At 32.6% G+C, this 67,890-nt stretch overlaps 4 protein-coding genes and 3 pseudogenes across 9 annotated transcripts; 3 read left to right on the top strand and 4 right to left on the bottom strand.

Moving 5' to 3' along the window:
* Nucleotides 1–13,690: 13,690 nt before the first annotated feature.
* Nucleotides 13,691–24,137, top strand: LOC131182978 (extracellular ribonuclease LE-like; annotated as a pseudogene).
* Nucleotides 24,138–34,754: 10,617 nt separating this feature from the next.
* LOC110650148 (beta-1,3-galactosyltransferase GALT1) lies at nucleotides 34,755–40,455 on the top strand. 5 transcript variants are annotated; one of them, XM_058154045.1, is made up of 9 exons: nucleotides 34,755–34,986; nucleotides 35,469–35,547; nucleotides 36,208–37,349; nucleotides 37,723–37,952; nucleotides 38,051–38,332; nucleotides 38,690–38,818; nucleotides 38,891–39,070; nucleotides 39,599–39,706; nucleotides 39,871–40,455. In XM_058154045.1, exons 3-9 carry the CDS (start codon nucleotides 36,590–36,592, stop codon nucleotides 40,081–40,083), a joined length of 1,902 nt encoding a protein of 633 aa, XP_058010028.1. In that variant the 5' UTR covers nucleotides 34,755–34,986; nucleotides 35,469–35,547; nucleotides 36,208–36,589; the 3' UTR covers nucleotides 40,084–40,455. The 5 variants fall into 5 exon arrangements, with proteins under 5 accessions (XP_058010028.1, XP_058010027.1, XP_058010030.1 ...); XM_058154044.1 differs by having other exon boundaries at nucleotides 36,178–37,349; XM_058154047.1 differs by lacking the exon at nucleotides 35,469–35,547 and having other exon boundaries at nucleotides 36,211–37,349.
* A 125-nt stretch (nucleotides 40,456–40,580) lies between these two features.
* LOC110650150 (protein DMP8-like) lies at nucleotides 40,581–41,301 on the bottom strand. The gene has a single exon (XM_021804979.2). It carries the CDS (start codon nucleotides 41,299–41,301, stop codon nucleotides 40,642–40,644), a length of 660 nt encoding a protein of 219 aa, XP_021660671.2. The 3' UTR covers nucleotides 40,581–40,641.
* Nucleotides 41,302–43,449: 2,148 nt separating this feature from the next.
* On the bottom strand, nucleotides 43,450–50,590 carry LOC110650152 (putative receptor protein kinase ZmPK1; annotated as a pseudogene).
* Nucleotides 50,591–55,706: 5,116 nt separating this feature from the next.
* Nucleotides 55,707–56,696, top strand: LOC110656265 (E3 ubiquitin-protein ligase MPSR1). Its single transcript, XM_021812922.2, has one exon. It carries the CDS (start codon nucleotides 55,874–55,876, stop codon nucleotides 56,570–56,572), a length of 699 nt encoding a protein of 232 aa, XP_021668614.1. The 5' UTR covers nucleotides 55,707–55,873; the 3' UTR covers nucleotides 56,573–56,696.
* Nucleotides 56,697–56,754: 58 nt separating this feature from the next.
* Nucleotides 56,755–58,752, bottom strand: LOC110656264 (protein HOTHEAD-like; annotated as a pseudogene).
* A 690-nt stretch (nucleotides 58,753–59,442) lies between these two features.
* LOC110656263 (myb family transcription factor PHL8) lies at nucleotides 59,443–62,336 on the bottom strand. Of its 2 annotated transcripts, none has more exons than XM_021812921.2 (6): nucleotides 61,102–62,336; nucleotides 60,943–61,019; nucleotides 60,745–60,847; nucleotides 60,575–60,650; nucleotides 60,395–60,464; nucleotides 59,443–60,293 (listed from the first exon to the last, which is right to left on the bottom strand). In XM_021812921.2, the coding sequence occupies exons 1-6, from the start codon at nucleotides 61,232–61,234 to the stop codon at nucleotides 59,682–59,684; spliced, it is 1,071 nt and encodes a 356-aa protein (XP_021668613.1). In that variant the 5' UTR covers nucleotides 61,235–62,336; the 3' UTR covers nucleotides 59,443–59,681. The 2 variants fall into 2 exon arrangements, with proteins under 2 accessions (XP_021668613.1, XP_021668612.1); XM_021812920.2 differs by having other exon boundaries at nucleotides 60,575–60,665; nucleotides 61,102–62,334.
* Between the last annotated feature and the right edge of the window lie 5,554 nt (nucleotides 62,337–67,890).

Genomic DNA, 67,890 nt, shown 5'->3' with positions numbered 1-67,890 from the left:
TGTATGGCTCCAGTGATTAAGAACGTAGAGATGTAATTGTTGTACATATATGACAGGTCGTATAATGTTTGTTTTCTTATTCATGTACGTCTACTTGAAAAGTTTAAATGAGAAATGGTTAATCTTTCTTGATGCTCATAAATTGTTATTCTTTATATCTCAAAATAGTTTCCTATAGCTAATTTAGCCAGCTCAAATTTTCTATAGTCCATTTGATAGACACTTGCTAGCTTATATGGGCGTGCAGCTCACTTTCGGGACTACATGCAATTTTGTATTTAAGTGATGCATATTTATTGAGTTGAGGTGTGAAATAGGCAAAACAAAAAAAAAAAAAGTTTAGGTGTCTATTAGGACAAAATGCAATAATTCATGTGTCTGGAGTTGTATTTAGCCTTTTTTTTTTATATATATACTTGTCACAGAAAGAATCCATTTTTTTTTTATATATAATGCTTCATGGAGTCAACCATGGTTTTAGGATATAAGTGAGTTTTCTCACTTAGACTGTGTCTATTATAAAAAAAAATAAAATAAAATAAAATAAAATAAAATAAAATAAAATAAAATTCTATCAATGCATTAAGGCATATGATTTCAACCTGTCAAATATTCAACACTGCTGCCAAATATGAAGAGGGCTTGGCCTTTCTTATGAGGATTGTGGTATGCCCTCCTATTATCTTCACTTACATCCATGCAAATAATGAATTCTTGCCTCGGTAGTTATTACCAATTTGAATTTTATTTCTATCACCAATAAGATTTATGATGTGTGACTATCCATGTGATGTAAAAAAATAATTCTTAATAAACCATAATAATCCTAAACATAAGATTCAACTATCACCCTAATAATGATCTTGAACAAATAAATTCTCACGGATCTAAAAAGCATATCTGATGCGAAGTTTAATTGAGCCATGATAATGATTCAGAGAGACATTTTGATTTAATGAACTGATTTCTCTCTTGATCTTTATTGATTTACACACAAAACTTTAGTGAAGGAAGACTTTCTTGAGATGACTATAACATCTCTGACTTTATGAAAAAGAATTTGTGTATCTTTATGGATAGAGAGAGGACCAGCTTATACACACACACATACACACATATATATATATATCCAAGATTTAATCTGGTACGTCTATCAAGTAATTCATAAACGATTAGGAGTTACTTTAATTAAAGTAATCCTTGTATAATTAGGATTTGTATTAATTAAAGTAAATATCAATTAATATTGTGTCACATTAAAGGAATTGATTAAAGGAATTGATTTTGGCCCATATGGTAATATTAATTACCAAGCAAAAATCTTATAGTCTCCCACTTTACATGATAATTAAGTGATATAAACTTTAATAGTATAAACATTAGGCACACATGGAATAAACAAATCCTTTCCATAACATACTTCATAATTACCTTCCTATAATAAATTACTAAGTGTGCGTTATGGCAGTTATACAATGTTCAATCATATACTTCCTTCCATATATCACAACACTAGTAATTTACTATAGTAGGTTTATAATAGATATATGTATATCACATCATGGTCCACAATAATGTCTCAAAAGACTTTTTCTGTCATCATTCACTCAAAATATCATGTGTACATAATCATGAGAAATAGGAAATACTTTAATATATGTCAGAAACACATCAATGAGCTCAGAGTATCAAAGTCAATGCATTATATGTTAATACAACCGAGACCCATTCTAAGAAAATGTTCTTTAAATGTCTTAGGTTGTGAACACTTAATTAATGGATTTACTATCATGAGATCAATACTATTATTGTAACGCCCTCACCGTAGGTAGTCCGTACATTTTACTGCTCCAACAACTAATATCTGTTCGGACAGTCAGAATGTCTGGAACTACACTTAAACTATAGTGAAGAGGCATAAATTGATGGAATAAATGTTAAGAAAATTTAATAAATATAGGAAATAATTTTGGGACCAAATTTAAGGTTTATTTAGGTAAAAATGACATTAAAGATATTAAAAAAAATTTAGAGAAAATAAAATAAAATTTAGAGAATTTATTAATTGGTATAAAATAATAAAAATAACCCGATGAGCACTATGAAGGGCATTTTGGTCATTTCACCCTAGAGGTGAATTTTGACCTAAATGTCAAATTAAAATTAGGAAATAAAATAATTAACATAAATTAAATTTATGAATTTGAATTTGGAAAATGAGAAGAGAAAAGAAAAGAGAAGAAAAGAAAAGAAAAGAAAGGAAAAGAAAAGAATAAAAAAAGCTTATGGAAATTTTAAAATTTAAAGTACACAATAGAATACAAAAGCCACCAACTCCATCTTCTTCTCCACTCTTTCTCTCTCTCTCTTCCTCTACATGGCTAGCACCGTTGTCTCCCCATTTCCTCCATTGTTATCAAGCTTCCAAGCTTCCACACACCAAAACCCATAGCCCACTTCACAAAAAATACTCCCTACACCCTAAGGAAGCTATAGACACCCATTGAAAGCAAGAAAATTGAAGTTAGGGAAGCTCAAGTAAGGTTAGTGCACTAATCCCTCTTCTTCTCTTTATTAAACATGAAAAGCATGTTTAGCCAAGCATAAATATCATTAAAACAAAAAGAAAATCTTAAGGAAAGAACCCTTGAATTTTTGGCAGCCTTGGAACTTGAAGTTTGTTGCTTTTAAGTGATGAAAAATGGTTCCATGAGAATGTGTGATGAGTTGAAATGTTTGGGTGTTTGATTGTGTAATTTTTGTGAAAATTTAAAACTTTGAAAACTAGGGTTTGTGTAAATGCTTGAGGACTTGGTGTAAATGTTGAAATTGACCTATTGAGTTGAGATTGTTGCTTATAGAAGTGTATTGCATGCAAATTGAAGTAAGGAAGTTGAAGGAATTGAGATATTGGGTGTGTTCAATTTTCTGCAGGTTTGGACTCAATGAGTCCAGTGAGTTTATTGACCCATAACTGAAAATGTGTGACTCCAATTGGTATGAGGCCAATTGGAGGTGAAAATAAACTCAAAATAGCCCATTTTTCATGCAGACACCATGCCCAAATTTTGCTAAAATCATAACCAATTCTCTACCCAAACCTGGATGACCAAACACTGCTAACCCAGAAAATGACCAAATGAACAGTACATGTTCATTTCGTCATAACTCTCTCTATACTAGTCCAAATGACCTAAAATTTATATCAATTGAAAGCTTAGACATAGGGCTACACTTTTCATGAAGACCACTTGACCCAGTTTTTCCTTTAACTAATTCAAATTGTTAGCACAAGTTGGGTCACTAAAACTGCCAACCTAGAAATTGTCCAAAATACTGTTCCTTTGGTATGCTTGACCAGTTTTGGCAAAAATGCCATAACTTGGTCTCCAAAGCTTCAAATTGAGTGAAACTAGTGACAAAAGTTTTATAAGACATAGCACAACAGTTTTTATGTTTTGACCAAGCTCTAGAAACCATTACATCCTAGGGAAAATATTAGGCAAAGTTAGCAATTGAAATCTGGAAAATGTTAAGTTGAACCCAGAATGCTATTTGATACCCGTGTGTTCATTTGGCCATAACTCCCACTAGGAAATTCCATTTGAGATGTGTCAATATGATCTAGAAACATGATACTTAGGGCTACAACATTGATTTAGACACCTTTGCCAAATTCTAAGTGTAAAGACCCTAAAAAGATGGTCAAACATACTACCCTGAAGTTGGTTATTGCCCTTATAGGACTGAGAGTTCAGGTTAATACATTGACTATAACTCACTATACCAAGCTTGGAAAATTATGAAATTATACGTGGAAGTCCCTAAAACATAGAGGAACGTATCTGGTGAATGAACCTAAGTCTAAAAATGACCATAAAATGATCAAATGACTGGTCAAAGTTTATTGACAAGAAATTGTAAATTTTGGACAGCTTAGAGGCAAAAGGACCAATTATGGTATTTTGACCATAACTTGAGTTCTATAACCCCAAATTCAGTGATTCAAAAACTGAAATTCAAGTTTAAACATAGAGGAGCATTTATTATGAAGGAAGTGTGACCAAATAGACATTCTAACCTTATCAAATTCCTAGATAAAAATAACACATCAAAATGAACCTAAAGAAAGGTTCATGGGAAAAATGCTATATATGATAATTAAAATACTCATAAGGATAATTAAATATTAAAAATGATATAAATAAGTAAATTGGGACTAATGTCCTATTAATATGAAATTAATGGTACCAATGAACAGTACCAGAAAATAGTAACAGTGAATAGTGCTAAAATAATTAAAAATGTTTAATTGCCCATAGTATACCTAGACTTATTTATTTAGTTTGGATAAATTGGTATACCAATCAGGGACTACAGATAGCAGTACTGCCTACCGAGAAAATCATAAACTAACAATAAATGCCTGGTATGATTGTTCTACAGGCTATATGTCTACTTACTGGCCATTGTGCCTACTTTATTTCTGGCTTTACAAGCCTGATAGCGGGTCTCGTGCCAGACAGCTGGCCTCGTGCCTGACAGATGTATACTAGACAGACATATGGCTGTCTAACCAGTATACACCCATGCATCCAGCTTTTATAATTTGTTATAGGTTTCTTGGGCATTGAAAATGATTAATTAAGATTGAATATACAATAAGTAAACAAAAAAGATCCTAATAAATTAAATTGTTCCCAAAGTGCAATAAAAATGTAAAAGACACAGAAATTATGAATTTACCATTATTATTTAAATTGTTAAATTATTGTTATTATAAATTATGCACCACTAAGCATTATGCTTAGCGCGTTGGTTTTCCATCACGTAGGTACTAGAGATCAACCGCAACAGCAGCACCAGTAGTGCACTGACAGAGCTCTGACCAGATCTGCCATTGTCCAAAGTCACCTCACCGGTCTTTTGCATTTTGGTAGGCCCATGTATAGACTAGTATTTTGGTTTATTATGTCTAGTCATGATGTATTTCATTTTGGACTTGTAATTAAACTTTGAGATTGAAATGAAAACTTGTAATTTATTATCTATGAATTTCTATATGAATGCAATAGATGATACTTCATTTTGAGATCTCATAAATAGTTGTGAATGATATGATAAAAGAGAATATGATATGGAAATGTGTAAAATGAATATGGACATGTTAGCAGGTGAATAGTGGAAACTCGCCAGATGCTAATAAAACAGGAGAGGCTTTGTCCGGGTCTCCACGAATATATGATATAAAAAAAAATATATATTCTACACATAGAATACATGTTTTAAATGACATCAAAAGTTTACAATAGATATGATAAAAACAAGATAAGGTGCTCCGGCACTGAATGTGGCACTTCTTGCTCGGCTATACAATAGACGGGTAAGGGGCGTCACAATTATGCTCAATAGACACTCTTCGTTTATGAATGTCCTCCTTTAACGACAAAATACTTTAATTCCATATGCTTGGTACCTTTAGCATATTTGTTGTTCATGGAGAAAATACTGCTACGGAATTATTTCATTAAATTATCAGTGGCTTACTAATGGTGTTGACTACCTCAAGTCCTAAGATAAAATTTCACATCCATAATGCCTGAATTATAACTTAAAACATGCTGCAAATTCTCCTTTCATAATGAATGAAGCAATGACAGACTATATTTGGCATTTTTTGATAATACTGTTCCTTCAGCTAATAGGGATAGGTAGCTAAAATAGATTTTTACTGTCAATATATCCAGCAAAATCTGAATATGGGCATCCAACCACTTCTAAATGATTAGATCTCCTATAAGTGAGCATGAAATCTTTAATTCATTGTAAGTACTATAAAACTTTCTTTGCAGCTTTTTAGTGATCAATTTTGGGATAAGGAATCGTACAGGTTTGAGCATAAATTAAATTGCCCACAACTAAAGCATAAGGAATTGATTCTATTTCTTTACATTTCACATCTCTTTGCACATTGATTGACACTAAATTTGTCCCTTTTCTATATAGGAACAATTTCTGCTAAATATTTATGCATATTAAATCTCTCTAGAATTCTATTAATACTTTGTAAAACAATCCTAACAGTTTTTGTGATCTATCATGGAAAATTTCTATTTCAATCACAAAGGATGCCTCTTTTATATCTTTTATTTTGAAATTCTTTGAGAAAAAATCTTTAGTCTCACATAATATACCCAAATAATTTGCACTAAGTAAGATATCATCAACATATATAATTAAGAAAATAAACATACTCCCGCTGATCTGAAGATATATACATCAATCAATGACTTTTTCTTTAAATCAAAAGACTTTATAGTATCATTGAACTTAATATACCACTGGTGGAAAGATTACTTTGGTCTATATATTGATTTCTTAAGTTTACACACCATATGACCTTTTTAAACCTTTAGGTTGGTCCACATAAACTTCTTTTTCAAGTTTTCCATTTTGAAAGGTTGTTTTTACATCTATTTGGTGCAACTCTAAATCATAATGAGCCACCACAAAATAATTCTTAATGAGTCTAATTCTTTAAAACTGGTGAGAAAGTCTCCTTATAGTCAACACCATACTTCTGAGTTAACCCTTGGTAACAAGTCTTACTTTATATCATTTGACTTTACCATTCGAGTTGCACTTGGTATTAAAGACCCATTTACACCCAACTCATTTAAATCCATTAAGCAATTCGACGAAATCCCATACTTTATTCTGTTCCATGGATTTTAACTCATCTTTCATGGCGTCTAACCACTTGTCAGACTCAGTGCTTTCCTATGGCTTATGAAAATGAAATTGAATCTTTATTGATTCCTTATGTTAAAATCTAACTCTTCTAAGTAACCCACATAATTATCAATAATTGCCAATCTCTTTTCTCTTTGAGGTCTTCTTAATGGGATTTTTTTTTTTTTTTTTTTATGGTTCACTTTCATTAGTTCTTCATAGGTTAATTTCTTAAGGTTGTGTTTCATCATCATGTTATGTAGCATTGTTAGAACATTTAACAACTACTAGAACAACACATGGAGTAGGGGTGGATATAGAAATATTAATAGGCATAAAAAAATCAACTTTAATTTCCTGTATATCTGTATCCCATCTTTTAACACTCCCACTAACTTCATCATTCTTCAAGAAATCTAGCATTACTAGTTTCCACAATTTTCGGACTATGGTTTGGAATATAAAACCTATACCCTTTTGATTTCTCTGGATGACTAGTAAAGTATCCACTTATCATTTAAGAATCTAATATCTTTTCATGTAAATTATAAATTCTTGTTTTCTCTCAACAATCTAAACATACAAGTGCTTTAAACTAGGTTTCCTTCTAGTCCCAATTCATAAGGTGTTTTGAGACTGTCTTACTAGGAACCCTATTTAACAAGTATACAGTGGTTTTAAGTTCATACATCCACAAAGATATAAGTAAAGAAAAGTTATTTATTGTACTCCTAACTATATTCATTAAAGTCTTATTTCACCTTTTAGCCACCCCATGCACATACTCCATGACTTTCTAAGAACTTTACAAATGGACTAGGACATATTGTCCCAATTCATTATGTTTCCCATAGTATTCACCACCTCTATCTAACCTTATTATTTTCACCTTTCTATCTAATTACCTTTCAACCTTAACTTCTAGTACATCTATTAATTAAGATTTTTCATTAAATGTATCTACAACGTAAAAAATCATCAATAAAGAAGAGTTATTCATCATACTCCTAACCGTATCCATTAAAGTCTGATTTCACCTTTTAGCCACCCCATACACATACGCCATGACTTTCTCAGAACTTTACAAATGGACCAAGACATAGTGTCTCAATTCTTTATGTTTCCCATAGTATCCACCACCTCTATCTAACCTTATTATTTTAACCTTTCTATCTAATTACCTTTCAACCTCAACTTCTAGTATATCTATTGATTGAGATTTTTATTAAATATATCTATAACTTAAAAAATATCAATAAAAATGATAAAGTATTTTTTTCCACCAAAAGATAGAGTATTAAAAGCTTTACATATGTCGGTGTGTATTATTTCAAGAAGCTTACTGCTTCTTGTGGCTTCTTTCTTATTGTGTTTTGTTTGTTTTCTCTTAATGCAATCCACACACATCAAGATCAGTAATATCTAAACTTAGTAGAATTCCATTCTTTATTAACTTTTCTAATCTTTTGTTAGATATGTGACCTAAACGCTTATGCCACAAGAAAGCAGAATTCTCATTCAGTCTACTATGCTTAATTCCAATATTGCTATAAGTGACAGGCAAGGATTCAACAAAATTATCACTAGGTTTCAGTCTATATAGAGCATCAGTAAGAATTCCAGAAATTATAATGGAATTATCTTTATTATTAAATAAACTGAAACATCTATACTCAAACTTAACATTGAACCAAATTCATCAAGTTTTAAAACAAAAATGACATTCCTAGAAATTGAAGGCACATAGAGGGTTTGTAATAAGTCTAATTAATAGCCATTATCTAAGACCAAATGGTAAGTCTCTATGCATTCAATTGGAGCCTTCATATGGTTCTCCATAAATAGGAAGTTTTAGTTGGGTTTTCGGTTTGCATTGTAAGGAACCCTTTTATCACATTGGATACATAAGTAGTAGTACCAAAATCAAACCACCAAGTATTATTATGAACTTCAAATAAGTTTAATTTGAAATATACATAAGCATAAATACTACCTTTCTTTTCAAATCAACCTTTATCTTTCTAACAATCTTTCTAATAGTGTCCTAGTACCATTTATTCCTTTTCCTTAGCTTAAGTAACATTTGAAGATCCTTTCTTTTTCTACTTAAACTTCTAGGCTTTAACTTTAAGTCCTTCATCAGCTTCTTGACCTATAATGATGACACAATGAGTTCCTTAATTCTTTAGTCTTGTTTCCTACTAAACTAGTTTACTAGTCAATTCATTACCATTCCACTTATCCTTAATAATGTTGTAATTAATTTGAAATGGCCCTTATTCAGGAAATAATGAGTTTAGAATGAACTACACCAAGAAGGAATTATCAACCGCCATCCTTAAGGTTTCTAGTTTTGCCGCAGTATCACTCATTCCAATAATGTGCTCTTGCATACTTTTTGATCCATCATACTTGATGATCATGAGTTATGCCATTAGAGTACTAATAAGTGACTTAACTTCAAAATGGAACATGTATTTCATAAGTTTAAGGTTCACAAGTTTAAGGTATTCTTTTGCATTTTTAGTTTGTAGAATTATAGTCCTTATGTTGTTGGCAATAGTCAATCACAAAAAACAAAAGGCTTAATTTGTTTAGCCATTCCCATTACTTATGGTATAACTTCTCTTCCTAACTACTTGTATCCATATAGTAGTGAGTTAGCTTTCCAATAATGCCAAGTCAAGGTCGAAGATACCTAAATGGAACCTGACTTGCTCACACCATTCAAAGAAGTTCAATCTATTAGAACAATAATAGATTAAGCTTGCGAATGAAGAGAAACAACTACAATATGATATTTATATGCTCAAAATAGATTTAGATAACTTTAATAGTTAAAGTATACTATAGTTCTCCTTTGGGTAGATACTATAACATACTATCCTAAATTAAATACCTTTAAACTTGATTGGAAAATAATTAACTTACATAAAATATACATATTATCTTTGGACATCTAATATCTATCTGATAAAATTTTATTGTCCTTATAATTTTTACTATTCATAGTGTAATGGCCCGGCCCACTAGTGATATTGTCCGCTCTGGGCCGAAGCCCTCACGGTTTTAAAACGCGTCAATAGGGGTTACGAACCACCAACTAATAAACCCAGCATCTCTCCCGTGTTTTGCCGATGTGGGATTTGCCTAGGGTGTTACAATCCACCCCCCTTATGGGACTCAGCGTCCTCGCTGAGGTTTGCCCCACCATTGTTCAAGGTTGCACGCGGAGCAGCTCTGATACCACAAATGTAATGGCCCGGCCCACTAGTGATATTGTCCGCTCTGGGCCGAAGCCCTCACGGTTTTAAAACGCGTCAATAGGGGTTACGAACCACCAACTTATAAACCCAGCATCTCTCCCGTGTTTTGCCGATGTGGGATTTGCCTAGGGTGTTACACATAGAATAATTTATTTACTTTGGGTAAAATCCTTATGTTCTAATGACTAGTGAATATCAATTAATCCATTTTTTATCATAGGCATCTATTAGTATGGATAATTGATTATTTTTATATGCATGTAAACATCATTCATAGTTCGGCCACTTTGGTGACTAACAAACTAAAACAAATATCATAAGGCATACATATAAATTATATATCCTAATAAACCTAATATTTGTTCATTTATTAGGTTTAATTACAAATCTTAATTAGATTGTGCAGCAAAAATAATTTTTTTCTTCCTTTCCTTGCTTTCAGGAGAACATGTTCCTAAAAGAATTATTCTTTCCAACATGTTTTCTTTATCGTGTTGAACTTTGATGGCCTAATTAAATCTGGGCCAAACTTTAATTAATTAATTAATTTTAAGTATCTTTTATTACAAACACATTTTCATGCAGTTTGAAATTCATGGACAAAATAATTAAGCCACTTTGATGTATAATTTTTTTCTTTTAATTTCTTTCTTTTGAGAGAACTTGATCTCAAACTTAAATCTCTTTATGACATGATTTTTCATCGTGTTAATAATCCTCATGCCCAAAATTTAATTGGGTCAAATTTTAATGCTATTATTATTACTATTTTAATCATTAACTTTAATCATAAAACATTCACGATCTATACTTTAATTCTACCTAGATCTTACATCAAGTAAGAACATTAACATCATGTTTATCATCATAAATTTGATAGAGAAATTTAATTATTTAAAATCTAGGGCTCTGATACCACATGTAAAAAAATAGTTCTTAATATATCATAACAATCATAAACATAATATAAATCATAAACATAAGATTCAACTATTACCCTAATAATAGATCTTAAACAAATAAATTCTCACAGATCTAGAAAGTATACCTGACTCGGAGTTTAATTGAACCATGGTAATAATTGAGAGAAACCCTTTGATTTAATAAACTAATTTCTCCCTCTTGACCATTGTTGATTCACACATAAAACTTTAGTGATGGAAGACTTTCTTAAGATACCCTAATATCTCTGACTTTATGAAAAAGAATGTATGTATCCTTATGGGTAGAGAGAGAACCAACTTATATATATATATATATATATATATATATATATAATTTAATCTGGTGTATCCATCAAGTAATTCATATACGATTAGAATTTACTTTAATTAAAGTAATCCTTGTATAATTAGGATTTCTATTAATTAAAGTAAATATCAATTAATATCAGGCCACATTAAAGGGATTGATTTTGGCCCGTATGGTAATATTAATTACTAGGCAAAAATCTTACATGTGAAAGTGTGAATGTATTTATCATGTGAATTTATGTAGTTTGAATAGAAAGCCAAAAATTTGATGTGGTTCAAAAAGGAAAACAATTGAATTTTAAAAAGAAAAATTTAGTATTTAGTCCTTAAGTTTTGACCGATGTTATAACTTGATCCCTATGTTTCACATTCTAAGCTCTGCTCTCCTCCATGCACATGGCGTGCAGGAGCTGACTATCACAGAGGCTGAGGTTTCCAATGTGAAAAAGAAAATGATACAACACAATAGAGCAAATGGTGCCAATACAATGCCAATCTGCTGCCAAATCACTTTGACTTGCATGTTGCACCTCCATCAACCTACGTATGAAATCATTATTATTATTAATTATCATCTTACCATAATTTGGATTATATCTTTTTTAATAAACCCTTAATTATAATTATATACTTCCAATTCAACCCAAGAAATAAACAACAAAAAACCACTTATTTATTATTGGTGCTTCTTGTGTCCATGACAAATCGGATAGTACACTTTTAAGATCATTGTAGAAGAAAATTTAATTTAAATGTGAGTAAACTTACTCAAGTACAGAAGTATGTTAAGTTAGAACGGGAAGGGTTGAAAAGAGGAAGGGAGAGGACTAAGTTGACGTGGAAAGAAGTAATATCACAGGATTTACAAGTTTTGGATATTGAGATGTATTGAGTGGTGAATCTATTCCTATAAAGGAGAGGTCAATCTACCCCTCGTTTTTCTCAAGTCATCCTTAGATATTTATATATTGGTTTAAATTGACTCCTCATAAATTTAAATATTGAACCCTTTTTTTTTTAATGGAGAAATTAATTGACCCCTATATATTGAGTAAATTATTGTATGTTTGTAGTGTATATGCAACTTCACCCATAAAAGTGTGAGTCTCATCTTTCTAAATTTAAAATTTAACTGCTTTTATATAAATATTCAGCATACTATTTTTTAGTACACTAAATTTATTATATAATTTGACTATATATTGACCTCAAATTTTTTTTTTAATCCATCCATGGATAGACTTAGTGTATAATAGAGCTAAATGATGAAAAGATGAAAAAAAAAAATTTATATAGCTGATTTCAATTATTTTTGAATTCATACTTGCTTGTTATTGTTATAATGCGAATAAGCTCACAAAAAATACGCGGATAGAGACGCAACATTTTGATCTAATACAAAATGAATCTGGGCAAGTATCAAGATTAGGGTCAATTATGATCATGATGGCTAAAGAAGGAAAGGAAAAAAATTGAAAACCAATGTAGAGAAGGAGGGACAGCTGACATATGCCAATAATGAGGAAATGGTTAAACAATGCCATGGATAATATAGATTGATAAAATTGACAGATACTCATTTCCAGAACCTTCCATTTTGGCCTATTAATATAGCTATAAACAGCATATTCTGACTAAACAAAAACCCTTATAAAAGAAATTAAATAATAGTATTAGAAAAAGAGTATTATAAAAAAACCTTCCATTTTGGCCTATTAATAGGCGGCTAGAGATGCAACAACATTTTGATGTAATACAAAATGAATATGGGCAAAGATCAAGATTAGGGTCAATTATGATCATGATGGCTAAAGAAGGAAAGGAAAAAAATTGAAAACCAATGTAGAGAAGGAGAGACAGCTAACATATGTCAATAATGAGTAAATGGATAAATAATGCCATGGATAATATAGACTGATAAGATTAACATATACTCATTTTCAGAACCTTCCATTTTGGCCTATTAATACAGCTATAAACAGCATATTCTCATTGCAAAAAAAACCCTTATAAAAGAAATTAGATAAGAGTATTAGATAAAGAGTATTAAAAAAAAAAAAAAAAAAAAAAAAAAAAAAAAACCCTTCTATTTTGGCCTATTAATAGTCGGCTAGAGATGCAACAACATTTTGATCTAATACAAAAATGAATCTGGGCAAGAATCAAGATTAAGGTCAATTATGATCATGATGGCTAAAGAAGGAAAGGAAAAAAAATTGAAAACTCATGTAGAGAAGGAGGGACAGCCGACATATGCCAATAATAAAGAAATTGTTAAACAATGCCATGGATAATGTAGACTGATAAGATTGACAGATCGATACTCATTTATAGAACCTTCTATTTTGGCCTATAAATACAGTTGTAAATAGTATAATCTCACAAAAAAAAAATAGATTAGAGTATTAGAAACCCATAATCTCCGAAAGTTGAATGAGGATGAAAGCCTACAGTTCAATCTTAATGAAGCTTTTGGCAACCCTCTACCTATCTCTCCTTTGTGCATCACAAAATTTTGATTTCTTCTACTTTGTTCAACAGGTAAATTAATCAATTAATAGTTAAGCTTGATAATTGATTTGAGTTTTTTTTTTTTTAATTATTCATATTGTGATACAAAGCAAAGTTGCTGCTACCCAACCACTAGAAAACCTACTGCTGATTTTGGCATTCATGGACTTTGGCCTAATTGCAAGGATGGGAATTATCCACCAAGTTGTAGTTCTGGTAATCTTTTCAATCAAACTAAGGTAACTCCCTATTCTATTATTAGATTTTTTTTTTTCTTTAAACTTTATTGAGTGTATTGATTCACTATGATGAACACTATTAAAGTGCATCACTTTTTTGTTATAAAATTTTTACGTTTGGTTATTTTTTATATTTAATTTATTCACTTATTATAATCATTATGGCATTATAAGAGTCTATTTGATATTATTGTTTAAGCTCATACTGAGAAAAAAAAAACTTATCTAAAAAATTAATATTTATTAAGAATCTTTAATTAAGTTATATTTTGTATTGAGTAAAAAGGAGAGGAAAATGATAGGGGAAGAGAAAAAAAAAGGAAGACAATTCTCTTATTTTGTTGGAAGGAAAAATGAAGAAGGAGAAATTAAAATTGCATTTATTTTGTAAGAAGGAAAATATGAAAAGAAGAAAATTTATTTGAATTTGTATGGAAAGCTATTTTATTTTTTGCCCAAATTGAGCAGAAAATAGTGGAAAGCAGTACTAATTTTTTCTGTTTTCTCTCTATGCCCTTTTTTCCTCCAATAATCATTCTTTAATATAATTTTATTTATTCAATATAAATATAACTGTAAAAATGTAATACTTTTCTTTTCTTACTTTTCTTTTCTTACTTTTCTTTCTATCAAAACATGAAAAATCACTTCTTTTCCTTTTATTTTCTTTCCTTTCTATATGGATTTTACTTTCCATATAATCTCACTCACTTTTTCTTCCTTAAGTTTCCTATTTGCACAGAAATCAAAGTTGGTGAAGTAAAAGTGACAGGAATTATAAGGAAAATAAAATCCCTATCGAAATGAAAATTATTATTTTCTATATTTATAAGGAAAATCTTTTCCATAGGAAAAAGAAGGAAATGAAGTCATTTATTTATTTTCTATGTTTGTATGAAAAAAAAAAGTGAGAAGAAAAAATTATTATATTTTACAACTATGCCCATATTGAATAAATAAAATTATATTAAAAAATAACTATTTGAGGGAAAAAAAGGGTATAGAGGAACAATAAAAAAAATTAAAACTTTTTTCCACTATTTTTCGTTCAATTGGGATGGAAAATAAAATGACTTTTCATACAAATTCAAATAAATTTTTTTCTTTTCAATTTTCCTTACAAAATAGGACAGAATGGATTTTTAATTTTTCCTTCTTCCTTTTTCCTTCCAGCAAAATAAGAGAATTATCTTTTCTTTTTTTTTTCCTCCTCTATCATTTTCCTCTCCCTTTTACTCAATACAAAATATACCTTAGTAAAAGATTCTTAATAAATATTAATTTTTTAGATAGTGTTTTTCTCAATATAAGCTCAAATAATAATGTCAAATAAGCTCCTATAATAATCATTAAGTGAATAAATTAAATATAAAAAATAACAAAACATAAAAATTTTATAACAAAAAAGTGATGCACTGTAAATAGTTCATCATAATGAATCAATATACTCAATAAAGTTAAAAAATAAAAAATAAAAATTATGATAATAGAATAGGGATTTAAATTATTTTGATTGAAGGGATTACCAGAATCACAATTTGAAAGGTAATTCTCATCGTTGTAATCACAATATTTTATAAAATTATACTAAAATAAAATTAAAAATTAATTTGTAGGGAAAAAGGGCATTGAAGAAAAATAGGAAAAAAAAATTAATATTGCTTTTCACTTTGTTCCCCCAATTTTAGAATGTTTCAAAATGCTATTTAAGTATCTTCCACATAAAGACTTGCAAAATTTTTCTTTTTTTTTTTTTCCTTTCCTTTCTTACAAAACAAGGGAATTGAATTTTTATTTTTCCTTTTTTCGTTTTTTCTTCCAAAAAAATAAAGAATTTGACTTTTTTTTCCTTCTCTTACTGTTTTTCTCTCTCTTTTTCCAACTGCAAAACATTTTAATTATAACAATCTCAAAACAATAAGTTTTATAACAATCTCAAAACAATAAGATTTATGGTGTGTGACTATCCATGTGATAGTGTGAATGTATTTATCGTGTGAATTTATGTAGTTTGAATATCTTGAAAGCCTAAAATTTAATGTGATTCAAAGAGGAAAACAACTGAAGTTTAAAAAAAATTACAATTTGGTCCTTTGATTTTGACCGATATTATATCTTGCTTCCTATATTCCATATTCTTAGCTCTGCTCTCCTCTACACACACACACATGGTGTGTACAAGCCAACTTTCACAAAGGCTATACTACCAATTCAACCCAAGAAATTATTAACCAAAAACCACTTATTTAATATTTGTGTTTCTTGTGTCCATGACAAACTTAGATAGCACACTTTTAAGATCATTGCAGAAGAAAATTTTATTTCAGTGTGAGTAAATTGACTCAAGTAAAGAAGTGTGCTAAATTAGTAGGGAAAGAGGTGAGAAGGAATGACGTGGAGGGAAGTAGTATCACAGGATTTACAATTTTTGGATATCAAGATGGACTCATTGGCGGATCCATTCCTATAAAAGAGGATCAATTGATCCCTCGTTTTTCACCCTTATATATTTATATATTGGTTTAAATTAATACCTCATAAATTTAAGTTTTTAACATCTTTTTTTAATGGAAAACTTATTTTTATTAATAGGAAATCAATCAACCCCTATATTGAGCAAATTATTATGTGTTTATAGAGTATATGCACCATCACCCACAAAATGTGAATCTCATCTTCCTAAATTTAAAATTTAATTGCTTTTATATAAGTATTTAGTGTACTATTTTTTAGTATACTAAATATATCATATAATGTGTCTATATATTGACTCTGAAAAATTTTTTCCCTGAATTTGCCACTGGATGGATTTTTTTTTTTTTTTTTTTATCAGCAAACTGAGGGCAAGCACTTCCACCCATGTTCCCATCAGAAATTCATAGGAAACCCAATCGTCTCTATCTCACAGATTATTTATGATAAGATAATTTAGCTTGTCTGAGCATGTAAAAACTATCATCCTAACTACCCATTCCTCGCATTCCCAATTTGTTCCCTTGTCATTGTCAACAAGTCTGCTTTACCGGTTGTAGCTCCCTGCCTTCCATGTTTACCACACTCTTGAACAACTGAGCCAACTAATTTATGCTTTACTCTCTCTAAAGAAGCAGAAACCTCACCAAACAGTTGAGGCGCATAAAAGCCTCTACTGGGAGACAACCCACTAGGCCACCATCTTTTCTTCCATCCCTTTTTTTTTTCCATTTTTTTACATACTACATCCCAAAAGACTTTAGGATGCATAGACGAAACATAAAGAGGTCTTTCCATAGTTTCAGTCAGGTTGAGGCCCATTCAAAGTAATGACAGAGGAAACCTCTAGTGGCAGTCCAGTTGCCACAGCCAAAGAAAAAGCTCCCCTGCTTTGGCCCGGGCTTCCTAACCATTCCTTTGCTGTTCTTCACTGCACAGTAACAGAAAGTGTGATACTGTAAAACAGGACTATGCATTTCCTTCAGTTTGTAGGGTTGATCCAGTGCGAAGGACAGAGTATCAGGGGACGGCTTCCATGACAATGAACCATCAGTTGTCTGCCACATTGGTGTGTTTGTGATGGAGAATTTTTGATACCCCTGCGCATGAGGAGGGCAAGTAGGCGAGCAGTGTTTTTGGCATCATCCAGTCCACAGTGAGCACGGCCTTGCCATGCTAGGCCTGCCATCTTCACAGCCTCCTTTTGATTGCACCTAACACCACCAAATACCTCACGGACAGGAATTCTCAAATTGATCCACCGATTAAAAAAGGGGGCTTCCAGATCTTTTTAAATCGGCACTCAGATTCCAACATCACCCGGCAATCCCAGTTTGACAATGTAACCACAGCAAAGTTAGTGTTTTTTTATCCCCTTCTTCTCAGGCCATTTGTCATGCCTAAGGAGTGCCTTACTAAGTGTGACACCTCTGTCCACCTGGATTTGCTGGATACCAGTCAGATCCTTGCAGAAATCACTTAGGAGCTGATTGCAAGTTGGTCGCACATATGTCTGGAAACAAGCTTCGAGCTGGCCAGTTGCACTGCTCACAATGACAGATGGAAACTCGATTATCTCCTGTGGATGGGGATTTTTTTTTTCCTTGTAACAAGTAGCCTCAAAGTCTATGACTACAAAATACTGAAAATCTTGGAATTGGAACTCACTGGGGTAACCTTGGGAGAACATATTAAATGGGGCATACTGAAATCGAGTTTCCATAGGAAAAGGACAAAATTGTCCCTCATAGCAATTCATTTGGCACAGCTGAACCTTTTAGAGTCAGGGTAGAAGGTTGACCTTGAGCCAAAATCATGATGGTAGGTCGGTTTGCTGTGTAATTCACTAGGAAGTTCAAGAAATTCACTGCTTATTGAGTGAACTGGTTCCACAACATCCCCACCTGAGTGCACACTAATTTCTTCTTTGAGCTCTGGAAAGCCATCATTTGAATTCCCATAAGGGAATCCATTGGTCTGGAGGCATTTTAAGGATGCCTCAGAGCTCCGTTGAATAGTTTCTTTATTTTCAAGGGCCATCATGATCTTGCGATAAATAAAGATCCACCAGCGAGTACATGAGATCTTACTCTGATTTGCCTACCCAGTGTGATTTGGAGATGCCACTGGATCGACTCAGTGCACAATAGAGTTAAATGACGATAAAGATGAAAAAAAAAAATTATACAGCCAATTCCAATTAATTTAAAATTATTTCAATTAATTTTAAATTAAGACTGATTTTTTATATAATGCAAATAAGCTCACACAAAAATACATGGATAGAGATGCAACAACATTTTGATCTAATACAAAATGATTCTGGGTAGGGATCAAAATTAGGGTCAATTATGATCATGATGGCTAAAGAAGGAAAAAAAAAAAATTGAAAACCCATGTAGAGAAGGAGGGATAGCTGACTTTATGCCAATAATGAGGAAATGGATACCCAAACAATGCCATGGATAATATAGACTGATAAGATTGATAAGATACTCATTTTCACAACTTTCCATTTTGGCCTATAAATACAACTATAAACAGCATAATCTCACTGAAAAAAAAAAATCCTCATGAAAGAAATTAGATAAGAGTAATAGAAACCCATATATAATCTCTAAGGATGATATATAATCAGAATAAGGATGAAAGCCCACAGTTCAATCTTAATGAAGCTTTTGGTAGCCCTCTACCTATCTCTCCTTTGTGCTTCACAAGATTTTGATTTCTTCTACTTTGTTCAACAGGTAGATTATTAATAGTTCAGCTTCATAATTGATTTGCTTTTTTTCTTTTTAATTTTTTTTTAAGTGAAATGATTGTTTGTGATACAGTAGCCAAGTTCATACTGTGATACTAAGCAAAGTTGCTGCTACCAGCCATTGAAAAACCTGCTGCTGATTTTGGCATTCAGAGGCTTTGGCCTAATAATTACAAGGATGGGAATTACCCTTCAAATTGTGATTCGGGTAGTCCCTTCAATCAAAATAAGGTAATTATCAGATTTTTTTTTTTTTTAACTCTATTGAGTATAGTGACTCAGTATGATGACCAACAATATTACTGTGCATCACTTTCTTGTTGCAAAATTTTTATGTGTCGTTATTTTTTATATTTAATTTTTAAAATTATATTTTAGTTATTCACTTACTATAACCATTATAACATTATAAGAGTCTATTTGATTTTATTGTTTGAGCGAGAAAAACATTATCTGAAAAATTAATATTTATTAAGAATCTTTAATTAAGGTATGTTTTATAATGAGGAATATGTTTTGTAATGAGGAAAAGGGAGAGGAAAATAGTAGGGATAAGGGAAAAAGACAATTTCCTTATTTTGTTGAAAGGAAAAAGGAAGAATGAAAAATTAAAAGTCTAATTTGCAACATTTTGTAAGCAGAAAAATATGCAAGGAGAAAAAAATTATGAGAATTGTGTGGAAAACCATTTTATTTTCTGCCCAAATTGAGCAGAAAATAGTGAAAAATAGTGTTAATTTTTCTATTTTTCCTCTATGCCCTTTTTTCCTCCAATAGTTATCTTTAATCTAATTTTATTTATTTACTGTGGGCATAATTATAAAAATATAATAATTTTCTCTTCTTACTTTTCTTTCCATACAAACAAGGAAAATAAATAAATAACTTCCTTTCCTTCTTTTCCCTATGGAAAAGATTTTCCTTACAAACATGGAAAACAATAATTTTCCTTTCTACAGGCATTTTATTGTCCTTATAATTTCAATCACTTTTACTTTCCTAGCATTCATTTCTGTGCAGATAGGAAAGTTAAGGAAGGAAAAGTGAGTGGGATTATATGAAAAGTAAAATTCATATAGAAAGTAAAAGGAAATGAGGTGATTTTTCACGTTTTGGTGGAAAGAAAAGTGATGAAAGAAAATTATTATATTTTTACTATTATGCTCGTATTAAATAAATAAAATTATATTACAGTTCACCATGCTGAATAGTATGATATAATTTTGTAGTTAAATAGTATGATAGATTATTTATAAAATAATTTAATAGTTAAATAATTTTTTTATTCAATATAGTTATCTATAACAAAATTTATTAGTAAAATAATAATTTATTCTCACATCAAATCTATTTTGCTCTATATATTTGAAAAAATATTTCAACTAGCATACTTTCAATTTGAAAATTAAGATTAAAATAAAATATTCTATAAAATTAAAATTTAAAATAAAATAAAATTAAAAATTAATTTGGAGGGAAAAAAGGCATACAGGAAAAATTAAAAATTAATATTGCTTTCCACTTTGTTCCGCCAATTATAAAATGGTTTAAAATGTTCTTAAAGCCATTTTATTTTTCACTCAAATTGAGCAGAAAATACTGAAAAACAGTGTTAATTTTTTCTGTTGTCACTCTATGCCTTTTTTTTTTTTCCTTTGATAGTTATTTTTTAATATAATTTTATTTATTCAGTATAGACATAATTGTAAAAATATAATAATTTTCTTTTCTTATGAAAAATAAATAAATAACGTGAAAAATAATAATCTACCTTTCCATGTGAATTTTATTTTCCTTATAATTCCAATTACTTTTTCTTTCTAACTTTCATTTCTATGTAGATAGGAAAGTTAATAAATGAAAAGTAGGTGGAATTATAAGGAAAGTAAAATTCCTATAGAGAAGAAAATTATTTTTTTTTTTTATAATTTGTTTTCATAGAAAAAGAAAAAGAAATAAAGTGGTTTGTATATTTTTCATATTTTCATGGAAGTAAATGTGATGAAAGGAAATTATTATATTTTTACTATTATGCTCATATTGAATAAATAAAATTATATTAAAAATGGCTATGTTGAATAGTATTAAATAATTTTATAGTTAAATACTATGATAGATTATTTATAATATAACTGTACATTAAATAATTTTATATTCGATATAGTGATCTATAACAAAAATATACTAGTAAAATAATAATTTATTCTCACAACAAATCTATTTTGCTATATATATTTGAATAAATATTTCAATTATGCATACTTTCAATTTTAAATTTAAAATTAAAATAAAATATTTTATAAAATTAAAATTTAAATAAAATAAAATTAAAAATTAATTTAAAGGGAAAAAGACATAGAGAAAAAATAGAAAAAATTAATATTAGTTTCCACACTATTCTGCCCAATTATAAAATGTTTCAATATGCTCCTTAAGCATTTTCCACACAAATCCTCTCAATATTTTTTTTTCCAATTCCTTCTTATAAAAAAGGGGAGTTGAATTTTTATTTTTTCCTTTTTTTTCCAACAAAATAAAGAAATTAGCCTCTTTTTTTTCCTTCTCTTATAATTTTTTTTTTCTATCTTTTCCTAACTGTAAAACATTTTAATCACAAGAATCTTAAAACAGTAAATTACTTTTTTAATAATATTTAAAATAGTATTATTTTATAAAAGTGATTTTAGATCAACTTTTTAACCACAATCCCAAATAGAGTCAAGCATAATTTCAGCCATTTCTATCAGCCTAAGGTGGTCACTGTCTAATTCTAGTTTCAAGACCAAGGGGACAGGAGTCGAATTGATGGGTTCAAAATTTCGATCATGGTTTTTTTTTTCCAGTCTGATTTTGATTAAATTTGGTGATAACTATTTCTTTAAAAAAAGGAAATTTTAATTTTAGTTTGAAAGTGAACTTATCAATTTCAGTCCAATTCCAATTTGATTTCAATTCAATTCAAATTAAGTTAATATAATTTTAATCATTTTTAATTTTAAATTAAATTAATTCAATCTTAATTTAATTTCAATTCAGAGCTGAACTTCCACCGCCCACCTGAAAAGAAGTTATGTTGTTTGTTAAAAGGGAAAAAAGAATAAGCTTTTTGGTTTGTTTCTTCTTCTTTATTGTTTCATTAGGTAGTCATTCTACGTCAAATTAGTCCTTCACCAACAAAGTTATTTTGTTTCGTCCCTTTATTTTTTTTCCACATATATGAGAAAGAATCAGGCCCGATTTTGAATCGAACCTCTTTAAACCAGATTGCAACTGAATCAGAATCGAACTAATTTAAACCAGACCACAGCTGAATTAATATCGGTCAAACTTGTCTTCGACTCAAAAAAATTAAAACAAACTGAAATTAAACTGGAATCAAACAAGACAATTTCAAGCTAAATCACCTTTTTTATTTATAAAATAAAAAATAAAATTTAGACCGTTAGATTTGAACCATAACCTGACCGGAGCCTTGAGGATTCAGGGCCGATTTGAACTAGAACCAAAACAGATGGCCGGGCCTATTCACATATCATTTTTCGTAAGAAAACAAATTCATGCACCAGCCCTAATTACAATTTTACATCTCATAAAACCTTAGTTTTTTACTTTATTTATTATTATTTTTTTATAATTGGTTCCAATTGAAACTTGAAAGTGGCAATGGAGTGGCCTTTTGGTCACATGAATGGGATAAGCATGGCACATGCTCTTATTCAGTTCTTGACCAACATGGCTACTTCAAGGCAGCTCTTGGCTTGAAGAAGCAGGTAAATTAATCTCCTCCAGCCTCTTAAGAATGCAGGTGAATCCTGATATATGTCAATTTATATAAATTGTTTGTTCTTATATGAGAAAAAGCATAACAGGTGCTCTCTCTGTCCCATTTCAAGTGATGTTTGTAACAATTTATTTTTATCCCACTCTATTTGCTTTTTTGAAAAAATTAACACAGTATTTTTTTTTTTCCAAATTTACCTTTTTCTATTGTTATTCATTATGCATTTATCTGTTCGTTATCACCTTTCTCTATCTTAATTAAATACAAGGATAGTTTAGTCAATTATTAGTATTTTTTTATAAAAATGAAATTATTCAATTATTTCCTTAATTTTTATTCAAAAACCTTAAAAAAAACACTTAAAATGAGATGAAGTATTAAATTAAATACTTGCTATGAGATTCATGCAATGTTGATTAAGATGTGCATATATTTAAAATACTAATTACTCCCTTGATCCATTTTTATCAATCGCATTTGGGTTTTTTTTTTTTGAAAATTATCCGTTGCATTTAGAAAAACTAAGGAGTATCAATTATTTTTTTCCAATTTTACCCTTGTGTCTACTAAATAAAATAAATATTTATGCAATGAGTAATTAGGTGAGATAAAGAATAATTTAATCAATCACTAGTATGTTTTTATAAAATGAAATTATCCAATAATTTTCTTAATCACCGTATAAAACCAAATGCGACAAATAAAAATGGATGGAAGTAGTATGTAGATTCTGCACAAATCCATAGCAAATATTTAATTTAAAGGTTGTTGAAGTCATTCTAATATAATAATTATCATTTAATAGTAAATTAAAAAGTAATGTAACAGGAATGAGCCAAATGGGGGAACATATAGCTTGACTAGCATCAAGAGTGCAATACAAGCAGCAATAGGCTATGCTCCATAGATAGAGTGCAATTCTGATGAATCAGGCAACAACCAGCTTTACCAAATTTACTTATGTATGGACACTTCTGGATCAAACCTCATTGAATGTTTCCAAGAGAAAAAAATGCCTCACAAATTGAGTTCCCTACCTTTCAGAACATCATCACTAATTCTCAGTTTATTACAGTCCTTTATTTGTATCTCAAGCTATTGGGAATCAATGAAAGAATATGAAATGAAAAGGTAATATATAAATGGTTATATTATAATATTAAATTAGCTAATCATTTTAATATGTAAAGTAATTCAATTATTTATAAAAGTTCATATTAAAATGAACTTGCAAAGACTCTCTAAATTTAACACAGGAGAGTTGCGATCCCATATTGAAAGAATATGAAATGAAAGGGCAAATCAATTATTTATATTAAAATGAATTAAAGTGATATTTATAAAAAGATCTAATTTTTCTACGTAAAAGCAGACATAAAGAATAATTATGATCATTAAATAATATGGAATCTGACTTAGGTTTGGATAAATTTTAACAAAGATCTTTGAATTTAAATGGTTATAACATTACAGTCCTTCAACTTTAAAATGTAACATAAAACCCCATAAACTTTCAAATTTTACACAGTAAAATCCCTCTGACTTTCAATTATTAATTTTCCAGTTAGAAACTGTGTAAATAGCTCCCACATGGTGTTTTGTCAATATTTCTCTTTCTTATCTTATGCAAAGTATAAAATTATTCTCTCTATACATGAAAATTTATTCTATCTATAGAGAAGAGAATGATTCAATTTACACATGGTTTGAGAAAGAAAAGTGAAATACTAACTAAGCTCTAAGCTGAAACTATCCAGGTCAACGTCTAACTGAAAAATGAATAATTAGAGGTTAAAGGAATTTTACTGTATAAAATATGAAAGTTGATGGGGTTTTATGTTACATTTTTAAGTTGAGGGACTGTAATATTATAACTAAATAAGTTCATGGACGATTGTTAAAATTTATCCGACTTAGGTTAGTTAAAACTTATCAATCAACTTTAGCTAGCTTCTTAACTTTGAAACTGAACTAGTGGTTAACCTATTCAATTGTATGGTCCAATTTTAGTTCTTATTAATTCAATTTATAAATTATTGATTTTACCTCAGCTGTATCTTATACATCAAAAGGCATAAATATTTATACTCGTGGTGCTAAGGTGTATATATAGAAGATAAATGTGGATATAATTCACTGACTTGGAAAAAAAAAAAAAAAAAGCTTTAGGCTTGTTCGATAATATTAATTATTCTAATACTTGTTAGCTATTTCAATAGTTATAAACTATTTTACTAACTGTTAGCTATTTATATAGTGATTTAAAGGATAAATTTTTATAATATCCTGAACTTATCTAGTTGTAACATTACTGTCCCTCAACTTAAAAAGGTAACATAAAACCCCATCAACTTTCAAATTTTACACAGTAAAATCCCTCTAACCTCCAATTATCAATTTTTCAGTTAGACACTGACCTAGACAATTCTATCATGGAGCTTAGTCAATATTTCTCTTTTCTCTCTCAAGCCATGTGTAAATTGAATCCTTTTTCTCTCTATAGACAGTGTAATTTTTCATGCGTAAAGAGAATAATTTTACACTTTGCATAAGAGAGGAGAAATAAATATTAACTAAGTGTCATGCGGGAGCTATTTACATCAGTTTTTAACTGAAAAATCAGTAATTGAAAGTCAGAGGGATTTTACTATACAAAATTTGAAAATTTAGGGAGTTTTATATTACATTTTAAAGTTAAAAAACTGTAATATTATAACTATATAAGTTCAGAGACAGTTGTTAAAATTTATCCGTGATTTAAAGTAAATGTGTTTGGTAAAAATAGTTATTAGATTAGTTGTTAAGTGTCAAAATAATAGTATCATCTTGTTGACTCTAATCAAAATGCTCTATAAACCTCTAAAAGTTTAAAGGAGTAATTTTTCATAAATTACTCTTTTAATATTTAAACACTAGTATAAACACTATGCCATCAAACTGTATGAATAAGAGAGGTAGTGTTTTAATTATAGTCAAAACATTAAACACTATCTTAAAACTATTGCCGAATAGGGTCTTTATCAGTTATAAGAACCACAATTGTAACAACTTGTGGATTGGTGTACGTCGAGCAGACATCGATTTTAATTAATAATTTATTAAATTTGTAACACCCTTAATTTTTAAATTAATTATTTTATGAGTAAATATTAATATTTTATTTTATTTAAATTTTGGAAAAAATTTTGAAATTTTTTTGATTTTAGAAATCGGGTTCGATTTTCCAAAAATGTTAAACTTTGATGATTTTTAAAAATTAATTTAAAGAACACGTGACAAAACTAAAAATATATTTAGACTCTATAATTTTTTTTGAGTTTTTTGAAATTTTTTCAGAATTTTTAGGCCTCATTTTTTGTCTCAGGACAGAGTAAAAATTTAATTTTGGATATCCTGAATCGAACTAGTCCCTTTCTTCTTTTTTTTCTTCTCCCTTCTCTCTCCCCGACAGTCCCTCTTTCCTCACCCGTTTCTCTCTCCTCCCTCTCCCTCTGCGCCGGCCACCGCCTCCCCCTCCCCCTCCCCGTGTCACCGCCGACCTTCCCCACCCCTTCCCCGCCACTGGAAAACTGCACGCACACACCGCTTCATCTTCTAGGACTAATTCGGGCCGATTCGACTATCGATTGGATTGGGTCTTATCCCAAAACTCATCTACACCTCGAGAGCTTTTCATAGACACCAAGAACACCAAAATCCATCGAGCAGTTTGTTCAATTTTTGTCCGAAAAGTTTTAGCCCATTTCGATTTTTAAGCTAGATTCCTCGTAAACCGTGAACCCCACGAAAAATCTGAGAGTACCGGAGTGCTCCCCTCGGCGAGAGCTTCACAGCAATACCCATTTCGAATTTTTCTGATATTATTTTTCGGTGGGTCCCATGAAATTTTGCAGTGTTTTTCCAAGCACTAAATGAGCTTAATAAATTTCGTAAAAATTATATACTAACCCCCATGTTGTGGACTTCATGTAGGTACTTTCAATTCATAGAAATTCAACAGTTGCTCGGGTCTGCAATTTTAAGCCAGGCAGACAGGCTACTGAAAAAGTTTCATAATTGGGTCAAAATTATAGGCTACCCACCTTTTCAGACGTTCCGGACACGTCCCCAAGGTCAGAATTGGCATAGGTAAACCCAAACATTACTTTTTCTTAATTATCTAGTGCTTGATTATGATTAAAAATCTATAAAATATTTGTGATAGGTTAAAAAAATTATAATTCCTTTTGCATTAGCTTAATAATATTGGTAAGGACCACAGGGCAAAATTTTAAAATTTTTAGAGCTCATTTGGGTAGTTTTTGCAAAAGGAGTAATTGTAGGGACTAAATTATAATTTTTTAAATTATGGCTGTTAACTGTTTGGATGGGCCTAGGAGGGGCCATGTGATGTGATTGAATTGTGGATGTGTGACTTGTGGATATAGAAGTGTATTTTGAACCCTTTTGCAAGTTGGGTAAGTCCTAGATATAGGGGAAACTCTGCCAGATTTTCGACACGACTTAGGGCGTCCTTGATCCTTTTTAAACTTATATTGATTCAAATATATTAAACAATTACAATAAAATTATCAGGTAAGCCAGGACAACCTTCCTTCTCCACCCAACAGTCGCAGTGACCTCGGTTCAAGTCTGTGAGTAAAATATTAATTTTAATTATAATTTCAATATTATTATATGTTCAGGCATGCCCATGCATTACTTATAAATATGTATCTATGTCGTTAAACACTAGGCACATTTTATATTGCATTCTTAATTGATGAAGTGCCATGGATATTGTTTATGTAATTTGGAGCAATGTGCATGCATTGGCTTGGGTGTAGTGTGTAGTACTGGATATGAATAGGACGGGTAGATGCAACTTGAGAGACACTCGCTTGGATCCGATCCTTTATGGATAAGTCAGGGTAGGCATGGCTCGAGATGATCACCCTGGCCCCCGCATTTGGTTATCAAGCGAAAGGCCAGCTTGAGAGACACTCACTGGCAGAGATTGGATTAAGAGAGCTGTGTAGGGGATCAGCTCCCATATATGTACTGTTTGAACATTATTGGGTGTGTGAGTGCTTAAAATTGCCTTTTGCTGTTATGATGTGATGTGTATAAAAATTTTGATGGCGTTGCATTCCACTCCTTAGGATGCATTAGCTCTAGGTAGCTATAGAAATTGTAGTTAAAATTGGTATTTTACTCTCTGAGTCGAATGCTCACTCCTGTTCACCTTATTTTTCCAGGCTACAGGAGGATTACTTATTGTGACTAACTTGCTCCTCTTCTTCGCATGTCAATTAGTAATATCTAATGTATTCTATACAATTTAGCCAAAATTTTAGACTCCGAATGTGTTAGGAGTATTTTAATCAATTTGGGACTGTAATATATTATGTTAAATTTGTAAGAACATTAAATGCATGTATGTGTGAGTGTGATTAGATTGGATGAGGGAGCTGAGCTCTTATTTGATTTATGACATGATGAGTATGTGGAGGGTGAGCTGAGCTCCCCAAATTGTTATATATTGTGTTTACAAGTCAGGCGAGTCAAAAACTCCTCGTTGTATGGTCCATATTATGGCCGGACTCTGTCCTATTGAATTCTTGAATTGGGCTTAAAATGGGCCTTAGGATTAGGATAAGGAATAGTTAGGCTTACTGCTATAACAAGCACGCAAATCTAAGGTACACACACAAATCGCACAATCACACAGTATTGAAAAGAGAAGAAAAATAACACAGGATTAAAAGTGGTTCAACCGTAAGGTCTATGTCCATGGGCAAGAGAAGAGAAAAAGCTTCCACTATGATGAAAAAAGCAAGATACAATCAATCAGAACTCTCAAACCCTAACCCCACTATTTTTCCCGAATATCTCACAACTCTACCGCAAAGGGTAGAATATTACAATATTATCGGCTCGTGCCCTCCGCTACCACCACTGATCTCATTTTTTATCCCAATCAGGTCGCAGCGCGAAACTTTTGAGTCGGGTCACAATTCGGGCCCATAAAAACATATCCAAAAATTCAAAGCCACAAAAAATAACAATTCTTTCCCTTGGCTTGAATTCTCTCAATCATCAACAAAATAATCACAAAAACACTCTATCTTGCCATATGCCCTCGCAAGGGCACGACTGAGCACTACAAATACCAACCAAGTCTAGGCAATGCCTAAACTTGCTGACTGAGACTCCCTTAGTCATCATATCTGCTGGATTATTATGTGTAGAGACTTTCTACAAAATTACAGTTCCCTGAGATACAATGTCCCGAATGAAGTGATATCTGACATCAATGTGCTTAGTTCACTTATAGTACATTTGATTCTTTATGAGATGTATTGTACTCTAGCTATCACAAAACACTGTTGCCTTGTTCTGTTTCAACCCAAGATCACCCACCAAACCTTATAACCATAAAACTTCCTTTACTGCCTCTACTAAGGCCATATATTCTGCCTCTATGGTAGACAAAGCAACTGTAGCTTGCAATGTTACCTTCCAACTGATAGCACTTCCAGAAAGAGTAAACAAATAACCTGTCAAAGATCTCCTCTTGTCTAAATCCCCAGCAAAATCTGAATCCACATAGCCAACAATTGAATCACTCATCTTGGCCCTGTCAAATGTCAAACCAACATCTGTAGTACCCTTCAAATACCTCAAAATCCATTTCACTGCCTGCCAACGCTCTTTCCCAGTACACGCCATGTACTTACTCACAAAACTAACTGCATGTGAAATGTCGCCTCGGTGTATACCATAACATACATGATGCTTCCAACAAGACTCGAATAGGGAACACCGACATGTGCTCCATCTCCTTATCTGCTTTGGGTGACATGTCTGCAGACATTTGAAATGGGCAAAGAAACGGAATACCACAAGCTTACCATTATTCATATTGAAACGCTTAAGTACTTTCTCAACATAGGCCTATTGAGACAAAAAAAGAGTCCCAACACTTCTATCCTTGGTAATTTCCATTCCCAATATCTTCTTTGCAGCACCCAAATCTTTCATCTCAAACTCATCACTCAACTGCTTTTTCAGAATGTTAATTTGTGACATGCTTTAAGTAGTAATAAGCATGTCATCCATATACAACAGCAAATAAATAAAAGAATCATCTGAAAGCTTCTTGTGATGCACACAACTGTCATATGAACTACGATTAAAGCCTTTACAAACCATGAATGTATCAAATCTTTTGTGCCACTGCCTACGAGAATGTTTCAGACCATATAAAGATTTCTTAAGTAAGCAAACACGATTTTCCATACCTGGAATGAGAAATCCCTCAGGCTGACTCGTAGGAATTTGCTCCTCCAACTTACCATGCAAAAATGTTGTCTTCACATCTAGTTGCTCAAGCTCTAGATCATGAAGAGCAACTATAGCAAGTAAAACCCTGATAGAACTGTGCTTTACAACTGGAGAAAATACTTCATTAAAGTCAATCCCCTCCCTCTGAGTAAAGCTTTTTGCTACCAATCGCGTCTTATATCAAGGTGTTTTAACCCCTGGAGTGCCTTCCTTTTTCTTGAACACCCATTTGCAACCTACCACTTTTTGTCCCTTAAGCAATGTTACAAGCTCCCAAGTCTGATTCTTGTGAAGAGATTCAATTTCTTCACTCATAGCACCGACCCACTGATCTGCATCTAAACAAGAAATAGCTTCTCTATAATTGCTAGGTTCATGCACATCAACTGTCTCAGCAACTGACAAGGCAAACACAACCAGATCTGCATATGCATATCTCTGTGGTGGTCTAATCTATCTTCTCTCTCTACTAGTTGCAATGCTAAATGGTTCCTATTGCTGTTGCTCAGGTGAATCCTCTTATTGATCAGGATCTTGCACCTCATCCTTTTAATCACTGGACTAAACTACTGAAGTATTAATATCAAGCTCCACCTGTTCTCTGACACTATGATTTGATTCTACTATTGACTTCTCCCTCTGACTATTTAATAAAGCAGACTCATTAAATGTCACATCCCTGCTGATAATTAATCTTGGAGACTTTGGATCATTGCACCACAACCTGTAGCCTTTCACTCTAGATGTATATCCTAGAAATATGCATTTTCTTGCCCTTGGCTGAAGCTTACCATCTCTCACATGAGCATAAGTAGGGCAACCAAATACTCTCAATTGAGAGTAATCAGCAGGTGAACCAAAATAATTCTCAAAATGAGTTTTGCACTCAATAACTGTAGATAGAGATTTATTAATTAAGAAACAGGCTGTATTAATTGCTTCAGCCCAGAAATCCTTTCCCAATCCTGAATGTGAGAGCATGCTTCGTACTTTATCACAAAGTGTTCTGTTCATGCATTCTGCAATACCATTCTATTGTGGTGTCAATGTATAAGTGCGATGTATCACTATACCTTCATTTTTGCAGAATGCATCGAACTCATGATTGCAAAATTCCAACTCGTTATTAGTTCAAGACGCTTGATCTTCTTTTCTATCTGCTTCTCAATCATCGACTTCCACTTTACAAAAGTTGAAAATGACTCATCTTTTGTTTTCAAAAAATACACCCATACCATCCAAGAGCAATCATCAATCAAAGTCATGAAGTACTTGGCACCACTCTTTGAAGGGATTCTATTAGGACCCTATAGATCTGAGTGGATATAATCCACCATTCCTCTGGCCTTGAGTACTGCCTTTTTGTCGAACTTCACCCTAGTCTGTTTGCCAAACATACAGTGTTCAAAAAAGTCCATAGATTCTATTTTCTGCCTGTCCAATAAATTCCGCTTGCTTAACATAGATAATCCTCTTTCACTCATATGACCAAGACGCATATGTCACAATTGAGTCTGATTTTGATTATTGCTTCCGGATGCTACTGCAGCTTCCCCTGAAACTGTACTACCCTGAAGAAAATATAATCCTGAAACCAAACTGCTCTTCATGAGTAACATAGAGCCCTTGCACACTTTGAGAACTCCATTCTCTGCATGGTATCTGAATCCATGAGAGTCAAGTGTCCCAAGAGAAATCAGGTTCCTCTTTAGTCCTGGAACATGCCAAAACTCTATAGTTCTGACAACGCCATCAAATATCCTCAATCTGATGTTACCAATTCCTTCAACAGATAATGCACGATCATTGCCTAGGAACACCTTGCCACTCATCTGTTTGTAAGTGACAAACTAGTTTTTGTGTGGACACATGTTATAAGTAGCACCAGTATCAAGAATCTAGGAATTTTGTCCATGATCTGAACTCACGGATAAAATTTCTCCAGCACCGTCATCACCATCAGAATCAATAAAACTATCAACCACATTCGCAGAACTTTCTGGTTGCTTTTCCTTTTTATTTTTCAACTTGGGACAGTCTCTCCTATAGTGATTTTGCTCTCCGCACTCAAAACAATTGGCCTTTTTCATTTTTGACTTAGATCTAGCCTTAGATTTCTTCCTGCTAGAAGAATCCTCCCTTGAATGTGTTCTTCCCCTGCTCACCAAACCTTCCCCCTCAAATCTTTTTCTATTATCTGGAAATTTCTTTTTCAACTCCTTCGATTTTAGAGAATTATTAACATCGTTTAGTGAAATATTGTCTTTCCCATACAACAAAGTATCAATAAAAGTTTCATGGGAGGGTGGCAAAGAACATAACACAATAAGGGTCTGATCCTCACTATCAATCTCAATATCAATATTCTTAAGATCCATAATGATTGAATTGAATTCATCCAGATGTTCTTTAATGGGCGTACATTCGCTTATTCTCAGATTGTGAAGTCTTTTCTTTAGATACAGGCGGTTGGTCAGTGATTTCGCAAAGTATAACTCCTTTAATTTCTTCCATACCGCAGATGCTGAGCTTTCACTAGCAATCTCGTATAGGACATTATCAGTTACGCTCATGAAAATCGCACTCAAGGCTCTCTGCTTTAGATCAACCTTCTCCGCCTCTTTCATACCTTCTGGAAAGTTATCCTCGATTGCCTTCCATAGACCTTGTAGGATCAAAGAAGATTTAATTTTAATCTTCCACAGACTGAAACTTTATCCACCATCAAACTTCTCCATCTCATACTTCGTTGAAGATGACGCCATCTGTAAACACTAGGTTTTGCGCACAAAGCGCTGATACCAGTTTGTTATAACAAGCACGCAAATCTAAGGCACACACACAAATTGCATAATCATATAGTATTAAAAAGAGAAGAAGAATAACACAAGATTTAATGTGGTTCAACCGTAAGGTCTACGTCCACGAGTAAGACAAGAGAAAAAGGTTTCCCTATGATGAAAAGAGCAAGATACAATCAATCAGAACTTTAAACCCTAACCCCAGTGTGTTTCCCGAATATCTCACAACTCTACCGTAAAGGGTAGAATATTACAATATTTATACTGGTCCATACCGCTGGGGCATTGTCCTTGCACCCCCAAGGAGATCAGTGGTGGGCTTCGAGCCCGGGCCTATCAGCCCATGCCCTCCACTACCACCACAGATCTCACTTTTTATTCCAATCGGGTCGTAATGCGAAACTTTCTGGTTGAGTCACAATTCGGACCCATGAAAACATATCCAAAATTTCAAAACCACAAAAAATAATACTTACTACGGGCCTCGAGGACTTTAGGCTGGCCCAGATCCTAGTGTCAGTCTAGCCCAAAAATTGGGTCATGACAAAATTAAATTAATAAAATCAAAAATGTGATATATATATATATATATATATATATATATATATATATATATATATATATATATATATATAAAGCATAATTCAAGATATAGTAAACTATTAAGTTTTGGGAGTTTTTCCCCCTATTAATTAGCTTTGATTTTATTATGGAGTACTCGTAAATTCATAATTTTATTATGGAAAAACTTGATAATTTTATTAAAATGTATATATATATATAAATACATATTATTAATTTAACACTATAATTATATAATAAAAAATATTTTTATAAAAAATAATTTTTATATAAAATAATTTTTAAATATAAATTATTTTTTTCGAAACAAACAAAGTTTAAGTAAAACTTATTGCTTATACCTTTTCATTCTTCATGACTAAAAAAATTATATTTTTTCTTTTTTATGAGATAAGCTGTATTACATAAATATATATAAAAACCTTTTCCCTTCTCATTTTTTTATCATTTCTTTTCTCCCCTCGTTTCCTCCTTTAAATTTCTCATTGGTTAAATTTTTTTTTATTTTTTTAATAAACTCATAAATCAGTATTCGATTGAAATAAATTTAATATTATTTTTTTAAATTTATATTCATTTTAATGTTTAAATATAAATAATTATTTTCTATTAATGGCGGCTAATAATATAATTTATTCTTTAATTAAAATATGTTAGTTTGAACTCTTTTATAGGCCGCAGACCACTTTCCAAAAGAGCATTATTATAAAAAGCTTTTATTATTATAAAAAAAAAAAGTGATCATTTAAAAAAATTTTCTCCCCAACTCAAATCACTTATAAAGATTTCAATTATTTGTTTTTATATTTTTCTTATAAAAAAATTATACCGCAATTAAATTATTATATTTATTAATAAATTACTTTTTATAATTTGCCTATTAACATATATAAAGGAGAACGAGTTAAAAAAAAAAAAAAAACCACTTGGTTCCATCTCCAAGGCGGAAATATTTATAGTATCAAGCAACTAGAAAAAGCCACGTGGTCTACAAAATCGAGACAAGAACTATGAATTCATGCATATGCGGCTCTTTGTCATTGGGTGATCTTCAGACAGACACTGATTCATCTAAAAGAGGAAGGACATAACATAGATTTTCTTCAACGGACTTTGCTACTGTTGAACTGAAGAACAACTTCAAAAAAGCACCGACTTTACTTAGATCCAGTTCACTTTCTCCCTCTCTTCGAAATCCATCTCTCTCATGATCTCTCCTCCGCCATTGTTTCTCTTCTGATTTGATTCATCCAACCGGCCAGGTAATTGTTTCACACTTTTCCCTTCTCTAATTACTTGCTTCTACCACTTCAATTGCTTATATATGCTGTTCTTTCCCTTTAAATTTTTTTTGTTCACTGTTAAATTCGCAATTGATTGATTAAGTCTGGATTCGGTGCACTGTGCTCGGATCTGTTTCATGGACTTTCTTTTTGTTTTTTTTTTGCTTTAGATTTTCTCTTCTGTTCTTTTTCTTTTACCTTTGATTTATGTAGAAGTGAATTCTGGGTTGATTATTTAGCAGAGCTGTACTATAATGAAACAGAAGTGAACAGTTTGGAGCATACTTTCTTTTTAGAAGTGTGGTTGTGATTTTGTTTAGAAGTTGACTTTGCCATATTAATTATCTTTATTGATCTAACTCCTGTCCTCTTAAATTATTGATGTATGCGTTTACCATTAGATGTCTCTAGATAATGCAGTCGTCATCACAGAATTTTATATAGTTTTTGTGCTCGTTTAGTCACAGATGGAAAACACTACAGCCACTGAAAGAGGAGATGAACTGCTCCCTCTAATTTGAACCATTAACAATGGGCTAGGTGAGGCATTGACTGACTAGACTTGTTTGTTTGTTTCAATTTTTTTGAGTAGAATGTGCCTGCAAAAAAATAAATTTTGATAATATTTCCCCCCTAGAGGAACTTTAATTTTAAGTGATGGGCAATTTGGATTTTTATTTGGGAAGAGAACTGATTGATGCTTTTTAGAAATGATTCAGGATCCCATGCTCCCTTGTCCTGAACTCAATATAGCTTTTTCATGTTTTCTGAGGAAACTCAAGTCAGATTTATTCAATATTAAAGAAGCCTTGATTTATAGTTCTGTGTTTAAGAAATAATTTCTGTGAGTTCCTTGCTGTATTTTTTTTTAATATATAAAAATTATCTTTCTGGTTGTGTTCCATTGTTCTTGTGCTGTGTAGCATGTGGACAGTATCCATATCCATCATTTTTTTTCTGTTAGCTTATTTTAAAGTTTTGGGTTAGATGCTTTTGTTTCATGCATCATTGACTAAACCACAATCTTACTTGTTCTTTAGCTATAGACGTGCAGTGTTTTAGAGTATTATACTTGTTAATGGACTGATGATTTTTAATATTTATTTTTGTTTTTTATTGGAAAATTTTTATGCTTGTTAATGGATTGATGAATTTGAAATATTGATTCAGCTTGATATTCTTGTGAAACTTTTCATGAAGAAGTATGCAGTGGAGTTGCCATTGAGTCACAGAGAAATTGAGCTGCAACAGGAGCATGTACTTTCAGAGCTTGATAGTTGGCTTAGTCAGATAGCTGGCTGATAATAAGAGGATCTGATCCTTCTACATTTTCAAGGCTGATAATAAGAGGATCTGATCCTTCTACATTTTCATCTCCATTATATTTATCATCTTTCTGAAGACGTCAACTATTTTTGTTAGATATAGTTGGCTCAATCAGATAGCTAGCTTTAAAAAATCTTCTTAAGAGATTTGTTCACTGTTCGCATAATAATTTCAGGCTGGAGGGCCTGATTCCTTAAAGCTCAATCAGAATGTATATGATAATCCTATATTTTAATGCATCTTTATAATCAACAGAATGAAGAGATGGTCTGGTGGTGTTCTTATTGCATCCTTGTTTATGCTGCTTATCCTACGATATGGTCTCATGAAAAATTCTATTGGAGAAAGTTATTTGATGAATGCTTTCTCCAATGCAACTAATCCTCTTGAATGGGTGCAAGCTACGCTTCCACCAGCATATAAAAATACAGAGAATTCTACTCAAGTGATTTCTACTGATGCCATAGTATTCAGTTTGTTTGCTCAGAGGAATATTTCCAATGAAGAACAAGAATCTTTGCACACATGGAATCTACTGAAACACTTGATTGATCAAGCTCAAGCTTTACCCAATGGAGTGGAGGCTATCAAGGAAGCTGGGAGTGCATGGAATAGCCTTATGGCTTCAATCGAAGAGGAAAGACATGGTTATACAAATGAAAGTTTAATTAGGAAAGCAAAAGAGAAACAATGTCCTCATTTTCTTAACAAAGTGAATGCCACAGTGCTTGAGAGTAGTGGTTTTAAGTTGCGGCTTCCTTGTGGCCTGACTCAGGGTTCATCCATAACAATTATAGGCATTCCAAATGGTCTTCTTGGCAATTTTCGGATCGACTTAACAGGGGAAGCACTTCCTGGGGAGCCTGATCCACCCATCATTTTACATTACAATGTTAGGCTTTATGGTGATAAGATAACTGAGGATCCAGTTATAGTTCAAAACACCTGGACTGTAGCTCATGATTGGGGTGAGGAGGAGCGTTGCCCATCTCCTAATCCTGAAAAGAATAAGAAAGGTAGAGATACATACCTCATTTTTGTTGTTTTTGATGAAACACATGTTTACTGTATACACTTGTTGCTCTAGTTATCTACATATATTTGTAGTATATGCTCTTAGTTTTGTTTTGTATCTTTTTAAAATGGATGTTACGTCTAACCCATTGCTAGCAATTCGAATAGGTTTTCCAAGCTCAATGTATGTGTTTGTTCTTCTCTATTTGAAGTCCAATATCCATTAGACTTATAATTAGTGATACATATCTGTGGCTTGTCTCTTTTTTCTTTTCCTTATATTTTTTAGAACTTTGTCTGCTTCTGTGAGCTTATTTTCTATTTTCATTGTTCTCTCTGATAAGCAGTGATTACCATAATTGTTTTATATGCCAGTGGATGAGTTGGATCAATGTAACAAGGTAGTGGGTAGAAATGATACTCTGGTGACTGGCACACATTCAGAAGGTTCAAAGAGGTCTTCAATGGTTCAGGAGGGATCTAAAAGAAGAATATTCTTTCCCTTCAAGCAAGGTCATTTATCTGTTGCAACAATTAGAGTAGGATCAGAGGGAATCCAGATGACAGTTGATGGAAAGCACATAACATCTTTTGCATATCGTGAAGTAAGTCTTTACTTTCTTGTTTGTAAACTTTTTATAATTTAATGGGTATAAGTCAGTTTCTCTGAATTTATTTCTCTCTTGGTTTCTTGTCCATTCAGACCTTGGAACCATGGCTGGTTAGTGAAGTTAGGATATCTGGAGACTTGAACCTAATTTCTGTCGTGGCTAGTGGTTTGCCTACATCGGAGGATTCAGAACATACAATTGATCTAGCAGCACTCAAATCGGCTCCTCTCTCTACCAAAAAATTTCCTCATCTCTTTATTGGTGTTTTCTCCACAGCTAACAACTTTAAACGCAGGATGGCTGTTCGAAAAACTTGGATGCAGTATGCTGCAGTTCGGTCAGGAACTGTAGCAGTGCGCTTTTTTGTTGGTTTGGTGAGCTTTTGCAAGTAAATCCCTTCTATTTTTTGTTCAGAAATTATTATGGTGCTGATGTTTTCTGGCCATATTTAGAAGAAAGGAAAGCTATCCTAATTGAAGTAGTGTCGTGGTGAAACCACAATCTAATTGATTTGGACATGAAAGGCATCATTCTGTTATGGGTGGGTCCTAAGTTTTATCATCTTGTTATGGGTGGGTCCTATGTTTCTTTTTGTAAGCCACATATGATGGAGGTCTCAGCTTGTGTATTTGGTATTCTTGAGCAACCAGCCACAAGTTGAAGGTGTAAAAAGTCAGTGTAGTCATGCAGGCCCGTTTTCTGGTCACTTACAATTTTGAGGTGTATTGCAGCATAAAAATCAGTTAGTTAATGAGGAACTTTGGAATGAAGCACGAACATATGGAGACATACAGATTATGCCTTTTGTTGACTATTACAACCTCATCACATGGAAAACTTTAGCCATCTGCATCTTTGGGGTAAAGTCTTCTCTTTTATTTAGACATACTGCAGATGGCTGAATCATCTTACTGACCTCATCTCTTAAACAGACACAGGTTGCATCAGCAAATTATGTCATGAAGACAGATGATGATGCATTTGTTCGAGTAGATGAGGTGCTAGATTCTTTAAAGAGGATCAAAGTGAGAAATGGCTTGCTTTATGGACTCATCAACTCAGACTCCCACCCTCATCGGAGTCCCGATAGCAAATGGTATATTAGCCTTGAGGTAATTCTCTGGTCTTGATTTTTTTAAAAAAAAAATTAAAAAAAAAAGAGGAAAAACACTTTAGGCTTGAAGGCTCACATATCTTTGATGTCTTTCAATGGATGTCACAAATAAAAGACATACTTAATAGGTTATTCATGAGAGAATTCAACGAGCAAGACTTCTACAAATGGCCAAAATGCACTTGGCAATTGTTTGCTGATTCCACAAATGCAGACATCATACACAGATACACGTCGTAAACAATCAGTCCAAACCACTTTGCTCAAAATGATTAATCCAATTTATTTCTAGTAGTTGGCATGGGTATATAAACCTTTTAACAGTCTGATGTCCCATAGATGTGGCATATGACAATAAGTTATTTAGGCAAGTTGGAACTGGTTTAAGGTTGGTTTTAATTGCTAATATAAAGAGTTGCATGCTAATTACCTGCTTTCTATGTTGCCCTTGATTTTCTGAATATAACAAGTAATTTTTCTATTCCTTATCACTTACTCTTTCCCTTCATTGTCTTTACTGAAAAAGGAATGGCCTGAAGAGAGATACCCCCCTTGGGCACATGGTCCTGGCTATGTGGTGTCCCGAGACATAGCAAAGGAAGTTTACAGGAGACATAAAGAAGGTCATTTGAAGGTATAATACTCAATGTACATATTTTCCTCTCCACTTGTTAAGTCTTTGCAATCAAAATCTAGCAGGAGTCTTCTGTTAAAATATAAACTGCTACTCTACTACCAAACAAAATGCAGATGGGCCCTAAATTCTCCGTTTGACAATTTTGATGATATACACTGCAGATTTTTAAGCTAGAAGATGTGGCAATGGGCATCTGGATAAACCAGATGAAAAAGGATGGTTTAAAAGTTAGGTATGAGAACAATGAAAGGATCTATAATGAAGGGTGCAAGGATGGTTATCTTGTTGCCCACTACCAAGGTCCGAGTGAGATGCTTTGTCTATGGCAGAAACTTCAAGAAGGAAATGGTGCTAGATGTTGTGGTGATCGATAAGCATACATAACTATATCGTTCAGGTTAGAGTTTCATGCCTCAGTAAAACCTCATGCTTAAAGAGACTAATCTTCTTAACCAGTTTTTGAGATTTTCCTGACCAGAATTGAGCATATGCATGGAGAGAGGGAATAGTAGCCGAGCTTTTTAGTCACTATAGTTTGTGTCACCAATGTATAATTATGGTTTACGAGCAAGGTCATCACATCTCAATGACTTCCTTGGATGTGCTGGGTAGTAGTAGATGGTGCATTGCATTGTATAGAATTTTATCTAATGATAGGCTATGATGGGATCAATTTTACCCTTGCCACTCAACATGCGATTTGTTCTATCATTTCATCCCTTTAGTAATTTCTGCTTGTTATCCAATCTTGTTTCTTCTGACTCTATGCATAAAGGAACATGATTGATGGATGTATAAATTTTGCTTCTTGATGTTAGCAGGATTAACAAAACGTATTATTTCAAACAATGATGCTGATCTGTTAATTACTGATACACAGAAACTGAAAATATATGAACAAACTCTAAACTGATAACAGAAGCAACATATAATCAAGTAGCCATGCAACCGACCCCATATCGTGTATTAGGGAAAAGCAGAAACAGGCCACTGCAAACGATGCCAACCATAAGAGGAAAACTCTCCATCACTTGATCCATCTCCTTAACATGCCCAGGAAACAGACAATCGGTGACCCTATGATCGGAGAAGGCAATCGCCACAAAGACCATGACGGACATGATGGCATGAACGAAATCAGTGAATCCAACTTTGTACTTCTCATCTTTAGGCACTTCCACGGCAAGACCAGGCTTGAAAACAGCCAACCCTTTAGGAGTAACAAAGCCATAGTAAACTTTCCCATCAGAGCCTTTGAAACTGTCTGTGAAATGAAAGAAAAAGCAAGAGACAGTGCAGAGGCCAAGAAGGACAAGAAGCATCAGAATAGAAACATGAGTAGTACACTCTCCATTCTTGATTACAGTAGGAAGCATCATTTCAAAGGTTAAAAGGGTTCCTGTAGGGAGAAAGTTTACAAGCATTGAAGTTTTAGAAAAGGTTTTCTGAACTCCCTTGGCCACCGCTCGCCTTTTGGAACCTGGTTCTTTAGGGGCTTGAGGAATATTCGAAGAAGAAGAGAATGGCATTGGGTCATTCTTGGGAGATGCAGTGTAGATTTTGATTCCAAAATCTTGTCCAGTTTGGACCATGGTTGGCTGGACGGGAACGATGATTAAGCCTGAGTGAGAGAACTGAGAAAGAATTTTGTGGATGTTGATGGCTTTTTATGCAAACTTCTTTTGCAACAACTGTTATTTTTAACCATGACAAACGATTTGTAACTGCTTCCTGATAAGCCCAATCGTTGCCATTCACCCTGTTTCAAGATGGGAAGTTTTTTTTTTTTTTTTTGTAATTCAATCAAGATTTTTTTTTATCCAAACATAAACCACCCGGCGGATCACGTGTACACAACTCATGTGTGGGGGTTACGTGTTGATAAAACCATGACAATTTTATCACCATGACAATTTTATCAAGGCATGCTAACCCATATAAACCACCTATACACGTTATCTACAATCGATGTGGGATCCTGAAAGACCAGCCCCCCACACAACAAACAACGTGTACATGACTCATGTGTGATGGGTTACCTCACGCACACACCGGCTCACCCTCTCAGACACTTTGATTTTTTTATCCAAAGGTAAACACACATATAGGTGATTCAGTGATGAAATACACCCCTTGATAAAACCATAGCAATTTTACCAAGGTATGTTAAACCACATAAGCCACCTATACTTGCTATCCACAATCGATATAGGACCTCGAAGTACCGATGAAGATTCAATGGATCCAATATAGGCTGCGTAAAAACAAGTAACACTTCAGGGACGGAGCCCGCTTAGGCAAGGGGCATTGAGCCCCTGAAATTTTAGAACATATTAGGGATATGTTAGTAGTTTGATAATTGTATAAGTATAAAAATTTTAAAGATAATAATAATTCAGAAAAATTAAAAACAGTTGCCCATTAACCTAGCGACTATTTTTACTTCGATCGACTCGTTTAATTTTAAAGGGAAATTTTCTATTCTACTAGATTTTTGCTAAATTCACATTAAGTAATAATTTTAATGTGTCTTATTTCTTAAAGTAGAGTATTTTCTATTTAATTTATAAAGTGTGATATTTCTACAAGTAATGAATTTTCTTTAATAATTTAAAATAATGAATTTGTACAAATTTAAAGATTATATATATATATATATATATATATTGAAAATTGTATCTAATTTCTAATTTTATCCAACATCAAAATTTAAATAATTAAAAATAATTAATATTTGATATTAAAACTACTAAGATATCAAATGGGCAATATCAAAGTAAGCATGCCCAGTAACTCGTGTGATAGAATTTTCCTATTGTACTAGGTCATTGCGGGACAAGCAAATCATTTAAGTTATAAATAAATATAGTAATATGAAAATTTAGCAAAATATATCAATTTTTATATTATAGTCTAAATTTTCAATTCAAATGTATTGCTAACTTCGAAATTATATTTAAATTGATAAGACATACTTACAAGTATTAACAATGTCTTAAAAAATAAAAAATAAAAAAAAAATTATTGGAGCATAATTATAATGATTTATTGCATTTTGCAACAATAATTTTATTTTATTTTTAATCAAACAACTGAAATTATATATTACAAGCATCAATCAGAATAATTTCTCATAATTATTATTTCAACTCCTAACCTGGCAGTTTTGTCTTAAAAAAGAAAAAAATTTGAAAAGGGTACATTACAAATTAGTTCTTGAGATATGAGAAAAATTACAGGTCAATCTCTATTTTTTTGTGAGAAATGATTTAGTTTCTGAAATTTAATTTTATTAATGGATTAGTCCCTATTGTTAAATTAAACCAATTTAAAACCAATTTAGTCCTTTAAATTTTGTTTTATTAAGAAAATAGTCCCTATCATCAAATTTTATTTTAATTAATTATTTATTTCGTATTTATTAAATAATTGTATATTTTATAAAGTATTTAAATGTTTTTATAATTACAATTATTTAAATATGAAATAAAGCTTATAATTATTTAAATTTAAACCTTATAATCATTTAAATATAAATTATTTAAAAATATTTAATTTTTTTATTTTATACATACAAAATAGAAATTAATAGCTAAAGAAGGTTAGAAAAAAAAATTGAGACAAGGGAGTTAGAATTGAAAACATAATCAACTAAGGTGAAAAATAGAATTAAAAGGAAATCCAATACTTTAGTTTAATATTAAAAAATACAATTATAGATTTAAAAAATCATAGGATATTCATCTTATTGGCAAAGAAGCATTTGTAGCACTTGCTTCATGGTGGGTCTGGCGTTGGCGTCTTGATCAGCACATTGAAGGGCCACTTTGACAAGTAGCTCCATTTTATCCTTGTCATAATCGGTTCCCATCATGGGGTCTAGGATCTTTCCAAGCCAGGAATCTCTTGAAGCATCTCCATCCATCTTCTCCCTCACGCATGTGACTAGTCTGCTTCCATGCTCCGCTAGTCCTTCACTGTTATGGATTTGGATACTTGTAGGGCTTTTTCCAGTCACCATTTCCAACACAACAATTCCGTAACTATAAACATCCACTTTGGAGGTAATAGGGAGATTGTAAACCCACTCGGGAGCCATATACCCTCTCGTTCCTCTAATTCTTGAGAAGCTTGAATTGTTGAGGCCACCTCTATTAAACAGCTTGGACAGACCAAAATCTGCTACCTTTGGCTCGTAATCAGCATCCAATAGGATATTCTGTGGCTTTATATCACAGTGCAAAATCCACTCCAAGCACTCTTCATGCAAATAAGATAATCCCTTGGCAGTTCCCAGGGCAATTGCAAGCCTCTTCTGCCAGTTGAGTGTGTTGGAAGAGAGGTTGTCTGCCAAGGAACCATGCTCCATGAACTCGTAAACCAAAAGCCTGTGCTTCCCTTGTGCACAATATCCCCACAACTCTATCAAGTTCTTGTGGTTAATTCTTCCAATGGTGCTCACTTCTGCAAGGAATTCTTCTTCTCCTTGATTTGCTTCATTGAGTTGCTTGATTGCTGCAACTCGTTGATCAGACAACTCACCCTTGTACACTATCCCACCTCCTCCTTTTCCAATTTCTATAGTGAAACCATGAGTTGCTGCTCTGAGGTATTGAATGTGTGCATCAGTAGCTGCAGGGTTGCTGATACGGAGGCTGACATGGCTAGCAGAGATGGCAGCACATGTGAAACTGAGGATGCAAGCTCAGGTTTTAATGCCAGGTGTCTTTAAGATCAGATTGTAAGGGTTGCAACTGATATTCAATGCAACATATGCTCTTTGACATAGTTTTTAGGAGATTAGTTTTGATTTTCTGTTATTTACTAGCTGTTAATGTTAGTAGCTAAAGTTTAGGAAGTTTGTTGCTCTTATTTCTGTTTTTTAGTTGCAAACTCATGTATTTAAGCAGATCATTATTCCATAAAAAATTATCTTCTCCCATTTTCTTTTGTTCTTTATATGCTCTCTTAGTTAAGTATAACTAATATTTTCAACATATTGGTATCAAAGCTGTCTTCTTAAAGGGACTTGTGCGTGAACCAAGTGAACCTCACCAAAAAGGCCTAAACACCTTGCTTCCATCCATTAAATAAATGGATTCTGAAACACCATTCACAGCTCTAGCACCACCAGTGTTTAATGGTGACAATTATCATGTTTGGGCAGTCAGAATGGAGGCACACCTAGAGGCAAATGATCTCTGGGAAGCTGTTGAGGAAGACTACGAAGTTCTTCCATTACTAGACAATCCAACACTGGCACAGCTCAGAAATCATAAGGAAAGGAAAGCAAGAAAGTCAAAGGCAAGAGCTTCTTTGTTTGCTGCTGTCTCACCAGCAATTTTCACCAGAATTATGACCATGAAATCAGCATTTGAAATTTGGAATTTCCTCAAGAATGAATATGAAGGAGATGAGAGGATCAAGGGAATGCAAGTGCTGAATCTAGTCAGAGAATTTGAGATGCAGAAAATGAAAGAGTCTGAGACAATTAAAGAATATGCTGATAAGCTTCTTAGCATTGTCAACAAGGTAAGATTACTTGGTTCTGAATTTTCTGATTCAAGAATAGTTCAGAAAATACTAGTAACTATTCCTGAAAGATTTGAAGCTACCATTTCTTCCTTGGAAAATGCTAAAGATCTGTCAAGAATCAGCTTGGCAGAACTTCTAAATGCTTTGCAGGCCCAAGAACAAAGAAGAATAATGAGGACTGAAGGTTCTGTGGAGGGAGCATTGCAAGCTAAATTGCAAATCAACCAAGGAGAAAAAGGCAAGAAAAAGAAAAACAAAAAGAAGAACTTTGGCACACCAGAAGCAGCTGCTAACACTGGCAACAGTAGTGGAGGAAACAACAAAGAATTTCCTCCTTGCAGACACTGTGGCAAAAAGGGTCATCCACCTTTCAAGTGTTGGAGAAGACCTGATGTTAAGTGCGATAAGTGCAACAAGTTGGGGCATCATGAGAGAATCTGCAAAAGCAATTTTCAGCAGAGGAATGAGGCTCAAGTTGCAGACCAGCAGGAGGAGGAAGAGCAGTTGTTTGTAGCAACCTGTTTTGCAAGCAGCAGCTCAAGTGAATGTTGGCTAGTGGATAGTGGTTGTACCAATCACATGACCTATGATCAAGAGCTTTTTAGAGAGCTAGACAGATCAGAGGTATCAAAAGTCAGAATTGGCAATGGTGAGCATATTACTGTCAAAGGAAAGGGAACTGTAGCCATTGAAAGTTGCACAGGTATAAAATTAATTACTGATGTTCTGTTTGTACCTGATATTGACCAAAATTTGCTAAGTGTGGGACAGTTACTTGAGAAGGGATTTAAAGTCATTTTTGAAGATAAGCAATGTTTAATCAAGGATGCCAATGATAAGGAAGTCTTCAGAATCAAAATGAGAGGCAAAAGCTTCTCACTAGATCCATTGAAGGAGGAGCAAGCAGCTTATCCTATTGCTATGAGCAACACAGAGACCTGGCATAAAAGACTAGGTCATTTTCATCATGCAGCAGTCTTGTCTATGCAAAAGAAGCAGTTGGTTCAGGGATTGCCTCACTTGGAATCTGATGTGCCAAATTGTAAGGCTTGTCAGTTTGGCAAGCAAGCTAGATTACCCTTCTCACAATCAACTTGGAGAGCAACTAAGAAGCTACAACTCATTCACATCGATGCATTGGACCTCAGAGAACTCCTTCACTTAAAGGCAGTAAATATTACATAGTTTTCATTGATGACTTCACCAGAATGTGTTGGATTTATTTTCTCAGGTTTAAGTCAGAAGTTGCAGGAGTTTTCTTGAAATTCAAGCAGTGGATTGAGAACCAAAGTGGCTGCAAGATTCAAGTTCTAAGGTCTGACAATGGCAAAGAATATACTTCAGAACAATTTAACTTGTTCTGTGATGAAGCAGGCATTGAGCATCAACTCACTGCTCCATACACTCCACAACAGAATGGAGTGAGTGAAAGGAAGAATAGAACAATTGTGGAAATGGTACGGTGCATGCTCTATGAAAAAGGATTGCCTAAGGAGTATTGGGCAGAGGCTGCAAACACTGCAGTATTTCTGCTAAACAGGCTTCCCACCAAAGCAGTAAATGGGAAGACTCCTTTTGAGGCTTGGTATGGTTACAAGCCCTCTTTGCAAAATTTTAAAGTGTTTGGATGCTTGTGTTTTACTCATGTGCCACAGATTAAGAGAGACAAGCTTGACAAGAAAGCTGAGCCTGGCATCTTTGTGGGATATAGCTCAATATCTAAGGCTTATAGAATTTTCCAACCTCAAACAAGGAAAATTCTCATAAGCAGGGATGTGCACTTCATAGAGAATGAGCAATGGAGCTGGAATACTGCAGACAAGAAGGCGATTCTTGATCCTATACAAAATCAGGATGAGTTAGTTGATGACCCTCCTGTAAGAGGCACTAGATTGCTCTCTGATGTTTATCAGAGATGCAGTGTTGCTATTCTTGAACCAGCAGGATATGAAGAGGCTAAAAATGATCCAAGATGGATGGTTGCAATGCAGGAGGAGTTAAGAATGATTGAGAAAAATCAGACATGGGAGCTGGTTGATAGACCTGAGCACAGAAAAGTCATTGGTGTCAAATGGGTGTTTAGAACCAAGCTAAATGCAGATGGCTCCATTAACAAGCACAAGGCAAGGCTAGTGGTGAAAGGCTATGCTCAAGTGTTTGGTGTAGATTACTCAGAAACTTTTGCTCCTGTAGCAAGATTGGACACTATCAGGTTGCTGCTGGCATTGGCTGCTCAATATAGGTGGAAGGTATTTCAACTCGACGTGAAATCAGCTTTTCTCAATGGATATCTACAAGAGGAAATTTTTGTTGAACAGCGGAGGATTTGTTGTAAATGGTCAAGAGAACAAAGTTTATCTCCTTAAGAAAGCTCTATATGGATTGAAACAGGCTCCAAGGGCTTGGTACAGCAGAATTGATCAACACTTGCTGGACCAAGGCTTTGTGAAGAGTCTGAGTGAGTCCACTCTTTATGTTAAGCATGCTGACAAAAATCTTGTGATTGTCTCACTTTATGCAGATGATCTTTTAGTCACAGGAAGCAATGAAGCTCTTATTGAGCAATTCAAGAAAGAAATGACAAGGGTGTTTGAGATGACAGACTTGGGAGCTATGGCATTCTTTCTTGGCATGGAGATTAAACAAAATCAGCAGGGCATTTTCATATGCCAAAAGAAATACGCTAAGGAGATCCTAAAGAAATTTGGATGGAGGAGTGCAAGCCAATGAGCACTCCTATGAATCAAAAGGAAAAGTTTTGCAAGGAAGATGGAACTGAGAAAGTGGAGGAGACTAACTACAGAAGTCTTATTGGTTGCTTGATGTATCTCACAGCAACAAGACCTGATATACTACATGCTGTGAGTGTTCTGTCCAGATTCTTACATTGTGCTAGTGAATTGCATCTTAAAGCTGCTAAACGTGTGCTTAGATATGTCAAAGGAACAGTTGATCATGGAATTTTGTTTCAACAAAACCAAGATTTTCAGTTTCTTGGTTTCTCGGATAATGCGGGTGGTTCCTATGATGATATGAAAAGTACTTGAGGTATTGCTTCACACTTGGTTTGAGTATTTTCATGGAGTTCAAAAAACAGGAGATAGTGGCTCGATCAAGCTGCAGAGTTCATTCTTTGCAGCAGTGAATCAAGCTTTGTGGCTCAGAAAATTATTGGCTGATCTGCATATGGAACAAAAGGAAAGCACAAAAGTCTTTGTGGATAATCTGGCAGCTATAGCCATTGCCAACAATCCAGTTTTTCATGGAAAAACAAAGCATTTTAGTATAAAATTGTTCTTTCTCAGAGATGTTCAAAAAGATGGTGCAGTGTGCTTGAAGTATTGCAAGACTGAAAACCAGCTAGCAGATATCTTCACTAAAGCTCTTCCTAGAAGCAAGTTTGAGTTTCTAATAGAGAAACTTGGAATCTCCACCCACTGATGCAAGGAGGAGTATTGAATGTGTGCATCGATGGCTGCGGGGTTCTTGTCTGAGGTGACATGGCTAGATTGCAGCACATGTGAAACTGAGGATGCAAGCTCAGGTTTTAATGCCAGGTGTCTTTAAGATCAGATTGTAAGGGTTGCAACTGATATTCAATGCAACATATGCTCTTTGACATAGTTTTTAGGAGATTAGTTTTGATTTTCTGTTATTTACTAGCTGTTAATGTTAGTAGCTAAAGTTTAGGAAGTTTGTTGCTCTTATTTCTGTTTTTTAGTTGCAAACTCATGTATTTAAGCAGATCATTATTCAATAAAAAATTATCTTCTCCCATTTTCTTTTGTTCTTTATATACTCTCTTAGTTAAGTATAACTAATATTTTCAACATGAGGTCAGCATAGTTAAATCTTTTAAAAGCAGTTGCAGCAAGAGAGTATCCTTGCTTGGCTACTTCATATTCCCGATCAGCTCTAACCATCAAGTAACACCCTAGAAAGATGAAAATCATCTCCAAGCCTCCCAATGCAGTGGCAAAAAAAAACAAAACCTTCAAGGACTCATTGTCATGGCTTTTTGCATATGTTAAGTTTAGTTGCTGAGGAATCTCATTTGGGCAATCTAACCTTGCTGCTTTATCAAGAATGTTTCCGGAGAAGGGTGTGCCTTTGGGCAGCTTCAAATACATATCTACATTAAAACTGGGTGAAAGCATTCCGTTATACAAGAATGCTTTTGTAAAACACTCAAAGTAACCAGCATCAGCATCGCCCTTAAATTTGTATTGGAATCCTTTACAACTGCGCATCTTGAAGCATAATTTTTTGCATCTTTCGAAGGTATAATTGATAGAGTAACTACTATCATAGCCATAAAATTCATTGTGGCTGACTTTGGTGAAACTAAACTCACTTTCGTCCTTATTGGGATCAAAATCCGGCTCACACCCAGAAGACCAATCGGTGGGAATCTTAGCCTTATATCCTGGTATGCATGTGCATCTCCTCCCAAGAGAAGGATCATAGCTGCATATACTATTGGGTCCACATACGCCATGTACTTTGCATGGATTAGAGCTAGATTGCCACGAAACAACCCATCTCCCATTTGTCTCTTCAAGGCTGTATAGTCGAAGATTACCATCAGGATCAAGTGTCAATCTTCTTAAGCACTTGACACCGACATCCACAGATGAAAACTTGAAATCATCAGATGAGCTGAAGTAACCACTCAAATTGAGTACCGCAACTCTACTACTATTGTACTCAGTTCTTCCAGCTTGAAAGTTCGACGGCCATGCAAGAGGCCAATATCTGCTGGATACTTCTGGACTTTGAAAAAGAAGATGGAGAACGTTATCATTATCGAAATAAAGTTTATAAGGACCAGAAGACCTGTTAGTTTTGCTTTTTGAAGAGACAAGGCTTTTGGTTTTTGTCAGTTGTTGTTCAGGAAGAAGGGTATCTGTGGGCCACCCAGAGGACCTTGTCGTTGTCCATCGTTTGAAGAACAAGATTACCAGTATTCAGCAATTGTAGTCGAACTGGGGAAAGCGAAGTCGTATCTGTGGTCCAAATGGTAACTGGGCCAGCATCAAGCAAAATGAGATTTCCAGTTTTCAAAAGGGAAAGCTTAGAGCGTCTTCCATTAACTGGTTGATCCCGGTTAGCCATCCAAACCACAGTTGGAACCGCAGACTTATTGATCCATACAGCAAAGCAAAAAGCATTATCCCCAACAGGGAAAAACCCGGCAGAAAAAACACCGTTATGTGAAACCAAAACATGGTTTAAATATTTCTCAACGGATAGAGATTTGCCTTGTTCAAGAGTATCCAAGGTTGCAAAGCACAGTGAACAAGTTTGCAACCAACAAAGAACAAGAAAGAAATATGAGAAAGCCATTAGTAATGCCATCAAGAGGTTCCGATTCAGAACCAAATGTCATGCCTTTATAATGTGATGGAAATAACAAACAAAATATTCAAATATAATATGTGTTCATGGGCATGTTGTTATTTGCCTTTGTCGCTGTAGTCTTCTGTTCCTTGTTCTGTTTTTGCTTGGCTCTTTTTGTTTGGGCGGTTGGGCTTGTACTGGTTGGCCTGCATGGGTGCCGCATTCGCGTTTCCATGAATCTTTCTCTCGATTTTGTTTTGTCCTTTTATCTTTTCTTACCTCATCTTGACCGCAGTATCCATTGGATGATCTTATTATCTGAGGTAAGGATGACCTAAGTCGCTTTAATAATATATAATTAGGTTTGAATTTTAATAATAATATTTGTTAAGAGTTTAAATTTTGTATATTGAATGTTTAAGATGCAAATTTATTTATATAAATATTTAATTAAATATAAAATATATTTTTTATAATAATATTTATAAATTTTATATTTTTATTTTAAATAAAATAAAATTTAAATATTTTATAAAATTATTAAATTTTAAAATATAAATGATTAATAAAAAAACTAATTTTTTATGTAAATTACTAATTAAAAAATATAAAATAAATAGATTGAAATATTTTTTAATTAATAATAATCAAATTTTATATAAATTTAAATAATTGATAATAAAATTTAATCGAGTTTGGTACGGGGTTTAAGTTTTGAAATATTCTTAATCTCAAGTATTAATTAATATCACAAAAATTTTCTTATAAGAAATCAAAAAATCTAGAACACAAAATCTAAGATATTTTCCCTTGGCTTCAAATTGCAACTTGCCATGGTGTATTTATATACGCACCAGCAAAATGTTACCTCAACATATATATATATATATATATATATATATATATATATATATATATATATATATATATATATATATATATGCTCAAAAATTTTAATTTTTCATCTAATTTCAGTAAAAGGTCAAAATATTTGAACTTTTCAAATTAACTCAAAAAAATTTTATAGTCAAAGTACAATACTTTGAAATTGTGAAAAAAGTATGGAAATTGTTAAAAAATATATATATATTATGGCTCCAAAAAAATTTAATTTCTCATCTAATTGTAGTAAAAGGTCTAAATATTTGGATTTTTGTTGAATTGATCCAAGAAAGTCTTATATTCAACACTCAATGCCTTTTCTCTCCCACTTTCCTTCTCCAATAGGAAAGAATTAAATATCACATTTGAACTTGATTTACGTTTGAAATTGTGGAAATTTAAAAAAAAAAATCAAAATAAGAGTAAAAAAATGGATGAGCTCCAAAAAAATTTAATTTCAACTCTAATTTCAGCAAAACCTCTTTTATTTCTTTTTATTCTCATTCATGCATACATATAAAATACCAAATTGACCCAATTTTTTTTTTTACTAATTTAATGAAAATTATTAAAAATATTATATACATTAAATATATTTTTTATTTAAAAAATTATAAAATTGAGTGGATCAATTTACCACATTTAAGAGCATGTAGTTCTATCTAGGCCTGAGCAATTTTCGGTGTGAACAGAAAAATCGAATCGAGTTATTTCGGTTTCATCAGTTTGATTTTTTAGTTCTATCGTTGTTGTTCGTTTTGAAACTTTTAGTATATTCGGTTTTTGGTTAGGTTCAATTTTTTTTTTTTTCGGTTAAAATTGATTAAACCAAATAGTAAAATGACCCAAATAATCTTTTAGCACAATATGCATAACTCTCAAGGCCCTTATCCAGTCCAATTATCCATTCAAGCCCAACCCAAAGAATAGAAATTAACCTAAAATATTTTCAATTTAATGCAATGGAACCGAACCGAACAGTTATTTTTCAATTTGGTTCGGTTCGATTATTCTTAAATAATTAGTTTAGTTCGATTTACTTTTTTAAGTAATTCAGTTTTTTGGTTTTTGGATTTCAATTCGATTCGGAACCGAGCCGACCGAATGCTCTCCCTAGTTCTATAACTGGATTGGCCCCATCAAGAAAAATTTTCTGACCCGCCCTTGCATAGTGAAATTAGAAATAAAAGATAAATTTGTAAATATTTTTATTAAAGAGAAAATATCGATACTTTTATTAAATATAAACTGTGTATATTAAAATAGTGATTTATTACCATAAATAAAAAAAAAATTTTAAATTTATGAGATAGCAAAATATTATCAGAGATAACAATAGAGATGATAACTTTATAAATGTCTAGTTTTGTGGTAATTGAAACTGTATATGGGAGAGGGGACAGGCTATTAGTTTATTATGATTAGAGTTAATTAGCGATAGGTTGGAACTATAAATTGTATGTGATGACTCTTAAATTTCTATTTTTGGCATAATAATAGTAAGATTCATTTGAAAATTGATGAAAATATACAATTTTAAGATTTTTTTCCCTTCTGTATTTTATTATTATTGCAATTAAGATACAGTCAAGGAAAAGGTTCTTCCTAGGGGTGAGCATTGGTTAACCAAACTAAATCGAAATAGAACCGAATTCCTTACTAATCGAATTATTAATTAACTCTAAAATTATTAAACAAATCGAATTAAAATTAAAAGAAAATTGAAATTAACTGAAATAAAAAATATTCGGTCAGTTATTATAATCGAATTGACAAATAAATAATTAATAATATAAAATATATATATATTTATATTTATATTATTAATTATTTAATAAAATATTAATAAAAATATATTTATATTATTTTTTATTTATAAAAAATAATAAATATGATTTAATATTAATAAGATAATAATTATAAGTTAAATATTATTATAAAATCATAAAAATAATAATTATAAATAATATAATATTACTAAATTTACAATTAATATATTAATTAATTGAAACTCGGTTATTTTGGTTAGTTCGCTAATCAAATCAAAGGTAACTGAACCGATAACCGAAAATTAAAAATTTTTATTGTTACTAATCGAAAATCAAACCATATCAAATTGAATTTACTCTTACCAAAATAACCAAATTTCATTGGTTCAGTTCGGTTATAATCGAATAATGCACATCCCTAGTTCTTCCTCTGTATGTTATTTTTGTGAAATTTTTAAAGATTTTTTTTATTTGTTAATATAAATATCAAAAATTCATAAACAAAATATACATAGCTAAGAAGTAATAATAATTAAAAAAAAAAAAAACATATAGAAAGTAAGGTATGATCAAATGTTTTTCTTTGAGAAAAAAAATATAAATTGAAAAAATATTAATGAAAAATAGCTTTTCAAATATTAACTCATTAACTATTTTAAAATTTATTGAATCTTTCTCTTTTATTATTGTAAAATTATCTGATATAATATTCAATATTAATTCCTTAATTTTATTTTAATTGCACTATAAAAAAATGCCTAATATCCTAATAAATATTAATTCCTCAATTCTATCTTAATTACATGAAAAATAAAACAATAGAAAAAGAAAGACGAGAAATGAAAAGAAATTATATTTTACCATCTATACTCATAATTTTTAATATATTGATATGAACAATATATACCAATTTAGAGAGATAGTGAGAATAATAACATAAAGTTAAAATAAAAAATCAACACAAAAAATAAAAAATAATTTAACATAAACCCTATAAAGAAAAATGCAATAATTTGATTTATAGAAAATTTAATTATGTAATTTACAAATGTAGAAAAAGCATAAAAATAAAAATGTCTATTGAAAAAGAAATAACAAAAATGGGGAAAATGTGGGAAAAATTTAAAACAGAATAGCATAACAAAAACCAAACACAGGATTTAATTTCCTAAAAATATAAACCCTAAAATAAAAAGGGAAACTATATAATGTGAAAAAAAAAGGATATGAATTAAAAAAAAAATTCAAATACTTGTAATTAATGTTCATTTATTAATTATTTATGAATTCATTGAATATTTCTTTTTTATTATTCTACAAATATTAAAAATTTCATACAAATTTTAAAATCCTATAAAAAATAATAAAAAAGTTGCTTTGAGAGAGGCTTTTCTCTTTGCTTAAATCTTAATATAAGTATATAAATTGATGTAGACAAATAGATATACTTTAAAAAATCCATTCATTTAATTTTGGCTAAAATTTAAATATTTTGTGTTATTCATTAAAATTAATGTAGTTAAAAAAAATATGAATTCTTTTTTAAATGATTTTCATAAAAAGTATAAATTCTTAATATATCTTTAAAATCATTAAAAAAAATTCATATTTTACATTTAACTTTTTTGAATAGAAGAATGGAAAAAGAAATCATTGTCTAAACAGTTGCATATCAATGCTTAGTCTTGCAGTCTGGAGGAGAGGTACTAAAGTGAGGTTTTTCTAAAATAAAATTTTTAAAAAATAAGATTTTTTTTTCAATATTTAATTAAAGAATTTGTTTTAAGAATTTAAAGACTTCAAAAAGAAAATATTACAAACCCACTAATTTAATAAATAGAAAAATAAAAATTTTCAAAAATTTCAAAAATCACACTTTAAAAAATTTTTTATTCTTTAAAACACAACTTTAAAATTTTTAAATTTTAAAAAACCTTCCATTATTTTAAATTTCCCAAACAAGAAGCTTAGGAAAAAAGTCCATCAATTTAGTTTAATTTAAATTAAAAATTAAATAAATGAAAATTTATAATAAATCAAATTATATTTAACTAAATTAAAAAGAACATTAAATTAAAATTTATCTTGAACTTATTTTTTAAATTTATTTTGAATTCATTTTAGACTTAATTTTAATTATATTTATATTTTTAATTTAGAATCTAATAATTAATTAATAAAAAATAATTAATTTAATTTAATTTATTTAAAAAAAATAAATCAAATTTTTTAAAATTAAATCGAATTAATTTTAATAGACTGAATTAAAATTTTAAATAAAATCTTTTTTTTCATTTGTAATAAATTCTATTGACCCTACATGCGTTGGCGCAGCATGTCATATCAATTTTCTTCTTTCTTTTGTTTTTTATTCATGCCTGGAAAATATCTTCTCATGGTGATGGAGCTTCTAGTGAAAGGGACAGGTTTAGGTGATAAGATAAACATCAAACACAAAAGCAAAATGAGCTATGTATTGCTGTAGTGTATTATAGCCTACACAAATTCCAGATCTTTCTGTTACCGTCCTTAGTTTTGTCTTGTCTTTCAGTGTGCGCACACCTTTTCTCTTATATTCTTCCCCTGCTATTGTTTTCCATTCTTCATCTTTCTTTCTCCCTCTTCTAGACTTACTAAAATGGCCTCTGAGACTCAACCACCTGAGTTATCTTCTGCTATTGAGAGGATGTTAAGGCATAGAGACCTCTCTTTGTTTTTGCCCTTCATGTTGGGCTTTACTGGCACCACCAGCACCACCACCCAGAGTGAAATTGACCACCCAAATCAAGAAACGCCAGAGACACCCACCCCACATGAAAGAATCATCCTTATCAACCCTTTCACTCAAGGGATGGTGGTGATTGAAGGAGCTGCGAGCTTGGATTCTCTTCTTAGAGACTTAGCTAGCAAGAATGGTCAACCTCCTGCCTCAAAGGCATCCATAGAGGCCATGCCTAGTGTGGAGATTGCAGAAATTGGAGATCAGGATGGTGAGTGTGCGATCTGTTTAGAGGAGTGGGAGGTTGGTGGGTTGGCCAAGGAGATGCCCTGTAAGCATAGGTTTCATCCTAATTGTATAGAGAAGTGGTTGGGGATACATGGGTCATGCCCTGTTTGCAGGTATAAGATGCCTGTTGATGAGGTGGATTTAGGAAAGAAGAGAGATGATGGTGATGATGATGAAGAAGGGAGAGAGAGAAGAAGGAGATTTGAAAGAGAAATTTGGGTCAGTTTTTCTCTCAATAGGAGAAACGAGAACTCAAATCAACCTTCAGTAACTGATCCTAATGATGTCTCTTCCTCGAGTCCAGGACTTGATCAGGAAATGGATGGTTAGAGTCGAAGAAATTTTTGTAAGAATATTTTTTTTCTCTGTGTTTCGTTTCTAATTAGCATGTACATAAAAGATCATTTACTTTTCATCTTGGATAATAAATAAAGTTGTTTGATTTTTGTCCTTATTTACAGCAATTTTCAATTCATAACAAATAATTAAAAAAAAAATCCAAATTCATGCAGCCATTAAAAAGAATCAATGATTTTATTCCCATGCAAACTTGTGTTTGGGTTTAATCCAACAAAGACTATGCAGCTTGGATTGTGTGAAATGAAACAAAGAGTTGTTACATCGAATTTGATTCCAAACAACTGTGCTTGGCAGGAAGATTAAATTTTCCACTTTCTTTAATGATGATAAGTATGTTAGTAGAAGCTTAGATTTTGCTATGGGTGTTCTTGACTAGTAAACTCTCTTAGAATCTTGACCCTTGATACCTTTCAAGCATTAATAGGTGGCCATCGGACTTGTGCCTGGAGATTCCAAGAAAGTTGAGCCATCTATTACCCGCAAACCCTTCAATCCATAGACTTTGTAATCCCCGTCAACAACTGATAGTGCAACCGCCATGGTAGTGATAATAGGTCCTAATGTTCTTCTTGCAGAAATTTCTCAGCTCATCAGGACTGGACATCAAATTATTCTGTTGTACAGTCTTCAAGAACAGAGCAACAGATTCAGACCTTGTTACCCTTTCAAGCAATTGAGCCATCTCAATTCATCCATCTGTGTCTTCTTCCTTTGATAGATAGTTGAATTGTACTGAAGGGTTTTGCCTGGGGTCTTTGCTGTTCAATTTCAGCTTCCCTTTGGATTCTGGAAATGCAAGCTTGATTGCCATTGGCATCCTTGTTGCATTGAAGCTTATTGGTAAGATTCCTCCTTGTACTATAAATTTGAAGTCTTTTGCAATGCCTGCTACTTGAGGTGTATCCGGCAGCCGGTATTCTGCTTTTGTATCTGCTAAAAGGGCAATGGCAGGGTTGTCTTTCATCTCTTGGCCAACCCCTTTCAAGTCCAAGACAAGGGGTATATTGAAATTCTTGAGATGCTTTTCTGGTCCTATGCCACTTAACATTAGGATTTGGGGACTGCCTAATGCTCCTGCTGACAAAATAACATCTCCCCATGAACTGGAACTCTTCAGCTGGTTAAGGTAAGCTTCATAAGTTTGATTGCTGCTTCCATCGCCCTTGATGAACCTAATGCCGCGAGCTATTTTCTCATTCCCTTTACCTGCATCATTGGAAGACAGCATGTGAGCATCAGGAGATTGAACATCAACCTCTTTTTCTTTGAACACCATCTGAAGATGTCTCTACTTACCATTGCTATGGAAAATGATGTTCTGTACAGTTGCAGTCAACAGAATCGTGATATTTTCTGGATTCCCTACACCCAGAAGATCAGCTGAGGTGTGCCTTATTCCAAATTCATCAAACATAGTCCCACCAATCTTTGTTCCCTCAACATGTTCCCAGCTGAGGCCATTGTAAGGAAGAAATCCAGCTTCAAGGAGACCAAATTCGACCACAGATTGCCATATTGTCAGCTCAGGCTTGGAAAAAATTTTGGACTCCACCCATTCGTAACATTCCTTCACCAGTTCTCTATCCCATCCAACTTTTTCAACAAATTCATCACTAGCTCTGCTATAGAAGCCTCCATTTATGGCTGATGATCCACCAAGCACGCGTCCTCTATGGCCCATAACACCATCCTTAGATATGAAGCTTTGAGCCACTGATGAAATTCATCGGTCTGGAGTAGTGAGAAACCGTAATACATCTTACTTGACACCAAAGGATTTCCATAAGGGGAGCCTCCTCTTTCTACCACTAACACAGAGAATCTCTCCGAAAGGGTTGCTGCCAGGGGGCAACCCGCTGTGCCTCCCCCAACGACAATGTAATCAAAGGACTTTCCTGAGACCTCATTGACATCTGAAGTCATGTAGGGGAAGCTTTTTCCTACATTGAAGGAACAAATAAATGCTATTAGGATCGATATTTCAGGTTACTAAATAAACGCTGTACTGATATAGAGTCTACCTTGAAGCAGTGGAGAAGATTCGAACATGTTAACGAGTAGAAGAAGAGAAGCTGCAAGCAGCCAATGACCATGAATGATCAATGGATGAACCATCTCTTGCATTTCCAATTTTCCTTCCACAGATTGCTGAAGAAAATAAAAGGGTTGGCTGCATATATTGGCCATAGATAGTGGTCTGTTTAATTATTGATTTTGCATGCCAAGCAACAAAAACTAAACCAAGTTCCTTAAGAACTAATGTATTTAAATGTACGCATGGTTTTGCTAATGATTCACAATTCGTTGGGTGCTTAATGATTTTACTATTGCTGTGATGATTTCTTCCTCTGGTATTCTGTTGTCGCTTCTTTTAACCTTTTTTTAATAATTTGATTTTTCTTTTTAGTACTTTTTTTATTTTTGAGATCTATGTGTGCGCACACGTGCGTACTTTCATTTCACTTTGAAAGAAGAATAATTTGAGCAACCTAAGCATTCCTAGCTGTCTCTTGCCAAAATTAGTAGAAGTCCCGTGTCATTACTGGAATAATCAACACTGGAATGGTTGATGGAAATGCTGTCAACAACATGCAGTTGACAAGATTGAACTCTGTGTCTTGTCCCCTTGGGGACATCCAATAAATTTGGGAGCATTACTCACACGGATATATCAATATAATTTAATCTATAAAATATTCCTTAATTGACGACAACCAAACTATTTTTACCCAAAATAGGATTTTAGGGTTCTACAGCAACATTTGGAACTCCCTATGACCACTGTAAGCATTTCAATTTTCAAACATAACATGCTGCTGGAGACAGGGAGAAAAGCTAGATAGAGATGTATCCACAATATATTATACCATGTTTTGAAATGTTGCAGGGGACTATTGGCTCTACATCATTTTGGTATCAGAGCTTGTCCTACATCATGGGTCCATACATATACCACCAATATACATAGTTTATAAACAAAGATTTAACTCTTATCAACTTTGCTACTGCATAAACTATATTACTAAAACCCTTCCAGTATAATGACTAAAACCCTTCCAGTATAATGCTTCCCAAAACTCTAGAGTTGCCCATTCACTTGTTCAATTCCCTTGCAATTCAGGTCTATTGGTTTTGAATCTGATTCAAAGTCATTCTGACAACGGCTATTGAGATCAAAATTTCTCAATTTGTTATCACTTTTTGATCTTTTTGCCAGTGGCTGCTCTACACAGATGCCATCAGAAATTGTGCTGCAACTTCTCTTCTTTGCTTGATCACTTACGTGATTATTCCATGGCTTTTCTTGAGGGTGAATATCCATTAAAGGAAGCTCAATGGAATCAGGATTGAACTTGTAGGTGTCACCCAACTTGTTCTTTTGTTCCTCATCTTCTTTTCTCCCAGAGCTCTCAGATGATGTCAAGGAGCTTTCCATTGAACAAACTGTGCCTCTCATTTGTTTCCTCTCAGTGTCTTTTAAGCTTGAACCTCCTATTTCTGTCAATTCTGAGATTGAAGAGCTTAGATATTCATTGTTAACCATTGAGACTAATCGAGACAGTTCAGCTTTTGCAATTTCTATTCCCATTGAAGAAGAATCGTAACCAGAAAGTGTTTCCTTTGCCTTTTTTAATACTGATTGTAAGTACTTCCCTTGAGCTTCTATTCTCACTTGTAAACGTCTCTGCACCTGAAATAACGATTGCTAGTTCAATTGATATCTTACTGATATATGAACTGAGAAATAGCTATGTAATGTGTGGGAAGAGAATATAGCCTTCTTGGACCTACCTCAATCTGTTCATGAAGCTTCCTCTGCACTTCCATTTGCATTTGGAGAACCTGAGCAATCTGAAAGCTTCTGTTGAACACAGCACTTTGAATAAGTAAAAATTAAAGGTTAAAAAAAAAATCGGATCATATCAATCCAAATTCATCTACAAGAAAATAGATATTATTTCTGACTATTACTCATTGATTGGATTTGGATTTCCCTCAGTGATTCCTGCTCTTAGATCATGATTACTACTCTGGATCTCTTTAAAATCTGCATCAAAGAGAACTATAAACAACAACACAAATGAGAAAAAACAACAATAATTCATGCAGCTTCTTAATCTAACTCATTGTTCATAACTCACCTTCTTTCTTATTCTCAGTGCTGGCCTGAGACTGAGACTGTGACTGAGACTGAAGCTGAGATGACTGTGACTGTGATGGCTGGCTCTTACCCAGCCTATACTTCTGCAAAAAAGGAGGACAAATAGAATCACTAATTTTGCTTTTCTGAATAGGTAAAAGCATTAAAGATTGATTCAGTCATAGTGAAGGGAAAATGCCTGCAAATGGCTCTTGAGGTGGTACAAAGTAAGTCCAGGAACTCCCATCACCCTCATCAGACTCTTTGGTGTTGCCTCTGCCCATAGACAATTATGCAAAAGATTAGATTTTGCAATTAGAGCGGAAAAATAATTTTAATGCATATGTAGACACTTAACTGTCTGCCCCTCCAAGTTGCTTGACAGCTTCAACAAACCTTTGATGTAGCTCTGAAGTCCATTTAAGCCTAGGTTTTGGATCAGTGGACAAAACCAGGTTCATGTTTTGATTTTGCAAATTTTGGAGACCCATTTGTTGGATTTGTTGATGGAAGGGCAAGTAGAAGAGAGAAACATAAAAATTAGGGGGAGCAGTGTCCTTCTCTTTATAATTTTAGAGTTGTTGGGTGTCCTATGTTCTCACTCCATATCTGGAAATATGACCAGGGTTATGTTGGAAGGGGAATATATGCCCATGAGCTGTGGCTCTTCCTTTCACCCACCACCATTTCATTCTAACTTTTCTTTATTAAATTTTCCTTCTTTCTTCTTTGACTTGAAAGGGGATGGGAAAGAATCCATGATGCAGGAAAAACAGAGAAAGCAACACAGTTCATTTTGGGTCTCTCAAAAGGAGAGAAAAGAGGAAAAGTGTATGGTTCGTTTTTATCTTGCTGTTTACCCCCCCTCTCTCTGCTTGATTCCTTCATGAGTTAGGTAGCCCCACCATGATGAATAATGGGTGCAACTTTCCTAACACTCTGAGAAGCTTTGAGGAAAATTAAATATGTTTGATGGGAAATGCTATAATAGATATTTCTTTATGGTGACTGAAAGGAAAACCAAATGGTTCTTCCTTTCTTTTTAATTTCTCTCTCTTCATTTTATTAATTTTCTGAGTAGGGTGTAGTGTTTTTGGCAGATTCTTTTTGTTCTTTGTAGGGCTGGAGGAATCAAAGAATCTAACCTTAGATTTTAGGACCCAGGACCCAAACTTGCTCTGTTTCTCTTATAAAGAAATACTCCAGGAAAGGTGAATGAAATCAGCTATCTTATTAAATTGAAGATAAACTTCTCCCAAAGCTAGAAATTCTTTTCCGTAAATTGAACCAAAAAGAGACATAAATGTGTGAGATTATCCACTTACGGGGAATCTCATGCTCCCAGTTTCAAACACAGACTGTCAATTGGGCCAATCACATGACATCTCTTGCTTAACATACAGCACTAATGCCACATGTAACATCAATCACTAATGAAAACCTGCCTTTTAAGTGCATCTTCTATCACAGATATCCAATGGAATCTGAGGAAAATCAAGTTTCTTGCACATTTACTCTTCCCCCCAACCCACCCCCAACTTCAGAGTCTTTTCTTTATCTTTCTTCCTTCTTTTTCTTTTCTTGTACATATAAAATTCCCATTCAGAATCATGATTGATGAATAATGGAAGAACTTGCTTTTGAATTCTGCGCCCAATTCAATTGCAAAGGAAACTAAAGTTACACATTATTTTGTGTCAAATACATAACAAGCTAAATTAAAATTTCCCATGATGGATGTGATAAAAACAAGCTGAAACTGAACCAGCATCTAATAGCAGTTGTGACTACCATCTAAGAGTTGAGTAACAAGATTGAATGTGGTGTGTATGTGTATGTGTCTGTGTGTGAGAGAGGGAGATATGCATACACACTAATGAAATAAAGAAAAGGTTCACATATTTCTTGTTCACACTTTTATAATATTAAAGCAATCAACTTCCTTAAAGAAATATATTCAAAAGGGAATTTTAGCTTTAATTCTGTAGCCCATATCTAAGCTGAAACTGAGAAAAGAAATTTTCATCCAGAAAAGAAAAGAAAAGAAGAAAAAGAAAAAGAAAAAGGGAAGCCAAAATGGCCAACAACAAATTGTTAAAGTCAGTTGAACCAGATCAATCTTCAGATTTCTTGGGCTTCGGTCAAGAATTGTGATCAAATGGAATCAAAATCCAATGATTGATTCCCCAAAGCATTGCCATCTCAGTGCCATACATTCAGTTGGTCTGCTGCATTCACTTTACCAGGATTCAAAGGTGAAGAAGATTAGATACTAAGTAAATGTTTTAAAACAGACAATTATAAGAGCAATATCCTGTTTAAATAACAGAAAAAGTAGAAGAAATCAGCATGGAAGTCTTTAAGAGAGTCTAATTGTCATGTTATCACTCAAAGATTTCAATCAGTTGACTCAATCCCCATTTCATCAGTTGCAAGTTGAATGTGAGACAGTGAAAATGGAGTGAAAAAGTCCATTGATCATGCTGTTATTGTCACCATTCCCTTATATAAAAACTTTAACTAAAAAATCAACACAGTGGGCCCAATTAGTGATAGGTCCAGTTTAACAGCAAGTTCTTCCTAAGCAAGCATTTGCTTTCTGTCCAAAAAATATAATTCCTTAATGGCAAGCTCATAGATCATATTTAAAGAAAGGAATAAACTTGTGTTTATAGCGTGTGGCCAGAATGTTTGAAAAACAAGAAAAGAAGGAAGAGTTATTTACCTTTCTCTTTAACCAGCTGCTGTACTTGAAGGCTCCTTTCTTGCTTTAATATATTCTGTAACAGGAAAAGGAGATTCTAGGACGATGCCAAACGGCCCCAGTATTTTCTAGGTCAATAGGAGAAGGTCCGGTGAATCAAAAGTCATTTAAGCAAAGATGCCTCATCAATTATTATTCTTTAGAGGGGTCCATTACAGGAGATATCACAAATGAAAAAAGTATGTAAAGAAGATGAGAAGAATATGGCCTGTGGAATCAAGAAAAGAGAAACAAAAGGAACGAGTCACTATCCCACTAAATAATAATGAGACTTATTGGTGCAATTTTATGTCGAACACATGCAGAAAATGACATGAGCAATATGTCACTACTATATTTTTTTCTATACGCATATAACATGAGTAAGTGGTTGCAGGCTTTATAAAGAGAAAAGACTAGGCAATTGTCAATTCTATAAAATTACACATTTTTCTTGCAAACAAGTGTTCATTGTAAAATGACATTTAAATTTAAAAGAACAAACAGGTGTACACAGTCTCACATATTATTGATGCAGATGTGCTCAATAAAAGACCACACATTACTGATGCAGACCTATTCGGTGCATTCCATCTTGAAGTGAAATGTCACCATCTTGTGGAAGGGCAGCAAAAAGATAAAAAGTGTCAATGCAATAAGAAAGAAGAAATAAAATTCTATCACAGCACATGCACAATCCTAATCTAACTTGAAAAGTTCAAACTTTAAAATTCAAATGCGAATCAGTTAGGAAAATGAGCATAAAGAAGAATCAAATTAGCTGAATGAGTTAAGAGTCTAGACCAGCTAATCCAAAGTCAGTCTTGGCTCTTGCAATTCTAAATCACCAAGCAAGTTTTCCATTTTATGCAAGTCAAAGAAATTCAACATAGCCATGTCAGAACTCCCAACTAGTCACATCATATTTGAACCTCCAGATCTGGACATGATGGCAATAAACCAACAAATGAGGATTGAAGTTCATCTTACTTCTTGGCATATTGGGAAGTTCAGGATATTCAATATATGTGAATTTAATGTGGCACATGATTTGTTAGTGGTAGACATAATTGCCTTCTTCACTAAAGCAATGAATATCATACTTGCCACATTAAGTGATGGCCAATTTCTAGAATCTTTTTTGAGGCACATCTTTGTCCAATATCTCATGACTTGATTGACAGAGACAAAGTGGAATCTTACAAAGATATTCCCTCAAATAATTTAGGCAAGACTGAGCCATTCCTGATTAATGCTACAATTAGATGTGCTACATCTAATGATGTACTACATCTTGGTTGACATGACTGAACCCAATAACCAACATCCTCTTACTGCATGGTTGTGGGAAACTATAGAGTGATAAGCATATTTCCTAAGAATATTGGGACAGTAAAATGCAGAAACCTCACTTCAAGCTAACAACAACAATTAATTTCAATTTTTATAAGTTATAAATCAATTGTTGAGAATCTCTAACAATTTACTGTTGAACTTGAGAAAACATAAGAACGAGGAACAGTTATAGCAAGCAAACTTTTTTCTTGAGTTCCAATTAGTTTAATTTTAAAAATTAAAGTGAAACCATCTTTACTGCTTATATAAATAGCAGCTAAACAATTGGTTTTCCCTCTCCTCTGTTCTACATTTCTTTAGCCTTTCGTCATTCAAGCTCTTCATATTTATATTCTTATCTATGTATAAAAGCGAGTAGAGGTTAAAGCTTACAAATCTTTGATGTCTCAAGATCAGATTCATTCAGTCTTAACTGAGCAACTCTCCCCTGCTGAATAAAGTATTAGGACTCAAAGTTTAGGAATTTTGAGCCAGACTTTTCTAGAGATAGGACCAGATCAATGCAAATTGAAAACATATATATCACTAGTTGTCAATGAAAATGGCCTCACACACAAACAAACCATAGTGACTTGGAAACAAAGTATACCCTCATAGAAAATGTGGCATCCTATGAAAATTTTCAGAAGGCCAATAATTCACAACACTATGATGCTTCGCAGGAATCTTGCAAATAGTTGATTTTGGAATTATTGTCACAAGATTATAAACTCACTTAATACGCAAAAATCATTAGAGAAGACAAAACTCCCCCAATTAAGCTTTGACTAGTCTTTTATATGCATTCACAATTTTCCAAAACAACTTGCATATCAATGGAAATTATGAATTACCCAGATGAAAAAAACTGGTCAACGAGCAAAACCCACATTACAAAGTAGAAAAATAAATTAAAAGAAAGGGGGCGTTTCCATTTACCAATTGAAAAACAGGAAATTTATAATTCAAATGATAGAAACGTGTGAGCTCCTAAGTGTACCAGCTAAAAGACTTTTATCTCGGCGAATGTTCCAGCCAATGCGTTGATGTTTTGACCTTTCCGACTACTAGCAGTCGCCGAAAATCGGAAGTTGGACTTGGAACCGGTGGCGCTCCACTCATGAAAGAGTGAAATTCATTAAGCCAATTTTGTAGCATTGGGCCTCGCGTGCAAGGTCAGTCCAGTTTTAGCCCATTCAAATCTTCGGCTTAATTTCATTCTTTATCACTAAATTCACTAAAAAAAAATCCAAATGAAATCTCAAAAAAAAGATTACAATAATTTTTAATTTTTTAATTTTAATTTTAATTTTTTATTTATTCTAACAAAATCACTTATTTATGTTTAAAAAATTGAATCACAAAATTAGGGAATTTCATGATAAATTTATTTAATAAAGAGAATTTTATATTTAGTATTTTATGTGTATTGATATATGAAATTATTTTTAATTATATATTTCGAATTGATTTTCAAATTTATAAAAAAAATACATATCAATTAAGAAATAACTTTTATTATGAAATTATATTAAAAATGGAATAATTAAAAATTAAAGTTTATGATTTTTTTCTACTATTTAATTTAAAAATTTTTACTTAAATTGTTATATAAATTGATGCCATCATACACTAAGATGTGTATGATCTTTATATTTGCATCCTTAGTCATCCTTTGATCTTAATTCTGATGCGAGTGTTCCTCTGATCTTGTTTGATCATATTGAATATGTATTTTTATTTTTTTTAATGGAAATAGAGAAAATATTTTATTAAATAAAAATAGAGTATAAAAGAGAAGTACAAATTAAAATATTACATTTTTTGCATAAATTAAATTAACTATTCATATAAAAAATTTAAAAGATTTGATCATGTTAACAGAGCACGTAAATTAGTCAATAGGCAGATTGTGCACTCTATTCTTCAATTTTATGGTCTTTTTCTAAGTTCTATCAGAAAACCTTCAAATTAAATTTACTATTGAATGAAAGATATACAAATTTAGGGATTATTAAAAAAAAAACGAGAAGAGTTGTCACGGATAAAAATATTAGTAATAACCATCCAAAAAAATTTGAAAAGAGAAAAAAATAAAAGACAAAAAAATAAAAACGCATATTTATTTCCTATTAACTCGTAGTTACCTTCAAAGTAATTGCATAATTATATATATAACTCTAATAAAATATGATATTAATTATTTATGATAATCAATCAAGGTTCTGTTTGTTTCATGAAAAATATTTTTCTTATTTTTTTACGTTTGGAGTATTTCAAGAAAATTAATTAATGAAAAATTAAATCATTTTTAAAAGAGAAAATCATTTTCTGTTTTCTAAATTTTGATGGTCTTATTAAAATGTGAATACACACACACATATATATATATGAAATAAATACATATCATTAATTTTCAAATAACAGAAAATATTTTATGAAAAATATTTTTTAAAAAAATATTTTTTATAGAATATATTTTCTATATATAAGTTATTTTCTGTGAAATAAATGGAGCTTAAAAAAAAAATTTTTTTTAATGCAATACTTGTATTATTAGGACTCATTAGGCAAGAGTTACATGAAGGTGTTACAGAACAGAGGCCAATCCAACTCCTTGCAAGACTCAAAACCAGAACTTGAATTCTAGGAAGCCAGCCCACAAAAACCAACCCACCAACCCTCCAACCCTTCAAAACTGGCTTCAGCAAAACCACCCATAACAGTAGTGCCGCCACCCTTGAAGCACCCGGACAAACGGAAACTGTCAAAACCACCCCCTGCAGTACCGCCGGCCGCTCAAAAGGAGTAGATGCAGAGATTTAGGGAGAAAAAGGCATCAAAGACAAAGTTTCCACGATTATATCCAAATCATTTATATTAGGTACAATCTATATATGGGTTAGTCCTTCGAGATTCACATCTTTGTGATAGGATTGTGTGAATCGCATATATAGGAATAAAAATTATATTAAAATTATCATAATTTTAATAGATATTTATTCCTGTTATTAAGTTATTTATGTGTCTAATATCTATTTAAAAAAAATTTTAACATTTTTTTTAATT

The sequence above is a fragment of the Hevea brasiliensis genome, chromosome 9, assembly GCF_030052815.1.
Source record: "Hevea brasiliensis isolate MT/VB/25A 57/8 chromosome 9, ASM3005281v1, whole genome shotgun sequence".
Lineage (NCBI taxonomy): Eukaryota > Viridiplantae > Streptophyta > Magnoliopsida > Malpighiales > Euphorbiaceae > Hevea > Hevea brasiliensis.
Note: the sequence above shows the minus strand (reverse complement) of the source record. Positions and strands in the feature narration are given on the sequence as shown.

Coding starts and splice junctions, on each gene's coding strand:
- LOC110650148 (XM_058154047.1), top strand. CDS start 36,590: ATGAAGAGATGGTCTGGTGGTGTTCTTATTGCATCCTTGTTTATGCTG. Junction 37,953..38,050: donor CATCTTTTGCATATCGTGAA/GTAAGTCTTTAC, acceptor TTGTCCATTCAG/ACCTTGGAACCATGGCTGGT. Junction 39,707..39,870: donor ATAAAGAAGGTCATTTGAAG/GTATAATACTCA, acceptor TATACACTGCAG/ATTTTTAAGCTAGAAGATGT.
- LOC110656263 (XM_021812920.2), bottom strand. CDS start 61,234: ATGGGTCTCCAAAATTTGCAAAATCAAAACATGAACCTGGTTTTGTCC. Junction 61,020..61,101: donor GCAACTTGGAGGGGCAGACA/GTTAAGTGTCTA, acceptor GTCTATGGGCAG/AGGCAACACCAAAGAGTCTG. Junction 60,294..60,394: donor AGCTTCATGAACAGATTGAG/GTAGGTCCAAGA, acceptor TCGTTATTTCAG/GTGCAGAGACGTTTACAAGT.
- LOC110650150 (XM_021804979.2), bottom strand. CDS start 41,301: ATGGTCCAAACTGGACAAGATTTTGGAATCAAAATCTACACTGCATCT.
- LOC110656265 (XM_021812922.2), top strand. CDS start 55,874: ATGGCCTCTGAGACTCAACCACCTGAGTTATCTTCTGCTATTGAGAGG.